The sequence below is a fragment of the Drosophila novamexicana genome, unplaced genomic scaffold (genome assembly GCF_003285875.2).
Source record: "Drosophila novamexicana strain 15010-1031.04,08,12 unplaced genomic scaffold, DnovRS2.1 tig00001302-arrow-arrow-pilon, whole genome shotgun sequence".
Lineage (NCBI taxonomy): Eukaryota > Metazoa > Arthropoda > Insecta > Diptera > Drosophilidae > Drosophila > Drosophila novamexicana.
In genome coordinates, this window is record NW_020824849.1 from 534,653 (window position 1) to 606,741 (window position 72,089).

At 39.1% G+C, this 72,089-nt stretch overlaps 3 protein-coding genes and 1 long non-coding RNA gene across 4 annotated transcripts in view; 2 read left to right on the forward strand and 2 right to left on the reverse strand.

The window, feature by feature from the left end:
• LOC115767020 (27 kDa hemolymph protein) overlaps window positions 1-143 on the reverse strand; it is a 1,360-nt gene extending 1,217 nt beyond the window's left edge. Inside the window, exon 1 of the mRNA XM_030711145.1 lies at window positions 1-143. This exon is cut by the window's left edge and continues 139 nt beyond it. Coding sequence (XP_030567005.1) covers window positions 1-27 — 27 coding nt within the window. The 5' untranslated portion in view covers window positions 28-143.
• A 21,450-nt stretch (window positions 144-21,593) lies between these two features.
• On the forward strand, window positions 21,594-23,124 carry LOC115767097 (eukaryotic translation initiation factor 4E1). Its single transcript, XM_030711245.1, has 2 exons — window positions 21,594-21,725; window positions 21,791-23,124. The coding sequence occupies exon 2, from the start codon at window positions 21,812-21,814 to the stop codon at window positions 22,739-22,741; it is 930 nt and encodes a 309-aa protein (XP_030567105.1). The 5' UTR covers window positions 21,594-21,725; window positions 21,791-21,811; the 3' UTR covers window positions 22,742-23,124.
• A 19,124-nt stretch (window positions 23,125-42,248) lies between these two features.
• On the forward strand, window positions 42,249-43,229 carry LOC115767051. Its single transcript, XM_030711183.1, has 2 exons — window positions 42,249-42,326; window positions 42,392-43,229. The coding sequence occupies exons 1-2, from the start codon at window positions 42,317-42,319 to the stop codon at window positions 43,087-43,089; spliced, it is 708 nt and encodes a 235-aa protein (XP_030567043.1). The 5' UTR covers window positions 42,249-42,316; the 3' UTR covers window positions 43,090-43,229.
• Window positions 43,230-49,346: 6,117 nt separating this feature from the next.
• On the reverse strand, window positions 49,347-50,220 carry LOC115767068. Its single transcript, XR_004018352.1, has 3 exons — window positions 50,075-50,220; window positions 49,833-50,010; window positions 49,347-49,770 (listed from the first exon to the last, which is right to left on the reverse strand). It is a non-coding gene; the product is annotated as an uncharacterized LOC115767068 (long non-coding RNA).
• Between the last annotated feature and the right edge of the window lie 21,869 nt (window positions 50,221-72,089).

Here is a 72,089-nt window from a genome sequence, read left to right on the forward strand (position 1 = left end):
CACGGCCAGCAATGCGTATTTGTTCATAGCGGCTTCTGCAGAGAGGCGACTCCAACGACTTGAGTATGCGATCGGTTAGTTATCGATGCTATTGCGGTCTCCGTGCCTCCGTACAGTGTGCGTTGCGGCGAGTGAATGAGAGCGGTTGTCGTTCAAAAGCGCGAGCAAGTACGACTCGGCTGCGCACAGTGGTTAACGGTGTGCCAAAAAGTGACAACTTGCCGAATGTCAGTGGTATCAGTCTGAAGCCGATATATATTTATCAGTAAATTGTCATTAGGGGGGCAAACTAAAAGGAAAAATCTTGCAAATCTTATTGGTTTAAACGTGTGTGTGCGTGATCTTATTTATCGAATAAATTTGTTCCTTACTTTGGCAGCTTGAAAGAATGTTCTTACTGATTGCTTTCATACATATTTTTTATATATATAATAAATAAATATAATTTCTATATATAATAAATAAATATAATAAATAAATAAATATATATATTTATTTATGTACTTTCGCTATTACTAAAAATATTGTTTATCAGCAATTCATTAGAGATATGATAAGAACACACGGTGGCGCATCGTTGGCGTCGTTTTGCACACTTTTAACTAACAGTATGACATAATTTACGTTGGTCCGTTGAGGATTTTGCAACATTGGACATAGTGTGCAAAGGGTAGAGTTGTCTGACGTTGGGTGGTGGCTCGATTGATGTACGGCTAGTGGCTCACCGTGTCATAAAACTGGCCATATTCAAGGGTACATGGTATCTGTACACATGCATGTATGTATGTAAATATGCAAACAGCTCATGCTTACTCGCACCTAATATATATATGTTTTCCGTTAATTGTACGCCTATCTTATCTGAGTGTTGCCTATAATGTTTATTTGTACGCTTATTGCATTATCGATGTTTTTGACCGTCCGTCCGTTTAGTAACAGAAACGGAGTCACTGACGGAGCCGCCCTTAGGCGAATTGATAAGACCACCTACTAGAAAACTAGAGCGATAATAACGAAAAGCCAAAATGAACAAAGACAGCTAAAAAAATATCGTCATCCACGACGGCCTCGAGCATTTTATTGCATAGTTTGCGGAATTTTCATTCGGGTTTCAAGTGGAAATTAAGCCAGCTAATTCCATGCAACTGTTGATCTTCAGTTTCACACTTCGTTGTTATTGTTGTTTATGCTGCAAATGTTTTTTTTTTATTTTCTCTTTGTTTTTTAAAGCTGTTTATATGATATTTAATATGGTTGATACAGTTCTTAATAATTTTACAGCGGGCACCATTAATGCTTCACGCAGTTCAGAAAAAAAGAAACGCATAAGCTTAAAGAGACATAAGCTTGAAAAAACGATGTGTCTGTAAAGACAGTATTACGCATTATAAGGCTCTTTGTAGCTATGACGATCTTTAATTTGAGAATATAACTGATCTGACATTTTAGACCCGGCCAAGTCGTTTTTATAGTCACAAATAATAGGGAACTTAATTCTACGAATCAAGTAATTGTTTACTTTACCAGAGCTAGTTATATGCGATTATAAATTTGTTGCCGCAATCATTTTTTTTTTTTTTTGTATTATAATGCGATTCAGAAGCTAGCTTTATATTACTACAGATACCGTTGCAATTTGATACTTTTGATGAGAATGTGCAGTTAATAAAATGTAATAGTTAATTTATTGCTCAAGTCGTTTACATTATGACACTTATTACCATTCGCTGGGCCTTAATCACAACCCACACACATCCAGCTATCAAGTACGCTGTAAGTTGTGCTTAAATCCAATTAGCCGATCTTCATCATATATATCGCTATATACATATATATCTGTCCAGCGCTGCCTCGTCTGCGAGCTGAGCTTAAGCCCTGTAAGAGCAAAAGCTCAAGTTCATGCTTGAAAACCGGTTGGATCCGACGCCGCGAAAACCAAACGACATTCAACATTTTACTGACGTTCAAAGTTCGACAGCAACAGTCAGAGCGGTTGCTACGTAATGACTGCGATAAGCTTTTATCGCTCTATTGCCCCATATGAATAAAATAGAAAATCGGGAAGCGCAAAGCAGCATGCCGCAGGCAAGCACTGTGCTCCCTCAGGGCAAAGTACAGCCAAGAGCAATCGCAGAGCTGAACTAAAGCAGAGAGAGACTTGTGTTTTGAAGATTTAATACCTTGACCGGCATTCCAGTCGCGCTGTCGGGAGCGCATTGTGTGAAACGTTGTGCTCATATGGCTTAGGGTAGCTGAGAAAGAGTGTAGCGTGTGCAATAATAGCTATTCATTTGGATTAAAGCTTTGTCGCGCCAGACTTCCATGTTGTGCAAGTAATTTTCTGGGTCATGGCGTCTTCGCTGCCTCGCACTATTGTAGTTCAGAGTTTGGTGGACTGTGTTGACTTCTAAACAGAAGATACTTTCTTAAACTGGTTTAAAGGTTCTCAGTTAACATTTTTTACTACCCAAATGACGGATGTCATTTAATGTTATCAAATTCGAAAGATATGTCACTGAGAAATTGAAATAGATTCATCGGTCGCAAGCAACAATTATATAAAGCAGTAAGAGTGCCCGACTAACAGATACCCTCTACAAGATGCCATCACAAGCATTCGATATCCGTTTGAAATGAACTTGAACTGCATTTGCTTAAGAAGGAACTCCGATCTAAATTTCAAGTCTTTATCGAGGACAAACGAAGACACCTTCTTCTTTGAATAAGGCTGCATCGTCACGTTGGTAGTCGGGGGCGCTTCCTATGGATCTTCCATTGAGCCTCCTGACTACTCACCTCCCAGCTCTTGCTATCCGGTTTTGGAGTGTCTGAATCCGTCTTCGATTTGACCGAGATGCAATGCCCCAAGCCTGGATAACGTATCTCCAAGTTGGCGGCACCACGACGTCGTAAACTGCCAGTTTGCAGCAAGTGACATTGGGTTGTTGGGCCTTAGAAGCCAGTTGGCCTTGGCCATCTTAAAGCGTCACTGCTTGAGAAGATCGTCGATGTGCGCCCGAAAGGTAAGCCGTTTATTCAGTACAATTCCAAGATACTTGGCGCTTCTGCCAGGGTGAAGGGGACTGCCATCTATCCAGACTGGGGCCTTGCCACGCCTCATTGTGTAGAGAGTTGTTTATCTTTCAGCATATGTGCCCACTTTTCAACCCATTTGCAGACATTAATTAAATAAATTAATTAATATATAATAATTAAATATATGAATAAATATGTATATATTAATTAAAAATATAAATATTTTTTTTAAATATAAAAAAATTGTTATTATCAGAGTTATCCGTTAAAATACAGCATGAGTTAAGTATTTAACAAATAAATGTATATTTGTTAGATGTATGATGGAGTTTAGTGAGGTAGGTATGTTGACGGTATTGGAATTTAATTATTTTCCCAAATAATAATTTAACTTATAATAAACAACAAAATCACGCGCAACATGACTCTAATAATAGTAATGAATATCAGAAGCATTTAGTATTTAGGAAACTTCATCTAATAAAACTCCTAATAATAAAGAATAAAAAAAAATATCTATGTCATACCTATCGCTTCTTGTAGCTTACGTTCATCGTCTTTTCGGCGTTGAATCTCGGCGTTGACCACTTGGCTTATATCGGGCAAAAATCCCAACTTCTTATATTTGGCATAGACACGTTGTTGAAGCATTGGCTGAAAGCGCCAGATGTTGTCGTCTATAATGGGATCGATGAGGCATGTCTTGTTATCAGGCTCGCGGTAATGATGCAGCTGGGCAAACTCAACAGGCACTGACTTGGGATCGCATTCACCGTTTTTCGCGTGAATGAGGCGGATGTGATTATGCAGTCCAATCGCATACCGAGTGGAGTGCAGGCATTTGGTAGCCGAAAACCGACCACTGTGCTCTGCCACGCGTTCCACATGCTGCAGCATATAGTAGAAGCTTGGCAGCTCCTTGTACACCTTGGGCCGCTCCGGGTAGCGGGGAAAGTATACGTTCCGAAAGCAAAAACTTGCCCAGTTTGTGCAGTTCGCGTGCGCCCTTTCATAGTCGGGCACCTTGTGCGCCAGCTCGATCAGACTGGACCAGTTGGTTACGTTGCCCAGCGGCATGATGATTTCGTCGATGTCAAAGACGCCAACGTAGTCGTATTTATACATGTTTCGATAGAAGCAGTCGTTGTAGGGTATCATCTCATTCAGAATGCGATTAAAATTGTCGACACCCATGGCATAATGATGAAAGTGGCGACCCGTGTGCGGCACTCCACGTGACATCGACAGAGGGCGCAGCTCGACAAAATCAGGACTATTTTCTATATAATCATTGATCACTCGCGTCATATTCGGATGCATCTGAGCATCGTAGAAGACCACCTTGCCGGCGCCGAGCAGGCGCATAAGTTCGAGCCATTCGATTAGCCGCGAGGACATGTCTACGTAGAGAAAGTCCATGGCCTTGACGCACACCATAAATCGAAGAGGCTTATTTGGTTTTGGGTTATCCTTTTGGTCCTGCTCCTTGCGCGAAGCAGATGGCAAGATGTCTGTACTGCTCTCATCCCGTTCGTACACGACGCGCAACAGATTCCTAGCCTTCTCACAGCGCTCTGTTACCAGCGACACCATCTCGGGCACCTCTTCCATATTGGTGCCGTTTTTCTTGGGCAGAGGGCAACTGAGGAGCGTTGGAAAGACCTGTGGCGGTCCACCGCCCCAAAACCAAATTAACTTGTGATCTGTGACGGATACAACAATCGGATCCACGCGATTCTTGTACCACAGTTGACAGAAGGTTTCGGGATATTTGACCTCGTGATGCTGGGCATATAGATTGATCATGGTAAGCACCCGCACCAGCGGCGCCTCGGTCATCTTTTCTCTGTTATCATAATACGCACCAAAGAGATAATAAGTCAGATTAGCGACCCGCACCATCTGCCAGTAATCGTTGCTATAATCAATGCCCAGGACTCTGGGAACACGTCCGCAGCTGGGTTCGAAGGGTGGTCTATGGGCTAGCTCCTCGAGCGGAAACGAGGGCATCTCCTCGCGTATCAGCTTCAGCCGCTCCTGCCAGCTGGGCGCTAGCACATAATTCGCATTAATCGATGGAAGTAGAATCAAGGTAACTAGGTAACTTACCCTCGCTTTTGTCAATCAACAGCTCATCGATAAAAACCATACGACGGGGTCGAAAGTGGTTCACATTGGAATTATTGTAAGCGAAGAGCACGAGTATTAAGAAGAGTTTTATGGAAATTATTACAAGAAATATCTTGATCAGACGCGAATGATTTGCCAGCATATTGAAATGAGCTGTCGTATAGAGTGTCCCAGTGATGTGATGATGATGTGCAGCAGCACCGCTCCAATTTCAAATATTCAATTGCGGAGAATTTTGATTTTTGTTGCCCTTTAAAGTCACACCAGAAAAAGAGAGTCTTATTTGCGCGAGGAGACACCTTATTTATACGTTCATAAATAGATAATAAATATTTATGGGAATCAGCTTATAATTTTATTTACTTGTTATCATTAACGTTGGGAATTGTATTTGTTAAATTTAATAATACGATTGGACATCAAACTCACTCATTCTGACAAACACACTCAACTCTTTCACTCTGCGTTTATCGCTCTGCCTCTCTCATTTTCTCTCTCTTTAACTCTGATTAGTAGCTGGCGCACAATAAACACATAGCATACTTTTAGGGCAAGGCAAAACGGAACTAGCCGCACACCGCGGAAACGCCAGCAGCGCATAGCTTGCATTGTGTATACGCAACGTGCTGGCCCACTTTAGAGATTTGTTATGAGCTCGAGTCAGTGCAGCTATCAAGCGAACAGCATACTGGTTGCCGGCTTGCAAGCAGCATACAGTCATGTCTAATTGTGAGTTTGCAACGAGCTAAATACCGTGCACTTGCGAGTGCAGCTGCACAGTTGGTGATTAAATTTGAGAATTTCATAAGTTGATGTCACCACTAGCTGCACGGGCTGGATTTAATCTTCTGTGTGGCGTGTGGCAACATCAAGGGAAGCGTGAAGTAAATTGTCTTTGTGGCAACTTTATGAACTTACTCGGGTGCTTAACTATCCAATTAGGCTAACTAATATGCATTAATTATAAGCACTAATAATAATAATAAAAAAATAACAATAAAAACAATAGCAGTAATAATAATACTAATAATAGCATAAATAACAATAAAAATATAAATATTAATAGTAAGAGAAATAAGCGCTTTATGTGAGACGCTTCCTCTTGTTTGTGGGCGTTGCTAGCGTGCGGGGGTGTGGTCGTGTGGCTGTTGCAGCAACACGGTATGTTTTTAAATGAAATTAAGCTAATTTAGGAAACTGCCAACGTGTCGGCATCCCCTTCCTTGCCGGAACACGTCGACATTCTCGTCCTGGCTGTAGTTTAATTCAATGCAGGGGCCACAACACACATCACGACCTCATCTGCGCGCGTTTGTGTGTGTGCATGTCTGTGCTGTTTGCGTGTGTGTGTATATATGTGGGTTGTCTGTTAGCTATTTGAAGCACATGCTACCTGTCCGTGCGTTCGGTTCGCTCGTTTGTCCGTCTGCCGCTATGTGCTGGTCTGTGTATTGTAATTTATTATCCTGCATGGCAGAAGGGATTTTCATCAATTAATCATGCTGACGATTCAGCTGCAGTTGGACAACCAGAACAACACACTTCTTGCCCTCACATTTAATGGGCCCTGCCACACACTCAGCCGCCGAGAGTGGACCCAAAGATGAGTCCAACTAGTGCTTCAGTTAAAATCTGCCTGCTACTTGAATTACAGCTATTAAGTCTTATTCGTAGTTTCGGGTCAATATTTTGGAGCAATATTTGCACATTTAAGAGCAATGTTTGCAATTGTGTTAACTGGATATGATGCTGGTCTTAAGCTAATTGAGTGTACATTTCAGTTTAAAGACACTGGGAAGTTCTGAAGATATTAAGTGGCTCTGCGGCTCGATGAGAGTATTCTGTGGAGTACTCTCCGCATGAAGGCCGTTTGATAATTATTTATCTATCATATGAATCAGAGAAATAAGCATGTTTATGAAAGAGTTTCAAGACTGCTCCAAGTTTATTTTAAAGATATCAATCACTGCTCGAAAGTGAGCTGGAAATCAGTACAGACCTTTCGATTAGGATTTTGTACACCCAACGTTGGCTTCGCGCCTGGCAGAGTCCCAACAAGCCCTTCAACCCATGGCCTTAGTTGTAGTAGTAGGTGACTGTAGATGGGCCCCTTCCACATGGAGTGCGGGTATTAAAGTGATTTATGGACTCGACGGCATAGTGCCAAAGAGGCTTGATGCACAGCTCTGTACTTTGGATCAAAACTGTTGCTGTTCTTGCTGGGCAACTGGGCAATGGCTTTAAATGCATCTATGGCCGATTTTCTGTGCGTTGGCATAAATTATTAAAAGAGCAAATGCGTTTTTGGCCCTCTCACATACGGGCAAGCACAACACAAAATTTGAGGTAGTTTTTCGATTAGTTTATTATGCAAAATTTAATTTGAATAAACAAGCAATCCATTGCAGGTTTAAGCCGGGCTGGGGCATATTATGCTTTACCATTTGTATTGGCAGCAAAGACTGCAAACGGCTTGATTGACGGCACTTCATTCATGGTTGCATGTAGGTGTGCGTGTGTGTGTGTGTGTGTGTGTGTGTGTGTGTGTGTGTGTGTGTGTGTGTGTGTGTGTGTGTGTGTGTGTGTGTGTGTGTGTGTGTGTGTGTGTGTGTGTGTATGTCTGTGGCATTGACGTTTACGTCTGAAAGGTGTAGCCGTAGCTCATTTGGACGCAAAGCTGCACAAGGACTACAGCCACGAATCAAGTGACCTGATCCGACCTAACACACGACCAGAACATGGCCGACCTGACTGGGCCAGCATTTCAGCTAATAAGCTGGCAAAAACTTTGCCCATGGCCTTTAACATTTTACCATGCAATTTATTTTCAATTTTCTTTGGTTTTTCTACTATACACACGGGACCGCAGCCAGAAAAACGATAAAATCAACAACAAAGAGCTGAAGAAAATTCTCTTTTTAATAAATAATAAACAGCTTGCGTGGCATTAAACTCTACTCTATTTAGCACATAATATCCAGGCTCTGGCTGTTAATTAACAATTTAATATTGGCCTGATTAGTCAGCAACACAAAACAACAACAAACAAATGCATAGCAATTAAAAATTAATCGAGTGCAAATAAACAAGCCAACAGCAACAAAAATGGAATCCAGTAGATTTGTAAAATAAATGCAGCTAAATAAAAAACAATAACAAACAAGTAAGAGGTTCTAGTCGAGAGCTCCCGACTAGGGGATACCCTGAACCCTCTTCTTCTAACATCAAGTGCATATATATATTCTATTTTAGGAGCTATATGTCAAGTTTGGTTACTCTAGCTCTTATTATTTACAAAAATTGACTAAAAAACAGGATTTCGATATATATTTTTATCGATTATTTGGAAACTTGGCAAGTTATCGATTATCGGAAACAAACTCGATCTTCGCAGGCACTAGGAGGACCTACATCTAAAGGTCTCTAGCTGTTATAGGCTCTGAGATCCTTCCGTTCATACATACGGAGAGACGGACGGACGGACATGGTTAGATCAACTCGGCTAATGGTGCTAATCAAGAATATATATACTTTATGGGGTCAGAGATGCTTCCTTCTGCCTGTTACATACATTTAGATTTTGCACAAATACTATTGTATTATACCCATTTTTAATATGTAGATGTGTTGATATTTTACTTTAGTATTTTCTTGGCTCTTAATTTTTAGGGTTAAGTAATCAAAAAAATCTATCTGTCTGGCATTAGCTAACACTGGAATGAAATATTAAAAAAACTTCTACACTTATAAATTTGCCCACTTACCTGTCGTTTTTTTTTTTATACCCTGAACCCATTAAAAATGGGTATAAGGGTATATTGTATTTGTGCAAAATCCAAATGTATGTAACAGGCAGAAGGAGGCATCTCCGACCCCATAAAGTATATATATTCTTGATCAGCATCAATAGCCGAGTCAATCTAGCCATGTCCGTCTGTCTGTCCGTCCGTCCGTCCGTATGCATGAACGCAAGGATCTCAGAACCTATAAGAGCTAGAGACTTGAAATTTTAGATGTAGGTGCTCCTAGTTCCCGCGCAGATCGTTTGATTCCGATAATCGATAACTTACTCCGTTTCCAAGCAATTGATAAAAATCGACATCGATATCCGGTTTTTTGGGCAATTTTGGTAAATAATAAGAGCTAGAGTCACCAAACTTGACATATAGCTTCTAAAATAGAATATATATATATGCATTTCATGTTAGAAGAAGAGGGTTCAGGGTATCCCCTAGTCGGGAGCTCCCGACTAGAACCTCTTACTTGTTTTTTTTTTAATACCTCTATCTGGGTTCTTAGCAGCTTTTGGAGCTTATTTAAGCTATAAAATTGTATGCTGCTGCTGCAACGGCAAGGGTTCGACTAACTCTTATGGCGGCTGCTTCTGATGTTTTTCTAGTTGTTGTTGTTGTTGATGCGGCTTGTAGCAACTAACGCTGGTCTGCATTGTGATGTAATGTGACACCAGCTGCTTAATGTTTTGGTTAAAAGCATTTTAAGTGAAATGCAACACACACACACTTACACGCACATGCAGCTGGTGTGGATTGGGAGCACCTCCATGTTGCACGTTGCCATTTTGGGATAGCTGCTGTCGCTGCTCCCATTGCACGAGCACAATAACTCAGCGCCTTTTGCTGGCCGCAAGTACAAGGCACTGCCATACAGCCACCAAACGCAAACTCATCAAGGCACACAAAAATACACACATACACACATAGCCACACACACGCTGGCAATTTGCTTAAGCGAAAGGTTGCAACATATGAGCCAAAAAACGATGCAACAAGCACCAGCAGCAAAGGATGCGGACTTGGCCAACAAGAAGCAAATGCGACGCAGAGCCGTACAGTGGGCAGCATCCATTATGCAGCCGCCAAAAAGAGCAAATATTTTTGTAACAAGTTGACAAAAATGTAGCATTATTTTGGGAGTGTTTAGAAAAGGGCAAACGCGCTTGACTAATATAATTATTACTATAATTAATACTATTATTATCAATATAATTAATATTTTTTTTATATTAGTTTTATTATTATTAATATTTTTATGATTTTCACCACTCAACAAAAATAAATAAAAGTATTAGTATTACAGTGAAAACTCTATTAACGGACATTTCCATAAGGCGGACACCCTCTTGTTCGGACTTTTTTGCTTAAATTATTAATCAGGACAGAGCGGAAGAAAATTATTCGACGATTGCTTGCTTCAAGTACATATGGTATAGGATATAGCTTTATACTTTGGAGCTTCCTTTTTTTAATAACACTGTCTTCTATTACCTTCGGCTAAGACTAGGCAACAGCCATATGGTAGCGAGGGATTCAAGCCCGAATCTTCGTGGCTTAGATGCCTAATGACCGGGTCACGTGAAAGGGAGTTTTAAAAGTATGAGAGGATCATTTTTGAATAGGATCGATCAAAAATGGAACTAAATTTTTACTAGATAAGCAAGCTCATACTGATTGTCAAGTCCCCTAGTTTCGACCATTGTCCAACTTTTGCGAGGATTTGAGGGAAGGGCGGAGCATCGAGAAAAAGCAGCGACTGCACAACATCATCATTCATTTGCGCTCAGGTGCGTTTTTGTGCATGCTTTTGGATATACACACACACACACATACACGCTCACACAGCAAAGCTGGTTTCGTTTACCGTTTAGTTGTGTTTGCGTTTGGTTTGTGGCGGCTGTTGCATACCCCCAGGCGCTTCGCATTGCCAGACGGGAAATGCTAGTCAGCGCCTTAGGTAAGAGACTGACTCCATGCATAACTTCCCGACAATTCCGGGGACACAGCACATTTGGCGGTTGTTTGTCATTCTTATAACTTATGCCACATTCCGCTTGGCTGGCTCATTCGTGACGTCTTTTTGGCCTTCTTTCTTTATAGTTGTTTGGTCAACACAAATATGCCAATATATTTTGAGTGATGTCAGCTTAAAATGTGCGTGTAAAATACAAATGTCAACTAAGTACTTTCCATGTTTTATGAGATCTAAAACTTAGGCTGCACAGCTGAATTTCGACTGACGTAGAATTCATTTGGATACAACGCGCACCATAAAATCTATTATAATATTCTTTATAGAGGTGTTCTTTTTTTTTTTTTTTGGTTTTTTAGCATGTGTTTAAAGGCACCATCTGTATAATTTATTATATAGTTATATTTATTTTTATTATACATATATGTCAGCTAAAGTTTCAACAGCAAGGTATCGATGTGATGTCCCAAATGATGAAGAGACTCAATAATTGTTGGTATTAAGTTACACAGCTGAATTTCGACTAACGTCGAGTTCTTTAGGTTTCCATACACTATCCATTATATTATCATTATTTTCTTTATAGAGTTGTTCTATTTTTCAGCATATGTTCAAAGTGCCCACTTTTCAACCCAGTTTTGCAGGCATTAATATAAATAAATAAATTAATATATATTAATTAAATATATAAATAAGTATGTATATATTAATTAAATATATAAATATTGTTGTTATATACAAAGACATTGTTATTATCAGAGTTGTCCATTAAATAAATATATGTATATTTGTTAGATGTATCATGGAGTTGAGTGAGGTAGGTTTGTTGACGGTATTGGAATTTAAGTATATTCCCAAATAATTAATGAACTTATAATATAACAACAATATCACGCGCAACATGGCTCTAATTAAAGTTATGAATATCAGAAGCATTTAGTATTTAGGCAACTCCATCCAATAACATAAAAAAAAAAAAAAATTATTTAGTACACACGCGGAGATACCAATATCTATGTCATGCCTATCGCTTCTTGTAGCTTACGTTCATCGTCTTTTCGGCGTTGAATCTCGGCGTTGACCACTTGGCTTATGTCGGGCAAAAATCCCAACTTCTTATATTTGGCATAGACACGTTGTTGAAGCATTGGCTGAAAGCGCCAGATGTTGTCGTCTATAATGGGATCGATGAGGCGTGTCTTGTTGTCAGGCTCGCGGTAATGATGCAGCTGGGCAAACTCAACAGGCACCGACTTGGGATCGCATTCACCGTTTTTCGCGTGAAAGAGGGGAAAGTGATTATGCAGACCAATCACATACCGAGTGGAGTGCAGGCATTTGGTAGCCGAATACCGATCACAGTGCTCTGCCACGCGTTCCACATGCTGCAGCATATAGTAGAAGCTTGGCAGCTCCTTGTACACCTTGGGCCGCTCCGGGTAGCGGGGAAAGTATACGTTCCGAAAGCAAAAACTTGCCCAGCTTGTGCAGTTCGCGGGGGCCCTCTGATAGTCGGGCACCTTGTGCGCCAGCTCGATCAGATCGGACCAGTTGGTTACGTTGCCCAGCGGCATGATGATTTCGTCGATGTCAAAGACGCCAACGTAGTCGTATTTATACATGTTTCGATAGAAGCAGTCGTTGTAGGGTATCATCTCATTCAGAATGCGATTAAAATTGTCGACACCCATGGCATAATGATGAAAGTGGCGACCCGTGTGCGGCACTCCACGTGACATCGACAGAGGGCGCAGCTCGACAAAATCAGGACTATTTTCTATATAATCATTGATCACTCGCGTCATATTCGGATGCATCTGAGCATCGTAGAAGACCACCTTGCCGGCGCCGAGCAGGCGCATAAGTTCGAGCCATTCGATTAGCCGCGAGGACATGTCTACGTAGAGAAAGTCCATGGCCTTGACGCACACCATAAATCGAAGAGGCTTATTTGGTTTTGGGTTATCCTTTTGGTCCTGCTCCTTGCGCGAAGCAGATGTCAAGATGTCTGTACTGCTCTCATCCCGTTCGTACACGACGCGCAACAGATTCCTAGCCTTCTCACAGCGCTCTGTTACCAGCGACACCATCTCGGGCACCTCTTCCACATTGGTGCTGTTTTTCTTGGGCAGAGGGCAACTGAGGAGCGTTGGAAAGACCTGTGGCGGTCCACCGCCCCAAAACCAAATTAACTTGTGATCTGTGACGGATACAACAATCGGATCCACGCGATTCTTGTACCACAGTTGACAGAAGGTTTCAGGATATTTTACCTCATGGTGCTTGGCATATAGATTGATCATAGTAAGCACCCGCACCAGCGGCGCCTCGGTCATCTTTTCTCTGTTATCATAATACGCACCAAAGAGATAATAAGTCAGATTAGCGACCCGCACCATCTGCCAGTAATCGTTGCTATAATCAATGCCCAGGACACTGGGAACACGTCCGCAGCTAGGTTCCAAGGGTGGTCTATGGGCTAGCTCCTCGAGCGGAAACGAGGGCATCTCCTCGCGTATCAGCTTCATCCGCTCCTGCCAGCTGGGCGCTAGCACATAATTCGCATTAATCGATAGAAGTAGAATCAAGGTAACTAGGTAACTTACTCTCGCTTTTGTCAATCAGCAGCTCATCGATAAAAACCATACGACGGGGTCGAAAATGGTTCACATTGGAATTATTGTAAGCGAAGAGCACGAGTATTAAGAAGAGCTTTATGGAAATTATCACAAGAAATATCTTGATCAGACGCGAATGATTTGCCAGCATATTGAAATGAGCTGTTTTATAGAGTCTCCCAGTAATGTGATGATGATGTGCAGCAGCACCGCTCCAATTTCAAATATTCAATTGCTGAGAGCTGTCCGCTAAATGTTCGATGTTTGACTTGCGAGAACTACTTCTGAAGTGCAGCCAGCAGCTCCATTCTCTGCTCGGCTAGCTCTCAACCAAAGCGACTTCGGCAGCGTTGACGTCGATGTACACGTCTTAACGCAATATTTGATAAAATGGTTTTTGTTGGGTTCAAGTAAACACATTTACAGATATGCTAACTTTTTTTTTGTCTTTATAAACTGTTACCTGCTGCTTTATCATTTACTTATAGAACGCACTCGCCAGATACTACATAAGAATTTATAATGCTCATTTTCCTTTTAATTGGCTTTGCTCTACGAAACTGTCCCACTCCTGTTCGATAATTGCAATGTCTTTTTCTAGTTTTCTTGGGTCCACTGATAAAAACAATTTTTCCATTACCATTTACATATTGTGACTTTAAGTGCGCTTCTTTAGATTGTGCCTTTAAGGGTCAGACGAGTGCAATTGGCCTTTTTGACATATACCATTATGTATATACATATACCATATGTCACTAAATAGCAGCCACTCAGCATGGTAAGCAATTGGATTCAATAAAGTTCGGGGATACCCAGTATGTTTGGTTAAGAATAAAGTATGTATTTCTGCCTGTTTTAGCCTCAGATCTATCTGTTTGTAGACGCTTTTTTTTAATCAATTGGAAGATTTTCGTAACTCTTATGCACGTTTTTTTTTTCTTCAAGTAAACATCCACATTAGCTATCTAAACACTCATTTTTTTCCAAGTCTTTCTGCTGTGCTAATTAATTTCTCAATTCTTGGTTAAGCACGTATTTTTTTTTTTAATGTGGTATGCGATGTTTTTTATCTGCGTTTTTCATAGCGCACTTCTGTAAATCGAAGACATAATCATGCTATCTATCTGTGTACGCCTCAAATGAAAAGATATGAAAGTACATTTGTGCGCATTCTACTATGTGAGTATAAAAATATTTTCAATGCTTGCCGCACGTAGAATTGATGTATTAACACATGTAAGAGTCGTTATTATTCCAGCACAGGTATGTAAATTGCAAATAGAGTAACTTACGGTCGGGCAGTCTCGTCTAAAGCAATATTAATTCATGGAAAACATTTGGGCAAATAAACGCCCCAACTTGTGACCCTGTTAGTTAACAGTTGTCGGCTCTGCTGTTGGCTTCTGTTGCACGCCCAACAAACGACAAGTTGCGTCATTTCGTGGCTCGATGGGTGACCAACAGTTGAACAGTTGCACGTCGCGTGTCGCAGATGTGGCATGCAGCCGCTCTGAGGTCTACAACCTTGGCAGAACCATGTTGAGATAGTACGAGCCGATTGCTGGCTAAACATGATAACCCACTTCTAAAGATTGCTGGAACTGCAAACATAGTTTCGTTCGTCTCCAAGATTGACAGAGCATAAAAAGATGTAGCCCATTGGCTTATCATTTAAATAAATAAACAGTTGCTTATTCACATGTGCAGAGTATTTGCATTTTCCTATGAATTGTGCAACTAACAACTGTCGACTTTGTCAGCTAACTGTCCCACTTTCTTTCTCTATTTGATTAATTGCAAAGCCCTAAGTCCAATTCGGAAGCTAAAATAATAACGTTCGCTTCTATCATAATGCCAGCAAGAGTATTTGATCTTCAACGTGCTGAAAATTAGGCTTTAATGTTTCCAACGAAACTGAAGTGTTATAATTTTTTGTATACGGTTCTGAAATCTACACATCAAGGTCGCTTTATCATTATTTATCAGGTTTTATTTTGATTTGTTTGCATGTGAAAGCATCAAAGTGAATGTGAATGTATGTATAGAAAGTCTTTCACAAAAACTCAGTAAATTTTTACTATATGTTGCATGAACGTGAATTAAGGCATATGTTCATTTTTTTACGCACTATCTTAGCTATTTAAGAGTATTTGCATTTTCTCTCTGGAGTTTTAAAACGGGCATTAAATATGTCAATCTGAACTGATTATGTTCTGATTGATGCAGATCTATGCGAACTCTTGTTTCTACTTATTTGGGCTTTGAATATTTATGAATTGAATTAATTTGAATTTACACATTCATATGGACGTAAATATATGTGTGCGTAATTAATTTATGGGATATTTTTTATATATCTCTTTATTTTATTTATTTTTTGCTTTTGTCTGTTACAAACTATCTATTTGAATAACAATTTTATAATAAATTTATATTGTTTTGTGTAATATTCAATCAATATGCTGCTTGTTATTTCTGTGTACATTTAATACGTGCACTGAAATAACGATAATTGTTGGGCTTCTAATTAATTGCATTGTATAAGTAACAAATAGCAATGTCCGTAAATAGACAAAACCAATTTGTATGCGCGAGCGTGATAAAACAGAAGATACCCTGTACCAAGAACCTTCAAAATTCAGACCTGACCAAGTCTCCAACATCCGACCCTCTACGGCCATACATTCAAATATATCTGGCTCGATTATATTGATGTATTCTAAAATTTCTTACATTTGTAAAACTTAATTATTCATCTTTTCAATATGTACTACAGGGTATAGCAAGAAATAGGTTAAGGCAAATATGGTTAAGCTATATTATATCATAGAAGGGCGAAGAGACAACTTTAAATTATTATATATATACGCATTAAAGTAGTTATATTTCGGTGCAATACTATATTATATTATTATAATATATTATATCCAGAAGTGTAGTGGCAACATTGAACTGCTATTTCCCAAGAGCCCAAAACATCTTAGTATATACATTAAGCTTCAGTTGGCTAGTGCAAAAGATGACATCGCTTCTGTCTGTCCGAGCTTGATCTGGTTTGGCATAAAGTTTGCCGTTTAACACTTAACGCCGTCATAAAGTGCCAGGGGCCAAGAAAAATGCTAAAACATTGCACAACAGACATAAAATGCGCAAAGAAATGCGCAGCTTGTGCCAGATTTGCTTTTAAAAAGCGCACTGGGATTGAAATTGGCTCCCAGGCCAAAGCCAGCTCGCTGTGCACAGAACCCCAAGCCCAATCCGCGTCTAACCTACCCAGTCCTTAATTTCCAGCAACAGTGTCTAGCCCAGACCATTCCATTCATACTCCTGCAAAACCCACACATACACACACATACACATCCTTCACTTCGAACAGTAACAGCGCACTTACAAATGCGCTTTTAACTTAAATGACAGTCTTAGGAGGGGGCGCTGGCGGCCGGAACCCTTGGTACTCTTCCTGCGCGTTTCGAGTCCCAAGCAAAGGAGAAGAAGCAAGTAAGAGTACTCGAGTCGAAAGTGCCCGACTAGGTGATACCCTGAGCCTAGCGTCTAGCAGCTATTACAAACGTTGTATTTCTCTCCTATTCATATACGCTACGGTTGAGCTTCTTCTTACCCTGACCTTAAACTACGGAAAATGGAATAACTTCGAGGTTCTTTCTACGTTCTTTTTATAATTCGCAGTGTTTAAATATAGCACTGAATACTGTGTACATACCAAACCTTAAGGACATACCTCGAAAAATGAGAGAGAGAAAAAAGAGAGATGTATCCATATATCTCTGTATATTTAACGAAAGTCTACATACTACAATTTTTTTAACTTTAACTTGTAGTTGCGAAGATAGATGCGTTTATAATACGGACAGACGGATGGTAAGACAGACGATTGGACGGACGAAAGGGCATACATGGCTAGATCGATTTGGCTGTTGATGCTGAGCGGGATATGTGGGATCGAAAAAGTAGCTCCATGCTGTTACACACATTTGCACACAACCATTATACCCTTTTTGCCAAATTTTTAATAGGTTGAGGGTATAAAAATAGCACTATTTTTTATTTTGGACGTTCGTTCCCCTTCCCAACCAAGTGGCTCATGTATTACAACGATTTGATGTAAATATTGTATTAGTTGGGGGCCAAAGTGTTGAGTAAATTTATTGGCAGCACATAAATCGCTTTTCGAATGGACGAGGCGTTGGCGTTGGCGTTGGCGTTGCCACACCCCCTGCCATTTGACAAACTTCCCCAAGAATTGTGTGGCCACTTGCCAAATAAAAAATTAGTCAATGTCTAGGTAAGTGGCATGCTGGAAGTTCCTTTCAAGGACTCAACATACTTAAAATTGTATTTTGTCTATGTGTTACAGGCTGGCCTTACTTTAAGATATTCAACATATATGACGCTAGTTGCGGAAGCAGTCGAACAGCTCATAACCGTTCTTGTGATTTTGATCTAGCTAAGTTCTTGTATACCCTGTGGCAAAATATAACCGGAACCCAGGCGAATAACTCTCGTTATAGCTAGAATAAAACACGACAGAAATCATAACATACTTGAATATTTATATGTAAATTCCTGAAATTAAGCAATAACATCTGTCAGGTGCAATCGAAGATTCGCCTCGCATTTGTTTATATGCCAGTTTAACTTAGAGTTGTGTATAGCATACTTTTTGGAGCAGCTGCGAATTAAACCTTTACGACCAGCACGAAGGTATGCAAACATGTATTTCAGAAAACAATTTAAATTGAATATATTTTCACGTGTAAATGAAATGTTTTTACTATATGTGTATGTGAATTTGATCCGCATGTTATCCAAATGGATGCGAAAATTAAAACCCAAATCTAAATCCAAAAACCGAACGCATATATGCATGTAATATTTAAAACCCGACCTGTCTTATAACAACTTGGAAATGCGTTTAAAGCATTTTTTAGCCAAATATTTCGACATTGTTGTTGTTGCCTTAGCTGCTGATAAGCCAATTTTAATTAACAAAAAACATGGCAGTCCCATGTTGTTTTCTTTTATGCAGTTTTGATGAGTTTTATTTTGTTGCATGACTGTTGTGAGTCAACAGCTAGAGGTACGCAGGGAGAGACGGTGAGAGAGCGAGTTATAGGTGAAGTGAAAAAGAGAGAGAAGCGTTTTAAAAATTAAGGTTTCCTAGATAACTATTTCAGACATACTTATAGGCTTGCACAAATTTTTACCATATCTGTCAATTGGAGCTACCTTTCTTCCAGTCAATGACAAAGATACTTGGCTATTTTTTTAAATACCAACATGATTTTACCCACTTGCGACATTTGTGTATGCATACTTAGGGGCATGCGGCTGTAATATATATAAATTTTTCATACTTTGAGCAAGAGTTTCATTTAAAACCTTAAAATTCGACCTCGATACAAACTAATTTGTGGGCTTAAGCGAAATCGATTTCTCAGAGGGCTTACAGAAGTCCAAGGCCATTCGTAGCAATAAAGGTATACACATAAGTGGATAACGCCGTGTAAGTATTTGCAAGTATTTATATTGTTTTTGGATGAGGCCACTTCAAACCGGGTTTGCAACCAGACAGTTATGGGCTATTTGCGCAGACATCTTCAAAAGCAAAGCCACGGCAAGGAATGTTGCACGAACAGCTGATTTTGTTGCACTGAAATTGGAAATTTTAATAAACCTCTTTTGAAAATTACGCACCGTTGACCCATGAGACTTGTTAGCGATGGCAGCCTGAACGAAAAGGAAAGCTGTCACACTTTTACAAAAAATGTATCGTTTTACAGCACTTGCCAAGGGACTACCCCTACTTTCTACTGACTTGCGAACAAAATAAAGACTTCCGCAAGGCTGTTTTTGTTTGCGACCTCGTTGCGACTTCAGTTAAAACGTGAAATCTTAATTTAGCTTAACAAAATATAAAATGTAAATGCATAATAAATTGAAATAAGCCAGAATGTAGCCAATGCTTAATATGAGGCTGTTGACTTTTAGGGACAACGCTGCAAAAAGTTTCGAAATGTTGAAATTTACCATCACTAGATTCGGTTTTCCATTTGGCCATTGCACAAATATTTGCCAGCCATGTCCTACGATTTGTTGCCATGCCTTGGACTTTGACATTTTTCATTTATCCTGCTGCTGCTCGTGCTGCTGCTGCGACTGGTTTGGATGTTGTTGTTGATTTTCCTTGTTCGCCCAATAACCCCATTTAAACTTATGACAGCCGGAGCCAAATGAAAGTTTGCTCTTTTGCTTTGGCTCAATAACACTCGACATGAGCAAACAAAAATGTTGCCATTAGTTAAAGTTGGCACTCCTTATCCCCATTCCCATAGCCATTTCCTTCCGTTTGCCTTTTCCTCCGTTTCTTTTTTTAGGTCCAACCGAGTGCCATAATAAGTTTGGAGCGCAACTTTGCACAGTTTTTGAAGTGCAGCTAATAAGAAATGCGTGAAGTGTTGCTCCAGCGTGTTGGCCAAGTGTGTTGAGTGTGTGTCTGTGTGTGTGTTCGTGTGTGTGTGTGTTGCGACGTTTGTGCTGATGTGTGTGCGTGAGGGTGTGTGTAAATATTTATTTTGAAACTCGTCAAGTTTTGCGTGCGATTGGAATTGAAATTGGGCTTTGGCCAGGACCCTATATCCAACTCACAATTCGAGAATATACACGTTTCGCTTCTCGTTTAAGCCATTTCATAAACTTTGTATTTAACTAGAAGAAGAAACGTTCGATTTGAAAATACAGCATTTAAATACTCATTAAGGCGAGTTAGTTTCAAAATTACAAATATGTTTTCTGTATTGGGTAATATGGCAGCGTACAGGGTATTTACAAGCTTAGCAATCTTAACCGAATAACTCTTACGTGTTCGATTTTACTTAGTTACGGCTTTTTTGCAATTTTCCAGCATCAATTTGAACAAAACCAAAAATGCGCTTACGCTACATTCAATGAGCTCACGTTTGTTTTTGTTCGTCTTTTGTTAGGGTATAATTATTTAAGCATGATTTTAAATTGATACATATAAATAAAAAAAAGCTTATTACACTTTAAAATAGCTAACACGCAGCCAACTTTTTGCAACACTTTTTGTACAGGGCTGGGCGGACTTAACAGTTGTAGCACTTGGCATAGGTTAAGAGAACTGTAATTAGAATGGATTACCTTGTTTTCAACGAACAACGCCTATGTATGTATATGTATATCTAAGCAGCGCTGAGTTTATATCGCAAGGATTTATAAATAATATACATATTTAACATTGACTTACATTTGGTTTATTTTTGATATGCACATTTTGTTTTTCAATAATTTGTTTTTATGTACTTAAAAAGCTCGTAAAATTATCCGGTCCAGCTGAATTGCTGCTTAGATTTGGTTAAAGCGGCGAGAACTTTGGTATCTAGGATCATTATTTCGCCCCCTGATATAAACCAGTTTTACATTATCCTTAATGTTTTGGCCGTAAATATGCACGGGACCGCTGCCAGTGCTCAGTGTGAACGTAACCCTTGACTCGTAAAACTCGAGATTTGGATGGATGACCCGCAACTCGCCAGCCCTAAGCACAGCAATTGGCAGACGAACTTCCTCCACGAGAGAGTCAACATTGACCACATTGTACTCATCATCCTTAGCTTTGTCATCGAGCAATATCTGCTTGATTAAAAGCTTATGGCCCCGTGATTCCGTTTTGGAGCCCGAGTCCCAGGTGAAAATATTGTTTTTAGCAGTTAGGGTAAAGCCATAGAATTCATTATCCAGCCCTGACATCATGTTCATTAAACTAAACACGCTAATATTCCACGAAGAGCACGCGTCTTGCAACAGTAAAAAACTCGCATAACTAATTTGTTTCAAGTGTGCCCAGACTAGATTCGAATTGCATCACCTTACAGCACTAATTGAACGTTGGCGCGTGGATAGTGTTGAGAAGGGCATGCAGGCTGTTAGCTTCAATTGATATGGTATTCGACGGAATTCAGAATGTCGAGTATGCGGCGCCTGATAAATCAGTCATACAGTTTGCGTTCTAGAACAGAAATAACATCGTTCGCATGTTGTGATAATCCTAAAATCAAAAGCAACAAATTTGAATTTGGAGCAAAGTACAGAGGAACACAAAAACGGCAATTGAGATCAAGTTATTCGCAGGCAAAGGCAAGCCCATCAATATATTGATATCTTGTATAGTGTACTCAATATGTTTGTCCTTGTCTCCATAGAGTTCAACGTAAGCGTGCATTATGTATCCGTCTAACTTTTACAAGATGAAAAACTTTGCCAATCCAAAGACCATGTTCAAGTCGTGCTCCAACAACGATGAGTTCTCCACGACGCCCGTGCAAAGCTGCTCCCCTACCAAGAAGGCCAACAAGCCGAGCTCGGCCAGCGGACGCAGTGGCAGCGGCAGCAGCAGCAGCGCCAGCTATAAGAGTGTCATGAATGCAACATGTTGCAGCGGTGGCAGCAGCGTTTGCTCACCGCTATCGACTCCACGCTCCGATTTGAGTGGATGCACCACAGATGGTGGTTATATGACGCCATTGGCGCCCGGCGATGCAACTGTCTCGGATACGGTCACCTTTGGTGTGGCTGGTGGCAGTGAAACGGAACAATTACCAACTGAGCCGCATCATCCTCTTAACAGTGAATGGACGCTGTGGTATTTGGAAACTGATCGTAGTAAGAGCTGGGAGGAAATGCTGCACGAGGTGGCCAGCTTTAGTACGGTCGAGAACTTCTGGAGCCTCATAAATCATATAAAGACGCCATCGGAGATTAAAATGGGCAGCGACTATTGTCTGTTCAAGAAAGGAATACGCCCAATGTGGGAGGATGAGGCCAATGTGAAGGGCGGACGCTGGGTAATCACTTTGAACAAAGGGAATAAGAATGATTTGGATAACTTCTGGCTGGACACAATGCTTGTTTTAATCGGCGAGAGCTGTGAATATTCGCACGAGCTGTGCGGCGCTGTTGTCAATATACGTGGCAAAAACAATAAGATCTCCATATGGACAGCCAATGGCGGCAATGAGGCAGCTGCCCTTGAGATCGGTGGCAAGCTGCGCGATGGCCTGCGCATGGAGAGCGCCTACGTGCTGCAGTATCAACTACACAAGGACACCATGGCCAAGCAGGGATCTTTGGTCAAGACAATCTATACGCGCTAGAGTGTGGCCATTGGCCGCCTTTAACTAAAAATAACCATTCCCCAACCAAAACAAATATACTACAGACATAGCACACATATATTGTCCTTTTGGATGTCAGTCCTTCACACAATGCAAATACCCACTCAATATTAAACACAGCAACTAAAAATGTTCACTCACATCCCAAATCGTCAAAGTCTGACAAAAAGGCTGATCCCAATAACGGCGACCAAATTCTCAGTCCAAACCGTAGTTCCAAGGTTCATTTGAAATTTTTCAGTTGATATTCTCAATAATAAAGCCCAAATTGTTAATTATAAATTCCATGTCGATCGCAGAAAATCTTCTATGTGAAGAATATATTAAAGAATTTACAAGAAACTCAACAATACAGAAAATAAATTATAAACAACTGGAAGCTTTTCATTTATATTTAATTCTCATAATTTTAGATCTTCTATAATTCGAAAAACAGATACTTTCAGCTTCATGAAATATTTTACGAACTGGCCAAGTGAATCGAATCACATATTTTTCAAAAATCGTTTTTTTTTTTATTCAATAATTCTAATATATTTTTCAATATAAGCTGAACTTTAAATCAAGCCCAATCGTAACATGAGTCGAGCCATATTTATTTAAAAAATGTTTATGCTGAAAATAAAAAACTTATCAACCATTGGATTTATCTAATCATATTTGATAGATGCCAATGTTGGTTACATATCTAATGTAGCCCGCAACTTCTATATGAAAATATCTACGGCTTGCAATATTTTTAGTAGAACGGGCAATTATAAATAATATATGACAAGTAAAGGCTTAGGACAAAAGCTGGACCTGAGATCGTGGAACCGAAACTAAACGTGAACCGAATCAACGAAAAATTGTATGGGATTTGCAGACCCGATATAGTCTATATATATCATGCTATTCAGTTTGATCTGTTTGTGGCGAGTAGAGTAGAGTAGAGTTCAAAGTCTGGTTTTTTTTATGCTTTGCTACGTTTGGTTTCTTTTTGTTTTTTTGGGCATTCATACTGCTTGGAACTCGGTTTGGGACCACGTCGTTGGTTGGACTTATTTGGCGCACGACGTCACAAAACTTGGCCCCGCTCAATTGTTTGATTTATTGACGTTTATTGGCAGTTGGCATTTTATTGTGACTATTTTCGTTGCAGCACAGAACTGGCCGTTTGGCCAGGCGCTGGACCTGGTCAGGTGGTCCCGCCACATGGTTTCTTATGTTTACGCTTGCCCTCTTCCCACACCACGTGCCTTTGTTGTTGTTTCTGTTTCGGCTATTGGCACTGGAGCGACGGCGTGCTGACCACGGGTCACCCACAAGCCGTTGACCACCTTACTTCAATTTGATTGGGTTTTTTTTCCTCTTGCCTTGTTGCTGTTATTTCTTTGTTCGCTGAACAATCTGTTGTTGTACACACGGCCATTGAGCAACATTTCCATAAAAGATTGCTTAAGAGTTATTGTTGTTGTTGGTATTGAATCCTGTAAACTGTCAAATGCACATTAACCTACTCTTAACTACCTTTGACTTTAATCAACAGCTTCGCACAATACGAACCATATCGAATTTCAGGTTCTTAAAAGCTTTTCCGCTCAAGGAGCCCGCACAATGGCAAGAGACGATTTAATAAGAAACTATGCTACAACATTCTCTGCCTAGAGCAATAAAAAATTATATTTTTTTCAGTGAATAAGTTTATTTTTCTCCTGTGAGGAGAAGATCTAGGTGACCCATAAGTGGAGCTGGGCTTTTTTGGGACAAGAAAATGAAGACTCAAACGGTGTCCATGCAAGCAATAATTAATTTAACTAAATGTTGCACTCTTTAATTTTAATTTAAGTAAATCCCTACATATAACTGGCTTAACCTGCCAATGTTAGATAATTGTAATCTTGTTTATAATAAAATATATTTAAATTAAATTAAATTCATTTTTAAAGTATTTGTAGAATGCATAGCAGATACGACTACATTTTAGATCTAGATGTTCAACTTGATCAAGTATTCGTTCAAAACTCATATAAATTGATTATTTATTAACTAACACTTATTAACTAAAACATGGTGAACATTTTTTAAATCAGGAATAAAAGAAAAATATACAAAAATGGATTATATATTTCAATTCTTTAATGCCATAGGCATCAAAGGTCTTTGAGCTTACCAAGTGGCCAGAAGCTTTCAAAATGTAAGCCAGCTGCGTTTGCCGTTTGCTGGCAATGGCCTGGTTAAAGGTCAAGGCGCCAAGCCATACGCTCTGTTGTACGTATTGGTATATATCTGTGCCATAAATATGAACGCTTCCAAGTTGTGGGAAAGCTAGCAAAACATATTTGGCATTGATTTATGGCATTTAATTTCATTTTATTGCATACACAGGGGGGTGGCAGTAAATTAGTTGTAATTGCGTCCTCGCCCAAAAGGAAAAACCAGCTTCAGAATTGATTAAAAGACTTTAATCGATATGCCATTTTTATTGCTTCAAGCTAAATAGACAAATGTGATAGAAGTATTTAGTTTCTAATATGGCAAATATCAGATAGTATCTAAATATTTTATACACGTATGAATGCATGCTGTGCAGTTCTTTTAAAGATTTTATTAAAGTCGGATGAGACCTGTCAAGGCGTATGTGCATATAAACCAACGCGGCAATCGGCTTGGAATCGAAGCAGCCTGAGCCCAGGAATTCTAACATTAAATTTAATAAAAGGAAATAAACTTCCATCGATTGCTCGGAAACGGGGCAAGTTATCGATATGCAAAATCGAACTCGTACTGCAATTTTTCAAAATTTCTGGTCTTTAAAGGTTCTGAGATCGTTGCGTTTACATACGGACAGACTAATGAGTTGATGGACGAATAGATGGATAAACGGATGGACAGACGGACAGACTAACGAACGGATGAGCAGGCAGATAGACGTGGCTAGATCGCTCTGCTATTGATGCTGATCAAGAATATATACATATACTTTATGAGGTCAGATATGGTTCTTTTTGCCATTTGCCAAAAAACAATTGGGTATAAAAAGGTTTGGTTTCTATATATTGAATTATTTAGTAAATTATACAAATTAAAATGAAACAAACTTCAAATGCTGGGTACAAAGCTGTGGAAAACCATTCTCAAGAAAGAAGAATATTGAACATAACAGCTAAATATTTTTTGTTTTCACTCCGAAAGCCATTTAAAACTTATTAAACAAGAAAATAATTGATAATGCACATACGATTGAAAACCTTTGGTTGAAAGAAAATCAATCTACATACACATCTATCCTTTATATATGTTTAGAGCAGCGACGTCAAGTGAAGCACAAATGACGCCCATTTTTGGTGTGCTGAAAATCGGAAAATATGCAAAATGGCGCAGACAGAAAGGTGCAAAAAAAAAATAAATAAAGAAAAAGGTAAAAGCAGACCTCATGCAATTTGAACAATTGGCAACGCTACATCCAACGACTCCCCAAAAAAAAAATTTGGAGAAAGCCAAATTTACCTGTAAGCTGGCAACTACACCCCTGACAGCTAGCTAACGGGTATGGCGGCAGGCGGCCCCACAGGTGGCATTTGTGTTGTAAAACGTCGATTTACATGCGTGTTATATGCTCACGGGGGGTGGTAGTGGTAGTGTTGGCAGTGGGAGTTAGGCTTCCGACTCCCAACGTATTTCAATTTATTTATTTTTATTTGCGTATGCAAAATAGTCGGCTTGATTTTGGTTAACAGACACACGCACACACGCGCACACACATTCAGCGCGAAAGTGCTTTTCCATTTGCGGCAACGAATGATAGAGATACGTGGTAGGGTCGGTGGTAACTTATAGCGCTGCAAATGGGTTTCAAGTCTTTACCAGCTTAAAGCTGCGGCAGCATTAAATGTAAAAATAAGTATTGCAGAAATCAAATACTTTCATTTACGAGATCTTAGATCTTGGCTTGGACATTAGACAATAAAACGTTATTAAGTTCTGTTATTCGCAAATTATGTTTCACTTATGTTTCACTTCATCTACATCTAAAATCCAGTCCTCTAGCTCTTATAGGTTCTGAGATCCTTCCGTTCATACATACGGACGGACGGACGGACGGACATGGCTAGATCGACTCAGCTATTTATGCTGATCTAGAATATATATACTTTATGGGGTCGGAGTTGCTTCCTTCTGCCTGTTACATATATTTGGCTTTCGCACAAATACAATATACCCTTATACCCATTTTTAATGGGTTCAGGCTATTAAAAGCCAAACTTCGTGAAAATCGGATAAGACTTGACCGAGTTATGGGGGTGGTAATTTTTGACCCATGTCTATATACGAATCTTGGGGTAAGATTTGGACATGAATTTCGACTAAAAAATCGGTGTCGAGATTTGAATGCCAGATTAATCTAGAGGGAAAACCATGACGAAAAATCCAAACTTCGTGAAAATCGGATGAGATTTGACCGAGTTATGGGGGTGGTAATTTTTGACCCATGTCTATATACTAATCATGGGGTAAGATTCGGACATGAATTTCGACTAAAAAATCGGTGTCGAGATTTGAATGCCAGATTAATCTAGAGGGAAAACCATGAAGAAAAATCCAAGCTTCGTGAAAATCGGATGAGATTTGGGCGAGTTATGGAGGTGGTAATTTTTGACCCATGTCTATGTACGAATCTTGGGGTAAGATTTGGACATAAATTTCGACTTAAAAATCGGTGTCGAGATTTGAATGCCAGATTAATCTAGAGGGAAAACCATGAAGAAAAATCCAAGCTTCGTGAAAATCGGATGAGATTTGACCAAGTTATGGGGGTGGTAATTTTTGACCCATGTCTATATACGAATCTTCGGGTAAAATTTGGACATGAATTTCGACTAAAAAATCGGTGTCGAGATTTGAATGCCAGATTAATCTAGAGGGAAAACCATGAAGAAAAATCCAAGCTTCGTGAAAATCGGATGAGATTTGACCAAGTTATTATATACGAATCTTGGGGTAAGATTTGGACATGAATTTCGACTAAAAAATCGGTGTCGAGATTTGAATGCCAGATTAATCTAGAGGGAAAACCATGAAGAAAAATCCAAACTTCGTGAAAATCGGATGAGATTTGGCCGAGTTATGGGGGTGGTAATTTTTGACCCATGTCTATATACGAAAATTGCGGTAAGATTTGGACATGAATTTCGACTAAAAAATCGGTGTCGAGATTTGAATGCCAGATTAATCTAGAGGGAAAACCATGAAGAAAAATCCAAACTTCGTGAAAATCGGATGAGATTTGACCGAGTTATGGAGGTGGTAATTTTTGACCCATGTCTATGTACGAATCTTGGGGTAAGATTTGGACATAAATTTCGACAAAAAAATCGGTGTTCAGATTTGAATGCCGGATTAATCTAGATGGAAAACCATGAAGAAAAATCCAAACTTCGTGAAAATCGGATGAGATTTGACCGAGTTATGGAGGTGGTAATTTTTGACCCATGTCTATATACGAATCTTGGGGTAAGATTTGGACATGAATTTCGACTAAAAAATCGGTGTCGAGATTTGAATGCCAGATTAATCTAGAGGGAAAACCATTAAGAAAAAGCCAAACTTCGTGAAAATCAGATAAGATTTGACCGAGTTATGGGGGTGGTAATTTTTGACCCATGTCTATATACGAATCTTGGGGTAAGATTTGGACATAAATTTCGACTAAAAAATCGGTGTTCGGATTTGAATGCCAGATTAATCTAAAGGGAAAACCATGAAGAAAAATCCAAACTTCGCGAAAATCGGATGAGATTTGGCCGAGTTATGGGGGTGGTAATTTTTGACCCATGTCTATATACGAAAATTGCGGTAAGATTTGGACATGAATTTCGACTAAAAAATCGGTGTCGAGATTTGAATGCCAGATTAATCTAGAGGGAAAACCATGAAGAAAAATCCAAACTTCGTGAAAATCGGATGAGATTTGACCGAGTTATGGAGGTGGTAATTTTTGACCCATGTCTATGTACGAATCTTGGGGTAAGATTTGGACATAAATTTCGACAAAAAAATCGGTGTTCAGATTTGAATGCCGGATTAATCTAGAGGGAAAACCATGAAGAAAAATCCAAGCTTCGTGAAAATCGGATGAGATTTGACCAAGTTATTATATACGAATCTTGGGGTAAGATTTGGACATGAATTTCGACTAAAAAATCGGTGTCGAGATTTGAATGCCAGATTAATCTAGAGGGAAAACCATGAAGAAAAATCCAAACTTCGTGAAAATCGGATGAGATTTGGCCGAGTTATGGGGGTGGTAATTTTTGACCCATGTCTATATACGAAAATTGCGGTAAGATTTGGACATGAATTTCGACTAAAAAATCGGTGTCGAGATTTGAATGCCAGATTAATCTAGAGGGAAAACCATGAAGAAAAATCCAAACTTCGTGAAAATCGGATGAGATTTGACCGAGTTATGGAGGTGGTAATTTTTGACCCATGTCTATGTACGAATCTTGGGGTAAGATTTGGACATAAATTTCGACAAAAAAATCGGTGTTCAGATTTGAATGCCGGATTAATCTAGATGGAAAACCATGAAGAAAAATCCAAACTTCGTGAAAATCGGATGAGATTTGACCGAGTTATGGAGGTGGTAATTTTTGACCCATGTCTATATACGAATCTTGGGGTAAGATTTGGACATGAATTTCGACTAAAAAATCGGTGTCGAGATTTGAATGCCAGATTAATCTAGAGGGAAAACCATTAAGAAAAAGCCAAACTTCGTGAAAATCAGATAAGATTTGACCGAGTTATGGGGGTGGTAATTTTTGACCCATGTCTATATACGAATCTTGGGGTAAGATTTGGACATAAATTTCGACTAAAAAATCGGTGTTCGGATTTGAATGCCAGATTAATCTAAAGGGAAAACCATGAAGAAAAATCCAAACTTCGCGAAAATCGGATGAGACTTGGCCGAGATATGGAGGTGGTAATTTTTGACCCATGTCTATATACTAATCTTGGGGTAAGATTTGGACATGAATTTCGACTAAAAAATCGGTGTCGAGATTTGAATGCCAGATTAATCTAGAGGGAAAACCATGAAGAAAAATCCAAACTTCGTGAAAATCGGATGAGATTTGACCGAGTTATGGAGGTGGTAATTTTTGACCCATGTCTATATACGAATCTTGGGGTAAGATTTGGACATGAATTTCGACTAAAAAATCGGTGTCGAGATTTGAATGCCAGATTAATCTAGAGGGAAAACCATGAAGAAAAATCCAAACTTCGTGAAAATCGGATGAGATTTGGCCGAGTTATGGGGGTGGTAATTTTTGACCCATGTCTATATACGAAAATTGCGGTAAGATTTGGACATGAATTTCGACTAAAAAATCGGTGTCGAGATTTGAATGCCAGATTAATCTAGAGGGAAAACCATGAAGAAAAATCCAAACTTCGTGAAAATCGGATGAGATTTGACCGAGTTATGGAGGTGGTAATTTTTGACCCATGTCTATGTACGAATCTTGGGGTAAGATTTGGACATAAATTTCGACAAAAAAATCGGTGTTCAGATTTGAATGCCGGATTAATCTAGATGGAAAACCATGAAGAAAAATCCAAACTTCGTGAAAATCGGATGAGATTTGACCGAGTTATGGAGGTGGTAATTTTTGACCCATGTCTATGTACGAATCTTGGGGTAAGATTTGGACATAAATTTCGACAAAAAAATCGGTGTTCAGATTTGAATGCCAGATTAATCTAGAGGGAAAACCATTAAGAAAAAGCCAAACTTCGTGAAAATCGGATAAGATTTGACCGAGTTATGGGGGTGGTAATTTTTGACCCATGTCTATATACGAATCTTGGGGTAAGATTTGGACATAAATTTCGACTTAAAAATCGGTATTCGGATTTGAATGCCAGATTAATCTAAAGGGAAAACCATGAAGAAAAATCCAAACTTCGCGAAAATCGGATGAGATTTGGCCGAGATATGGAGGTGGTAATTTTTGACCCATGTCTATATACTAATCTTGGGGTAAGATTTGGACATGAATTTCGACTAAAAAATCGGTGTCGAGATTTGAATGCCAGATTAATCTAGAGGGAAAACCATTAAGAAAAAGCCAAACTTCGTGAAAATCGGATAAGATTTGACCGAGTTATGGGGGTGGTAATTTTTGACCCATGTCTATATACGAATCTTGGGGTAAGATTTTGACATAAATTTCGACTAAAAAATCGGTGTTCGGATTTGAATGCCAGATTAATCTAAAGGGAAAACCATGAAGAAAAATCCAAACTTCGTGAAAATCGGATGAGATTTGGCCGAGATATGGGGGTGGTAATTTTTGACCCATGTCTATATACTAATCTTGGGGTAAGATTTGGACATGAATTTCGACTAAAAAATCGGTGTCGAGATTTGAATGCCAGATTAATCTAGAGGGAAAACCATTAAGAAAAAGCCAAACTTCGTGAAAGTCGGATAAGATTTGACCGAGTTATGGGGGTGGTAATTTTTGACCCATGTCTATATACGAATCTTGGGGTAAGATTTTGACATAAATTTCGACTAAAAAATCGGTGTTCGGATTTGAATGCCAGATTAATCTAAAGGGAAAACCATGAAGAAAAATCCAAACTTCGTGAAAATCGGATGAGATTTGGCCGAGATATGGAGGTGGTAATTTTTGACCCATGTCTATATACTAATCTTGGGGTAAGATTTGGACATGAATTTCGACTAAAAAAGCGGTGTCGAAATTTGAATGCCACATTAATCTAGAGGGAAAAGCATGAAGAAAAATCTTATATCATATACATATATTCTATTTTAGAAGCTATATGTTAAGTTTGGTGACTCTAGTTCTTATTATTTACCAAAATTGCCCAAAAAACAGGATATCGATATCGATTTTTATCGATTGCTTGGAAACGGAGTAAGTTATCGATTATCGGAAACAAACTCGATCTGCGCGGGAGCTAGGAGCATCTACATCTAAAATTTCAGTCTCTAACTCTTATAGGTTCTGATATCCTTCCGTTCATACATACGGACGGACGGACAGACAGACGGACATGGCTAGATCGACTCAGCTATTTATGCTGATCAAGAATATATATACTTTATGGGGTCGGAGTTGCTTCCTTCTGCCTGTTACATACATTTGGCTTTCGCACAAATATAATATACCCTTATACCCATTTTTAATGGGTTCAGGGTATAAAAATCTAGAGCGCAAGCTTAAAAAAAAGGTCTTTACACTCAAATAAAAATATTATCCTTATTATAAAAAAAGTTAAAAACATTTTCATTACCCGAAATATTTAGCTAAATTCACGAAAATGTTATCCCAATAAAAAAGTTGTCAAAAATAACAAATAAATATTTTGCTAGAGTCAAGAGAATGGCAACCTGAAATATGGAATAAAATATGCATGCATGAAAATCGATTCATTTTCCTAACAAAATAATGTACTTTGGAAATCTAGTTACAAACATAAGGAATTATCACATATTATAACATTAATTTATTATTATTATTAAATTTTATGTAATAAAAGACCATATATAAAAATGTTATAAAACATAAAAATATAACTATAATATATAATATAAGTAAAAAATATTAAATATAAATATAAGTTATGTATATATATATATAAAAATTCAAATGATTTCGAGCCTGCAAAATACATAAGGGGAAAAAAAACTATTGGCAAAATGTAAAAAAAAAATATTTTTTTAAAGCCAGTTTCATTTAAATGCAATTTTAAGCCAGATAACAAATTTAGACACACAGTAAAATCGTTTGTCATTTTTCCAAAAGGAAGACAAATTTTGATGCACATTTTTAATTCAGTTTCGTATCTTTGATCTACTAATTTGGCCCAGATGAATGCCTCTCTGGACCACAAAGACTCTCAACATGACAGACCTCAGGTGAGCGACAGAATGCAACAGCTTCTCGAAATCCCCAAAGCAACATGTGCCAAACAGAGCTGCACAGGAATCGAGACCAGCCATTAGAGCAACTGATTGCCCCAACAAACCAGTTGCTACAGGTCCAGCAACCAATGCAATATTGAAAAAGCTTCCGCCCGAGGCGCCACGACGACTTTATGGCTCCAGCGTCGACTAATTATGTGCACCAAGAACACACATGTGCACGCACACACACACACACACACATGCAGCTTGTTAATGCATGACAATTGGGCTTATTCGGTCGTTGGCCGAGACTCCATTGAGGTGGTCTCTGCCCCTGTCGAGTCTTCTCTTAAATGCGTAATGACATAGCTGTCAGTCATGCGTTGGTGTGATTACCTTTTGGCCAAAGCTGACCCGAACTCACGTTGAGCATTGATCGCCCAACCTTTTACCTGGGCCCTGGGCCGAGTTCGAAGTGCAATGTGAAGTGAATGTGTGCGAGTATTTGGCACGATATGCCAATCGGAAATTGGTGCGCAAATTTTTAGGTAAATGTTTGGCAAATAGTTGAACTAATTCGTAGTTCCATTAATTAAATAAGATGCTCCCAGGAGAAGGCCAGCTTTACGGCCAGTCACTCCAAGCGTGTTACGTCCCCGGGGCGCAATTTGCAATATTCAGAGTGCAACGTCCAACGTGCAATGTACAACGTAAAATGTGTCATGTGCAACGAAATTGATTGAGTTCAAAATGCAAATGTTAAAAAGTAGTAGAACGAAACAAATGCAAAACAACAACAGCACTTGCGTGTATGCACGACTAGAAAATACCCTGCAAGCATCACTCTATATATACTAACGAATTAAATAAAATAATAAAAATTATTTAAATTATTAATACATAAAAAGAAAGCAATTTTGGACTATAATAAACTGATTGATAGGAAAACAATTTGATAATAATAAACATTTTAACCTGAAACAATATGTGATCTATTGTTTTTATAGGCTTCTGTGAGGCGAAATACGCTGTAATTGAAATACAAATACAAAACCATTAGCTTCTCTCAGTTACGTTTAATTGTACAGCACACGTTAAGCCCTTTTTGCCCATTTTATGGATGCTGAGTATCAACAAATTGTTGAAAATTTGAAAAACTAGATGCAGCAAGAGAAAAAGATATGTACCATTTAATTGCGTTGAACAACTACAGGCTGACACTTTAAAATTGTTGCAGCTTTAAAATGGGTCAATTGCTTATTTGGCAAACGGGCTTATCAATAACAGATAACGATATGTGCAGATAGCAATGGTTGCTGAAAGCGTGATCATTATATATATAGAGAAATAACAAACGAATCTCTACTTACCAGTACTGTGTAATTGCGAGCTGGTGCAACACGAAGATGGCAGCCAATTGGTTAGACGGCAGCTGCAGTTGTTAGCCGTTGCTGCTGACCTGGCTTAAACGATGCGACTGCTGCGATGCTGTTGCTGCGATAGCGTTATGTCATGGCCGCAGACCAAACCATTTGCAAATTAACATTTTATCCTGGCTGTGGATCTAGCCAGCTTGGCTGCCAACCAACCGCAACATGGAAAATCCGCTGCCAATAACAAAGGTCGGGCGAATAAATCGAACGGCGTCAGCTTTTGGATTGGATGACCCAAAAGACCATTAAATGCTTGCTGCCTGCTGCCTGCTGCAGCTGCCTGCTGCCTGCTGCAGCTGCCTGCTACTTACTGCCGACTGGCTGCAACAGCTACTGCTACTATACTGTTGCACTTCTTTTGCAAACTTCATTAAGGGCAAATTAAATGGATTGCCTGGCTCTGATCAAGATAACTAAGCCGACGTGAGGCATTCACGTTCCTGTCCATGTTCAAGTCAAAGCCCATGTCCTGATTCTCAGCTTCCGTTTTCTTGCCAAAGTGCGCTGGCAAATGTTGACATTCATTGTTGTTGTTGCTGCTGCTGCTACTGCTGCTCCTTTAATGCGCTTTCTCTTGTTCTGGCCATGCTCATTCCCAGTCTCATGCTCAATCCTATTCTACGTCTTCGTCTCGTCTGTGCCGCATTTGTGCGCTGGATTTTGTTTTTATTATGATTATTTTAACTGCCAAGGCAAAGGCAAACACACACAGCACAAGGACCTGTCTACCGACTAAGCACAAGGCAACAGGCAGCGTGCGGGGCGGGGCGGCGCAGGACGGGATGGCGTGGCAAGTAGCGCAGCATAAAATGCAATTTTCACATGCCTGACAGCGGCAAACGGGCATGGCTAAGGAAGAGTCGGTTCGGGGGCAAATGAATTTGGCGTCAGGACAGCAGCAGCAGCAACAACAACAACAATAATAACGAAAAACTAAAAGCCAGTAAAGTGAAATGCAATAAAACAAAAAGAAAGGGCAACAGCAGCGTCTACAACTGTGACTGCAGCTGCGACTGTCTTGTCTTTTGGATGCGAACTGCGAACTGGGAAGCTGGTAACTGGGAGCTGGGAACTGCGAACTCCGAACTGGAGCTGCCTTGCGGAGCAGCAGCAGCAGTTGCAGCTGTGACAACGACGTTGCCTGTCAAACGTTTGCCTCGACCCAAGACCTTTAGACCCCCGCCGGCAAGCTGTACTCCAGCCGGTTACCCGTTACAGCCTCCCCCAACTCCCCCCACAACGCCACACGACCACCCGCCCAGTCGACATTGCATTTACAGCGCAATGATTCAAATTGTCGCCTCGGATTATGGATTTATTACGCGTCTCGTTTTTAGTAAGCTCCAAGCGACTGCAATTGTGCATGCTGCATGCAATTACTATCAATGTAGCAACCAGGCTGACGACGGCAGCCCAACCCGCCCAATAGCCCACCAACCCACCAACCCACAGCAGCGACCCTGAGAACTGTGCTTTGTGTTTGCTCTGTTCGACTTAAGTAACCCATAAAAAACATTTATATCGAATTCGAAAATGTGTCACTAATTCGCGTTGTGCAATTTTTGTGTTGCTTTCGTTTTCGAGTCTTCTTTTCGGCATGCGTGTGTGTGTGTGTGTGTGTGTGTGTACACGCCTCTATATGTGTGTGCGTGTGTGTCTCACTTAGACACTTAGTTTTGTAATGGCGACCGTTCTGTGTGCGACATCTTGAATAGAAATGGAGACACTCATACAACGGATGAATACATTGAAGGCTCCTTGAATGGTGTGCAGACTTTAAGCACAAAAGACAAATGCTTGCACATGAATAGTTCTACAAAATATATAATATGTAGCACATGTAATATATGTTAATATTATTTACATTAATATGCTTAGAAGGAGACATATACGAGCTAATAGGTATGTATATTCAAAAACCGAGTCAATGTCTTCCGTCTGCCAGTCTCTATATTTCTATGCAAAGCATATAGTTTCTCAGTTTTGCTGCTTTCGTTAATATACAAAAAACAGTTAAAACTCGACTATGCGGAATTCTATTAACCAGAAAATGGTTAATGATGATTGAACGAAAATCTCTTTTGTTAATCAGGATATCGAAATGAAACTTAGGTTTTAGGATCTCTATTTGACTACCATCATTAAAGCAATATTAAAAAAGCAATTTTGAAGCAAGAAGTTTTAGTACAGACAACTTTGTTGCTTTTTCGAAATCTCACTAATTATGCTTATAACACACCTTATTTAATGGCTCCTTAGCACTTTTAACAGCTTTTAGATTTGTTGCGAGCCAGCTTCATGAGATTTTTAAATAATGCGAACTTATTTTCTCTTTATCAAATAGCATCTGCTCAAAAGCTTGGATCTGCGTAGGATTACAGCGGCTCTGTTCTGCGTGCGCATTAGCGTGCTTCAGGCGAGGACCTGGCTAAGACCCACAGCATCAAATATAGCAGACGTCTAACAGACGCACACGCCAGCTGCCTCTTGAACTACAAAGCACCTCCAACCAGGAGGCAGAGCACTTTTGCCCAACTGCTTAGTCCGAGCATCCGCCATAAGCGTGGCCACCTGCCCGCTTGGCGAAGTGTTCCACCTTTCACCAGGCCGCCCACCTGACAGCTGGGACGTCGCACACGACTATGGAAAACAATTAAGTTGTATTTTTTCGATAAAATTCTCGCTCTTCAAATCCATGCAAATGAACTATCAAGTCAAAAAAAGAAATAAAATCACAAGATGCCATTGCATACTGGAAAATATATTAAATCTAAATGTTCACCTTAAATTCAGCTCAATAGTGAACTTGGTACATACACAATAAATTCGTTCCCAAAGTACATCTTTTAAAGCTCATCAAAGTTAAATTGCCTAAGTGCCTCCTAAAGTTTTACTTAGAATCTTCAATAAGGCCAAACAAATTTGGGGGCCATTATTTGACCAAGCTCCAAAATACAAGATGAACAAAAAAAAAAAAAAAACAAAAATATGATTAGATAATAACAATAAAATTGTGCTTAGTCAGAAAATTGCACAACTACCGGGTCGACCCTTCACCAGGCCCTTGGGTCCAATGTGCGATGCTGCCAAAGGTGCAGACAACGTGAATTGAGCAAACTCATGCCCATGCTTTATGCCACATGCATCATGCCGCATGACGCATGCCGCATGCCGCATTTTTGTGCTTATTTCGTACTTGTGCCAAGGCCCCAACACAAATGCCCAAATGCGGCGACCAAAACATTTAAACAAAGCATTTGAAAGCTTTTCGTAATTATTATTATGTATTATACATTATTTCTGTACAAGTGTATTTGTTGTCAACGCAAAAAATAACCAAAGGCAACAAACACAAACACCAAAAGCGAAAAAAGCAACAAGCCGCAGCCAGCAGCAACAACAGCTTGCAATATTTTGTAGCTTATTTGAATACTCTTAAACATGGAGTACTTTAACGAAATCAAAAATTTCATATTCCAGATCTGAGACATGTTGTATAGCGCAAATCAACTCCTACTCCAAGACGAACTAGCTTTCTTGGCTTTGCTTTGTAGATATACTAAAGCACAGACTTTTAAATAGTCTGCGACAAAATCGCAACATTATAACATATATCTGACATTGGCAAGAATACTCGAAGTATAAGCTATTGAAATAACTTGTTTATATTAACAAATTCTTCGGAATAACTCTAGAAGTATATATACATATATATATATATATAGGGCATTTCTAGGCATTTCAGCTTAGAATTCTAGAACTGGATTTATCCATAGAATTTAACAAGCTATGCCTTGTTTCTTATTTAATGTAGCTTTATAAAAAAGGTATTAATCTCTGACGGCCAGATTTCTTTTATCACATTAGCAACATTTTTAAAGTCAAAATTAAAAGAAAAATTATATATTAAAAATGGTTATGAATTTGAATAATAAAATTAATTACTTTTCAATCATTTTTCAGAAATAAAATATGTTACTACCTATATAAGTATCCTTAGTTAGCTTTTCATAGTCCTTACGAACATGACGTTAAGATCATTTATATATGGTTTCAGCTTTAAAAAGGCTAGAAAACCGGCTTAGTTTTGAAAACTCAAAGAAAAGCCTCTCAAAGAAATGATTTCATTCATTCATTCATTTCGCCATATATCTAAAGGTGGAAGGTTACTGATTTAAGGCAGAACAAAAGCTAGATTTGCGACAGACTTATTCATTTATTTTATTTATATTTGATCTACATTTTAAACAAAACAAGTAAATATTTAAGCTACTGAGGCAAATATGAGCTTCAAATAGCATTGTTTAATGGAAATGCTGGCAATGTATTTGTTTATAATATGTATGCAAGTGTATTTGAACATCGGCATGCCGCAAACGAACAATTCATTCTGATTACTGTTGTTGTTGTTTGACGCTGTTGTCATTGCGTTGCGACTAAATTGCCGTTGACAACGCTGACATTTCAAATTTAGACGTTGCCTGACTGTTGACCGCACATTAAAATGCGCTGTTTGTGTGCCATGGCAAGACAGGCTGAGACCCCGACCCCTTCGTCCACACAAATGTCAACCCCTGATGCTGCCAGACGCCCCCTGCCGACTGTCTTGCCCTCCTCTTTCCTTTAAGTGGCATATACTCCATAGCATACAACTCACTCAAAGCAACTCACAAATTTTTTGCTACATTTTGCTCATTTTGTTTATTTTTGTTAATTGTCATTGTGGTCGTCTTCGCCTCTGTCTCCGGCCGTTGGTTGTTGTAGCCGACGTAGCCGCACATAAAATTATGTAAAAATATTAGAAGAATTTCCGTTTCGCAAAAACGTGTTAAAAATGCTTACAGCATCCCAAAGCAGCAGTCAACGGTGCCAGGCGGCTGGGGGCATCGGGGGCATGCCACCAGTTCGACCTGCACGAAGATGCAGCAGCAGCAACAATGGAGTTGAAGGCGTCACAGATTAATTAACGTCTCTGCGATAAAGCACGTTGCAGTCAAAGCCGCCCGCCGTCGCCGCATTCAAAGACCCTAACTTGAGCAGCCATGATAACCACTTGGCTCCACCTGAAACTGGCGCATTTGGAAAACCAGCCAAGCCAAGCCAGCAGCAAAACGCGAACAAGAAGCAAACACTTAGTACAGATGAGTTTTCGAAATACTTTAGGATTTACTTGACGCACAGTGGCCACAAACATTTCAATTCCATTGTTACAATTGCTACACGAATTAGATCTGAGGTCGGCTTCCAATTCAATTGAAAGTCTACATTTGAGACCCAATTGTTTTTTTCAAAAATGGTTATTTAGAAAAAGTATTTACGAATTTCAAATAGAGACAAAACAGATTTGGAACTTTATGACACGTATTCGTATTCCATTCGGCGTCTGTGATCAGTTGGGCTTTAGGGATGGGTAATACGGGACCCAAGGCACATGATAAATGAAAGCAATATCCATGTTATGCCCATAATTCTCCGGGTTAACTCCTGCAGCAACTGCCAGTGAAGTCTGGGCAAATCGCAGCGCGTGCTGATTTATCTATAATATCGCGAGCAGGAAGCAGGGAGCAGGGATAAGAATGAGAATCGCGGAGAGGGGTGATACGGTACGACGACTCTCGACTGAGAAATTACGTCTAGACGTTTTTTGTTTTCGGCCAAAAACAATGGGTCACAGCAGCCGCATCAAAGCGATTGCTAGCTTTATATTAAAGTTCAGGCGTTGCATGAATGTTTGCCTCTGTTGCTGCCACATCCGGTGGCAGCTGTCCATTTCCTTGGGCTTTTTAATTTTTTTTTTGTTTTTTTTTCTTGTTCCGGGCGTTTTTCATGCTCGTTCTCTCCGTTTCTTTTCATGGCATTTCGCTTAATTTTCGTTGGTCTCGGTGCTCTTTTTTTTCGCGTGCACCTTGTTCGCTGTATTTTTCAGTCCGGCTAACTAAATACCTGTATAAATATTTTATTACGCAAATGAAACAAGCATTGTTTGCATTTTATTTGTGTGCTAGGAAGCGCTGGTAACCGTGCCACATCCTGCAACAGGATGGCGCCATCTCCAACAAAACACTGCGCCATGTCCAAGTCCTGCTGCTGCTTCTGCTGCTTCTGCTGCTGCTGATGCTGCTGCCTCTGGCCAAATGAAATGGCCGCATAAAGGTGACGGCTTTGCCGACTGCCGCCCAAAAAGAAGCCGATGAGCGCACGTGCCGTATCCTGGCAACATTCATTTGCATGCTGCCAGCAACTGGCAATGTGTACAGTGGGGGAGGGGTGGGAGGTCATTGGGAATGGTAACGCCAATGGGACTGGGGTCGCCTTGACCACAGACACAGTAGCCACAGGAAGCACGAAGAATATACAACAGAGAAGTCTAAGAGACGGAATACAGAACACTAACCCGTCTATTCAGATGAATGTGGATATGGCTGTGCTTGAGTGTATGTGTGTATTTGTGAGTGTGTGCGGAGGCATAAGTTTTTGTATGGACATGCACTGGAATGAATTCACAGTGCGCTTTGATAGATATGACTTCAAAATGAATGAATAAATAGTTACCAAGCTGCATTCACAAAAAAGCTTAAAACTGGTCGAAATTATCAAGAAATAATAAAAAAATATATATATTATACATATTATATAATTAGAAGTTGTCTTATTTGAATAAGACATAATTTTCAATTTATTGACCCCATTGAATAGCCGAACTGAGAATCATTTCTTTTAAAATAGAAATTATAGAAATTTATCAAACAGCTATTAATCACCTTAAATAATTGCATAATGAATAACGATCCACATTCATGAACTAACCAACTTAGACTCATTCAAAATGATTGTAAAGTATATTCAGTATATTCATTGATTGAGTAGTTACAAGTCACCTTTATGAATGTAAATCGGACACACTTTTGAGAATGCAATGTTAATAAAAAGAAAGTAAACAAGTCGGGAGCTCCCGACTAGGGAGCTATACTATTTTAGAATAAAACATATCAAGTTTGGCGACTCTAGCTCTTAATATTTACCCAATTTGCTTCAAAAACAGGAGGTCGATATCGATCGGCGCAGGCACTAGGAGGACCTACAGGACCTATTAATGCTGACCAAGAGATGCATCCTTCTGCGTGTTACATACACTTGCGCAAATATATTATACTCTTTTTACACATTTTCAATTGGTTCAGGGTTTAAAAAGACAGACGAGAGCTAATTATTTACACGTAAACGGAAAGTGAACAAATTTTGGCTTCAATTACCTTAAGCCTAGATGTTATTTCTTCATATCTGTCGGTAAGAAGTCTAAAGAGATAATTGGCCAGACACTCTGATGTTATAATGGCTATTTTGAATGTCGCTAGAAAAGCTGCTATCTGAAGCGATGTGCGTTCTCGTCCAATCCTTGGGCCACGTAGTCCTTGGGTTTTGTTTTTTTTTTTGTCATCCGTGTTAGCTGTAACTATTTCTTCTGCCCTGATGTACCTAGCTGCACAGCTGGCTGCTCTGTAGGATGTTATATCAGGCCTTGAATTTGTCTTCTCTAAAGCATGCTGTTCTTTCTCTACCCTCAGATATCTCTGAAAATGATACGGCCTTGATTGTAGTGCCATATTTCCGTCTTCTGTGGGTTACCCTACAGACGATAAGCAGTTGTCTGGCTAGGACTCGTTTCCTTTTTGAGAAGCGCTTAAATAGTTTCCTTTTAACACAGTTTCTTATGCGATTATTGCCCTCTGTTTGTTTCATTTTTGTGCTTTGGACAATTAGTTTTATATATAATAAGTGCTATACATAAGCTTGGTGGAATGTTTTTGACTAAATGTTAGCCAGACTTATGTGTATTGATTCAACATTAATTGTGACATTAATACCCAAACCAAATCTTGCACAATATGCTATTCATTTAGTTTCAGCTGGGAGCCAGCAGTGAAAAGATAAATTTACCCATTGTAATCACCTTAAGTGCTGCACAGAGCTGGGCCTATTGGCCAATTGGTCACTGGCCAAGTTAATGTGTTAATTGAGCGAGAGTGAGAAAGGGTGGTAGGCAGGGAGGGGAGGAAAAGGTGAGAGAAGAGACTGCTAATGAAGATTACGTCTAGTGTTGAGCCTCAGAGTGATTCCGAACATAGCAACCCACGTTGCAACAACTTTAAAATTTCAAGTGATTAACAAAAATTTTGGAATAATTACCTAAACATGCGAAGCAGTGAGTCGTTTTAGCACTCGAATAGTATGTGATTTAAGTTAAATGTGTGAATATGCCTATTGCAGAATCGCCTGGCCGCGAAAGCAGTGAGGCCAAACAGCTAATGCACTGGATCAAGGGATTGGTCTACAGTCCGCGCTGTCACAGCCTACAGGATCTGGGCAATGGTGTTGTCTGGTGTCGTCTTATGGGCAAACTACGGCCGGGCACTTTGGCCAGCGTGTTAATCATTAATCGGCCAGCAAATGTGAACGATTCAAAGCACAACTATATGCTACTGGAGTCGGCATTTAGCATGGCCAATATGCCCTGGTATTTCGACACCAGGGCACTCATTGCCGGCGACAGCCATGAGTTGCTCAAAATGGCCAAGTGCTTTGCCCAAATGCATGTTACGCCAGACAGACAGCTGCAGCGCCAAAAGCATCCATCAAAGTCAAGTCGAACAGCGCGTTACTCTGCCGGCGAGATAGAGCTAACTCAACATTTGAGTAGCCAACACCCGTCGACAGAGGCGACTGCAGTCGAACTCTTAGATGCAGTGCACCCGAACTCAGCTGACGCTGTGTTGCTATCCGTTGCCAGCGATGAGCAGCAGCTAAAACAACAAATCCAAACTATGTTCCACAACCAACAGGTGGCAGTGGACGCATTCATGGCGGCAGAGAAGCCACGCCCCTTCGGCTATCCCCTCACAGCCCACAACATGTGTTCTTGCAGCAAGTGCCTACGTCAAAGTCAGGAGGCAGCCCCTGAGCTTTAGTTTAATTAAAGCGCTATTTAAACTTATATTTTATTAATCCAGTTGAAGTTTTAAGTTGAAGGTCCCAAGTATTCATTTATTTTGTCTTTGAGTACACTAATGCAAAATACATATGATGAAAACTGTTTTTTCAAGATGTGATATACTAGACGCATGATTCTTGTATTGTCATCTTCTATAAGGAAGGACACGCATAGTTACATACATACACACATGCATACATGCCTACATATATACATACAAACATACATATATATACACACATCCATAAATACATGCATACATATATACATACATACATGCATGCATACTTGCATACATACATATATATATTTAAATATACATTTGTACATACATATGAAGACAAATGCACGCTTGCATATATATGTACATGCATACAATGATAGCTACATGTTTGTATGCATATACGAACCTACATGCACAGCTCCTCATATGCACATGAACAAACAAACATGCCAAACGTACCTAATAAGTATGTGCAATTGACAAATTCATGGCAATTTTACTAACAGATAAATCTAATATTTTTGATGAAAATTTTTTATGTGAATTTGTTTGTATTAAAAATAGAATTGCACCGCTTGTTTGATATTTTTGGTAGACTTTTAAAGCATTTATTCTTTGTGAAATGATTGAATTTTTAAAATTCCTTTGCTTGTTTTCTTTCCGTCTTCTTTTATCAAATTGTTAACCCCTTCTGCCTGTGGTCAGCCAGTGGCCAGAACGTGTTCATGGCTTGGCTTTAAGCATCGTGTACTTATCGCTGTACACGATGCATTCTGGTCACTGGCTACAAATGGATTCAATCTCAGCTATCAGCAGCTTTAAAGGACGCGAAGCTAAAAGCATTGCAGAAGTCGTGATAGAAAAGCTGAATGCCGTTTATTCTCTGCTATAAGATTCATATTTATTTGTTTTGGCAAACAGATGCTCTGTAGTAAACGACCAATAATGTTAATACATAAATAATATATTTCAATTGCTATAAAATCCTGATATATCATATAATGCGATTAAAAGTATCACTTATATGAATAAAAATAGTTTAAAACAAGTAAGAGGTTCTAGTCGGGAGCTCCCGACTAGGGGATACCCTGAACCCTCTTCTTCCAACATCAAATGCATATATACATATATTCTATTTTAGAAGCTATATGTCAAGTTTGGTGACTATAGTTCTTATTATTTATCAAAATTTCCCAAAAAACAGGATATCGATATCGATTGCTTGGAAACGGAGTAAGTTATCGATTATCGGAAACAAACTCGATCTGCGCGGAAGCTAGGAGTATCTACATCTAAAATTTCAGCTCTAGCTCTAGCTCTCTAGCTCATATAGGTTCTGAGATCCTTGCGTTCATACATACGGACGGACGGACGGACGGACGGACAGACAGACGGACATGGCTAGATCGACTCAGCTATTTATGCTGATCAGAATATATATAATTTATGGGGTCAGAGTTACTTCCTTCTGCCTGTTACATATATTTGGCTATCGCACAAATACAATATACCCTTATACCCATTTTTAATAGGTTCAGGGCACAAAAAGCCAAACTTCATGAAAATCGGATGAGATTTGACCGAGTTATGGGGGTGGTAATTTTTGACCCATGTCTATATACGAATCTTGGGGTAAGATTTGGACATGAATTTCGACTAAAAAATCGATGTCGAGATTTGAATGCCACATTAATCTAGAAAGAAACCCATATAGAAAACGCCAAGCTTCGTGAAAATCGGATGAGATTTGACCGAGTTATGGGGTGGTAATTTTTGACCCATGTCTATGTACGAATCTTGGGGTAAGATTTGGACATGAATTTCGACAAAAAAAAATCGGTGTCGAGATTTGAATGCCACATTAATCTAGAGGGAAAACCATGAAGAAAAAGCCAAACTTCGTGAAAATCGGATGAGATTTGACCGAGTTATGGGGGTGGTAATTTTTGACCCATGTCGAATCTTGGGGTAAGATTTGGACATGAATTTCGACCACAAAATCGGTGTCGAGACTTAAATGCCACATTAATCTAGAGGGAAACCCATGAAGAAAAAGCCAAACTTCGTAAAAATCGGATGAGATTTGACCGAGTTATGGGGTGGTAATTTTTGACCCATGTCTATATACGAGTCTTGGGGTAAGATTTGGACATGAATTTCGACTAAAATATCGGTGTCGAGATTTGAATGCCACATTAATCTAGAAAGAAAACCATGAAGAAAACGCCAAGCTTCATGAAAATCGGATGAGATTTGAGCGAGTTATGGGGTGGTAATTTTTGACCCATGTCTATATACGAATCTTGGGGTAAGATTTGGACATGAATTTCGACAAAAAAATCGGTGACGAGATTTGAATGCCAGATTAATCTAGAGGGAAACCCATGAAGAAAACGCCAAACTTCATGAAAATGAAGAGCTTGGGGAGCTAGGAGCATCTACATCTAAAATTTCTCTAGCTCTTATAGGTTCTGAGATCCTTGCGTTCATACATACGGACGGACGGACGGACGGACGGACGGACGGACGGACGGACGGACAGACAGACGGACATGGCTAGATCGACTTAGCTATTTATGCTGATCAGAATATATATAATTTATGGGGTCAGAGTTACTTCCTTCTGCCTGTTACATACATTTGGCTTTCGCACAAATACAATATACCCTTATACCCATTTTTAATGGGTTCAGGGTGTAAAATGGTCATCTTTTGTTTCTTATTAGCTAAACTTAATTAGGTACATATTGTGCACATAAAGGCACACGGCATAAAAAGAGAAAAACAAACATCGCGCATACGCCGCGTGTGACAGTGGGCCATTCATTTTGTTAGTGCCGTTCATTTACTGTTTGCTTAGCAAATTATAAAAAACCAAACGACGGGCTGTGAAGGGCAGCATTGACTGTTGCGTTTCAGGAAGTGTGCAAGCTTTACTTTTAGCATTTGCCATCCAAGCAATCAGCCAGCGAATTGACAGCAAAAATTGAGGCTAATGAAATGCTTGTTCAGTAAAAGTGACAAAATGGCAAAAGCACGACTCTATAGGCCAGCTAAATAGAGCGTCATAACTTCGCTAACTATAAGCACACATGTGTTTATCTATAGCATGCGATTCTGTCAACAGCTTAAGTATTTATTCGATTGTTTGAGCAATTATGCATTATTATCATTTTGCTTTTCTCGATGGGCTGTTTATTTATTTATTTGGCTGCCAAATAAAATGACTTAACAATTTATTTATTTATACTTGAAGCTCTTAAGTTTATGTAATAATTTTTTAAACTTTAATGATGCAACTGGAGGGTCGCATTGGCGGCCCTTTGAAAAAAAAACTTGAGAAGCTTGGCGAGTGGCAGCGATTCATCAACAGCCTCAGCACAAGGACGGGGCCAGCATATTTTGGCCTTATTGTTGAGCAGCCTTAATGATTGTCACCAGCAACAACAACGGCAGCGGCTGCAGCAGCAGCTATGCAGCGTGTGCCGCTCTTGGCCATTAGCTGCATGCCAAGTGCCATGCAAGCCAAATGCATTTCCAACTCATTTAATTCGCTTGAACGTCCTGCCCCAACTTATGCCTTGACTTCATGGCTTTCTTCTTTCATATCGGCATGCTCGTTGCCGTTGTGCTGCTGCACATACACAACGTCATTGCCATGGCCATTGCCATTGCAATTTTCCAACAATTTCATTTTCATATTTTTTTATTTTTTTTTTATTTTTTATTCTCTTTTCCGGACTCGGAAATATATGCGCGCTTTGCTTGATTTTCCATGAATTTTGATCACCTAGCCGAGAGTCTTCAGTCGGGCTCTACACTTCATCCACTGTCCGCTTCGCTCCTGCTTTAAATGCATTCAACATATGTGCATAAATTTCACACGTGGCGCGTCCGTCGCGCCAGCCCCACATGCATTTTACATGCACAAAAGGATTTTCAGCTTCAGCATTGGCAAACTGCTGTAGACCAGCAAATGCTTCAATGCCCAAAGTCAGTCTACCCCCACCCATCCCCCCACTCTACTCTCCACCTGTTTTTTTTTTTGTTGCAACAATTCTGTGGCCAAAGATGCAACTGCCAACTGGCAACTGGTGCAGCTTGCTTGTTAATACGACAACATTTAATTTTTAATCGTTGCATCCGACTCACAATTGAGGAGAGACCGGCTACAGGAGAGGTTGTTGTTGCATGCGTTAGCGATGGCTGTGCCGCAGCCTCGTAAGCCAATGCGTTACATATGTTTAATGAAGAGCGTTGCAAGCACGAGTTGCCCATGGCCTGGCAGCCCGTTCTCCAGTCCATCGTCCCAATGCCCATGCCAACTGCTGCACCTACTTCTCTTTGCACTGCCACAACGGCAGGCAGACGGAGAAGCCAGGCCGCATTATCCAAAGAATTTATACACTGTGATAATTTGCTCGATATATGAATCCATATTTCGATAATATAATCATGTCTGACCCCATAATGTCTTATATATGTATGTATATATATGAGTCGATTTGTCTGTCTGCCTGTTCGTCTGCCTGAGTCCATATATAGTCTCATATACTTTCCTCATAACGAATTTATCGCTTCTTCTTACGCTTTTTTTTCTAATTTTTGTAATGTTAATAAATATCGATTTGGAGACATATATCCTGAAGCTTAAGTCAAAAGTTGCAGAAGTTAGATATACCAAATTTAGTATGTTGGCTCGAGTGGTACATAAATATCCGAAATATTTAACATTTTGGATACCGCCCCCTTTTTCGACAATATTGGAACCTATCATGTTTACAGATGGAGCCTAGCGATTTGGTATATGGCTTTGGGTGCCCTCTTAGTCAAGCATTCCCGCCTCGAGATTCCTATTTTTTTATACATTCCGATAACTGCTTGTACCTTTTTACTGGTGTTTTTTCTCTCAGTGCATTTTGGTAAGCCTTTGCCTGTGCATTCCGCTGAATGACTCTCTTCAGGCTTGCACAGGCATATGCATTTAAGGCTCTCTACATATCTATAAATATGTACATACATTCGAGCAAATACATATGTAGATACGTATACGTGTATTGAGTTGCAGATAGATATGCATGCGGCTGGTTTCTGCCACGGTGGCGGCGGCACGGCGCTTGCTTCTGACTGCGGCAAGTTATTATAACAGTTCATTGATTTTCAATTTTCAATGCATTTCATTGCGAGCATTTTCATTGTTTGCATTTTCTTTTTTCCTTTTTTTTTTTTTGTCAGTTACCTCTCTTTCCCCAGCCACCCGCGTCGAGCCGGCGGGCCATTCATTTGGAGTCGAAACGGTGAAAATGGGCTTGCCCCGCCCGCCGAGTCAACCCTGCTGCAGCAGCTTGCAACAAATTTCCACACTGCATATTCACTCGAATACATAAATTCATGGGTAGTTTATTTTGGCAGTACGAAAATGAAAAAAAATGAATATTAAGAAAATAAAAGTTTTAAATGAATAATAAAAAAATAAAAAAACCGAAGAAAAAAAATGGAAATAATTTCGTTTGTGCGTGGTATTTTTGGTTGGCAGTTTTAACATTTTATTGGTTTGCCAAAGGGCAAAAGTATTGTCCTTGCTGATTGACTGCGGCTTAATGCACTTCAAGTTGGATTTATTCCTGCCTAACTGTAGCAAAGTGAATGCAGGTATGCTTTTTATTAATATTCAGCAGCACGACCAAATTGCTGGCCACAAAGGAAAAGTTTTTTTTGAGTTAATTTGAAAAGTTCTTAAAAAAGATGCGTCAGTTATTTGTATACAACAAATAAAACTTGATTTAAGCGAGATATATATATATATATATGCATACAGAAAGAGACAGAAAAAATGAGACAGAGAGGCAATGACAGAGAGGGAGGGAGTTGGGCTGCAGAAAGACCTCTTGCAAATTGGGATTATTTTTTATCTGAGTTAACCATGAAAACGGTAGAGCTATAGTTAATTAAAATAATGACGATTTGCAAAATCGAGGATTATCTATTCGAAATCAACAAATACATGTCTAAATGTTATTAACGTAAGTGTATCAACAAATTATTCTCAATTGATCACGCGTCATTCGAAAGAGGTCTCATAAACACGCTTGGCAAAACCTTTTAGCACGTGTTTTCCTTTCCAATCTGTCACCCACATTCCAGCGTCTGTCTGGCCAGGCTTATGCAATGCCCAATGGGCAAAACGAAAAGCAAACAGCTATACGCCTAATATCATTTATTATAGACGGTTTATTATTTATTTAACAACACTTTGACTTCCGCCCGCAAAGAGGCAACAACAAAATGTCATCTTATTGTCGCACATTTGGAGCGACACTTTTATCAAGCGGCTTTTGTAAATAACTCTCCGGCTCCCCAGTCCATTTGCGGTCTCAGCCCGCGCAGAGTCTTGTGATTGGACATGGCTAATTAGTAGCACTTTCCCGGGGACCAGAGCGCAATTGTGTTGGCCGTGACTTTGTTTTCTATTTGCGGCCACTTTCAAATTTAGCCACACAAAAGCTGATGTCAAAAATTGGCTGCCAGACGGTGGAACGCTTTGAAGAACCACAATCAAAAAAAAAAAACAAAAATCTTTGCCAGACTGCCCAGGCATTGTAATCAATAATTTCTTAGTAATTTCAATAATACCATAAGCGGGCAGCTGAGGAACTGAGAGTAGCAAAAGTTAACAAAAAGACACGCCCTTATGGTGAATGGCTTACTCTACTCACTTTTAATATATGAATATGTGCTCTTTTTGAATCTGCTTTTTAATAATTATCGTCTTTAAAACACAAATACACTCCCGCTTCTTCGTAGGCATCTACATGCTGTGACACACGTCCTCTGCCCAGGCGTCGCTGGCACTGACAGCGCATGCAATGCGATTCGCCATGCTGTTTGCAGGGTCTAACAAAATATGAGAAGAATTGGTAGAATCATTGATATTATATTGGCACATTCATTCACCTACGTAGTTTGCAATTTTTGGCGCAGATAAACGCATAGGAATGACAACCAATTCATTGCAAAAGCTCAAGCGAATAATTTGGAATAGTGCTGCAAAAGTCCGAAATATACGAATTGCCAAAAAGTAGCTGTCATTATCCATTGATATATATGTTTGTCAAAGTAACGAGTTGCTGTCACGATTAAGCCGATTGTTTGGCAGTGTTGTGTAACAGCTTTTGCTCATTTCTGAAAATATTAAACTTTGTGTTCACCAGTTTAATTTCGTTTCCATCCTTGCCAAACATTTTTTGTTTAAAATTGTCTGTGTTTCATTTGCGCAACATTCCTCAAATAATGCACATCTTACGTTTAATTTTTTGTATTTCATTGCCAAAGCGTTCCACAAATTCTTCAAAAACTAACGAGCGCTCAATATTAATACATATGTTCTTATATATTTATCTCAACTTCGAACAACCCGTTTCGTGTCGCTGAACACCTGAGCATGGCTGCTTTTCACATTTTACTCTTGCGTAATTTATTGACCCTTTTGTATTGCATTTTATCCAAATGCTTCTTAGATCTATTGTTCGTTTCCTGTTTATGCAAGGTGTGGGGTGTTTCATTTGATTGTCCTGCGTTCGTTTTTGAGAAACGCTTTCGAATCGTGCCAATGGCTATTGCATAAAGGTAACCAGGGGCAATTTCTTGAAAAAGCGTGCTCATAAATTTTAATTATGTGCCTTCTATATAAGGACTCCATTGTGTCCCTGCCCGAGCCCGAGTGCCCACTGCGAGTGCGAGTGCAATGTCCTGCCAAAGGCGCTGAACCATTTAATATGGCTTGTTGCTGTGCGTCCATATGAATATAGATGTTTATGTATACATTCATATACATACGCATTATCATTTTGTATTACCCTGTGACCCTGGTTGGCTCTTTGAGGGTTGTTTCCTGCGGCTGCCACACCATAAGGTGACCATTAATTAAGCGACAGCATTGAGTTGACCTGCACTGGATTCATTTAGCCCCCCCTCCCTCCCTAGCAGTCAGAGGCGAGCAGCCCCATGGCGTCATCAAATTAGCACTTGTGTAGCATCTATTTCAATTGGCAACGCCAGTCGATACGTAGCAGTTGCAGTGGCAGTTGCAGTGGCAGCTGCAGTTAGACGAAACTCGCAGCCAGCGCTTTCTCAATCTAATTTAGGGTTGCTTTGTGCGCCATGCCGCAAAATGTAGCTCTTGTCGCCTCCACAAGACTGACAAACCGACAATCAACATTTAAATGATGATAGCATGGGGCCCCGCACAGAGGTGAGAGACCCTGGCCAGAAGCCCGAACCCCGGCCTCGTACCTAAGCAACGTGCGTCAATTACATTTCGGTTGGCATTGCGAAATGTTCAGTTTGGTTACCAAATTGACGGCGTGCCCCCGGGGTGCTGCCACCAGTGTTGCCTTTTCACACAGTGTCCCATCCCCATCCCCAACCCATTTCTGTGCCACCATTTTGCACAATACCAACATTGATTTAGTGCCATGCAACATACCAAACCAACACCGAAATGCACTGCGAAATATTCAAATATATTGTATACTACATATTTTATTTTTATAGAGCTGTTGTTGCTCTTGGCAGACCGTTAGCAAAGCTATACAGACTTGTCAATGGCTTTAAAAGCTGACACTGGCAAGCAAATATCTGCTGATTTTTTTTTTCGATTTTACTTAAAGGTAAAATTGAAAGTGAGTGAAAATTAAAAATTTTTTGTGCAAATCTATGTAACGGGCAGCAGATATGTATTCCTGATGAGCATCAATAGTCGAGTCGATCTAGCCATGTCCGTATGTATGAACGCGTTGATCTCAGAACCTATAGGAGCTAGAAACTTGAAATGACCGTATATGGAATTGCTATTCCAAAAATGTATTTTCCCGATATCTTAAGCTGCACAACATTGCATATATATATATATATATATATACATTCACATAACTGCAATAGCAACAATCAGACGGATATAGCAGGCGTAAAATCAGTCTGATTTACTCTTAGGCTTAGAGCTGAATTAGACATATGGCCAATCACATCAAATATTCCGATTTGCCACCATTTTAAATAGTCTTTCAAAATATTCATATCACGAAAAAAACGAGTCTTAGTTTGAATTGGAAAAACAATTAGTAATAAGGCACGTATATTATTGTATATAAATTGGTTTAAAGTCCAGACACCCCTCAAATACGTTTGACCAAAGATCTTAGCAAATGATTTTGAAATTGATCGGATGGTGAACAGAAAAGTGTCATACAGACGTATTTTTTTAAATTTTTCCGCACTTGCGGGTGGAATTTCCCAAATCACCCCGTCTTAGCGTCATTAAAAATTTCCGCTTCAGTCAATCAGTCAGCACAAACAGTTTTATATATAGAGATCCATATATATTTATAGTTATCTACTCACCTGTAAGTCCACATGCACGATTATTTGATGTCATTGTCATCTAACAGTAAGTGAGAGTCGAATTTGATGAACACATTACTGAAAGAACAGAAAAGCAGAGATAATGCTTATTAGCTTTAAAAAAAATATAAAAAGATGTATTAGCTAAGATATACAATACATACGTTTGTAATAGTTGCTACTATTATTTTAAATATAATACCATATCGATTTGTACCAGTTTTTGCAATGAGACCCGCCATAGCCGCTGCCTCTTCGAATGTTTCAGCTGCCGCCTCCTGCAAAAGTAAAGCCGTATTCTGCATGTTAAAGCTGCTGTCTTCTCCTCTGTTAAAGATTCCATCTCCTCCTATGTTGAAGCTGCTGTCTCCTCCTTTGTTGAAGCTGCCGTCCCCTCCTATGTTGAAGGCGCCGTCTCCTCCAATATGAAGTCAAGCCTATGAGACTTACTTGAATTTATGAGAATCGAGTAGGAGGGCATTATTGAAAAGTACGTTTTTTACATACACGCATACATACATATATACATATATTGCACACATACATACATACATACATACATACATACATACATACATACATACATACATACATACATACGTACATACATATATACATATATACATATATACATACATACATGCATACATAAGTCAGGAAAAATACTTAGTTTTATATCTACATGAATATATATATACATGAATTATCTCCCTTAAATGCGTTAAATTGAAGCTTGTGTCTTACATATGAAAGGATTTCTATTAGATGTTCCAGCGCACAATATTAAGGTGGCCCCCAACTAGGCAGCTTTGCGTCTTCAATTTGTGTCTGGTTCAACTCGATCAACAAGTGAGTTGTTTCCGCGTAGCCCCCTCGCCCCGCGCAACTTTAAGAGCAGTCTGCACCAAAATTTGTGGCACGCTGGTGACTGCAACTTGTGGCTGCCACTTGCATTGCCGCCGCCCCCCGACAACCGCCCAACGTACCTTGGCGGCGAGACCTTAGCCACATAAGTCCAACTGCTTGTTGTCTGTATTTTCTTGCTCATCCTGCTCCTCGTCAGCGCCCGGCGCATTCATAATGCATGAGCCATACTCAACCGCTGGCTCGGTCGTATTCGCAATAATTCAACTTTTGCCATCGACAAGTTCCATGCATAAAAAACTAAGCGTTTCATCATTTGAGAGCCAGCCAGCCAGCCACCGCACCGCCTAAGCTGGGAAAAGGTGCCAGTGTTTTTTGCTGTTGCGAGCGTTTCCCTATTTGCCAGATTTTCCACATTGCCCACGCTAACCGATGCTAACACGCCCACAAAAACGCCCCAATAATATTTTTTGAATGCAACTGTTGTTGTTGTTGTTGCCGTTGTTGTTGGCAACTTTTTTGGTTGTTGTCGATACGCAAAAGTTGCTGCTGGCGCTTTCCAACCTACGACCCACACTCCCACTCCCGCTCCCGCTCCCGTTGCACGACCAACTCTTGTCTAACGGAATCTGTGTGTATCAGTGCCCAGGATTTATGTGTTTATATTGTGAGTTTGAAGTTAGTTTGGCAGTCCGCGTATTTCTAGGGCAGCAGTTGTTGTTTAGCGCGTGGGTGGGTGGACTTTGGGGGGGTGGCGGCGGAGATGTCTGCCGATGTTCCTTGGCATGGGAATGCGGTTGCACAACCGGCGGACGGGCGCATAAATTGCAACCATGTTTATGTATAGCATTGCAAAAAGTGTTGCAAACAAAAATTCAGAAATGAAAAAACAAAAAAAAAGCTTAAGGAAAAGTTTGGCGGCATAGACAAGTTGGCAGCTTTGGTGAAGGGGCTGCTGTAAATGAGGGGAGGGTGGGGAGGGAGGTGATGGGGTGGTATTGAGTAGTGATTTGTTTGAGTTATTCTCATTTTTGCGTTGCCATTGAATCGCTCTGATTGAATGCTGCGGGCTGTCCATCCGCCGAGTTGAGCACTGGACCATTTGGTCGCAACGCGTCTGCCCCGAGACTGTCATTCTGATTGTGCGTGCGGTTGGCATTGATTTGATCCGATGAAGTGTGCTCCCAGTAGCAAAAGACATTCGGACAAAAGAAGTAAAAGCATTTATTTGTTGCTAGTCCACAAGCTGCACTTAAATGAGCTACACTGCGATGGCATTTCACAAAGCAGCTGCAAATTCATTTTTGGCTTTAATAATTATAATCTTTTCCATTCATTTTTGCTTTTAAATTTTTCAATATATTATTTATCTAGCCGCACATTTCAGTTCTCACATTACACGTTCAGTTGTCTGAATTACTATAGAAGAAATTTTCTACCAAGACTTTAAAATTTATATTTAATTTATTTTATAAAATATATTGAAATAAATCTTAAAATTGACACAATAAATATGTATAGTTTCTCTATATATAATTACTATCTGTCCTATTTGATTTATTAGCTGACGTGATTATGCCTAATTTCCACCCGAAAGGGTGGGAAAAACGCGGATAACAAATGAAACTTTCTTTAAATTTCCATCCGTTCAGCCTTAAACTCAATATCAAATATCTTTGGGTAAATTCGCTTGCTAGGTATTTCACACTTCTCGCAAAATCCAACCCCCATGAATGGAAATTCGAATGAAAGTTTATTTTTTCTTAACGGGGAAACTGTATCCCAACTATTAGTCCTGATTCCATTTGACTTCAAGAACCTAAGTCTATGCACAGAACTAGACTGTATATAAACTTTTTTAGTAGGAATATGGGAGTAGAATAGTCTGCCAACTGACAGACTGTTGTACGCGAGTATCTAAGAACAATGTTTTATAAATTCTTCTAGAGCACTTTAATATGTAGATCCAAAAAACAATATTGTTAGCATTTAAAATCTTAGATTACTTTTTAAGAGCAATAGAAACTAATGAAAAGCCATTGGCAAACAAACAGCAAGTAACAAAATCGAAAGAGTAAATACACACGCACACACACGCCCCGCGTGTGTGTTTATGCATATAAATATATAAATTGCACGAATATTGCTACATATATATTTTACTTATATAATCGAACAAACATTTATGCATATGAAAAATTGCGATGGGAAATTTTTAGCATATTGCCTTGCCTCCTGCAGCAGCAGCAGCTTATTTCGCTATAATAAAAAATAAAGGAACATACACACGCATGGCACATAAATCTTGCAGCTTCCCCCATGCAACCGCAGCCCCCGCCCCACCGTTGCCCCTGCGCAACCCTTAGCCACCTGGCAAGTGCCTCTTGTCGAGACGAGGTGCTAATGTCAGCCACTGCCGCCGGAAGTGGCTGCGAAATGTGCGAGCGGCATCGTGTGCTGTTCAATTTTAAATGTAATTTCTGCTACATACACATACATGCAAACGACGCAGCCATCTCTGCGATCCGGGCGAGCAATGATTCAGCCCCCAACCCCAATGCATACTCCTTTTTTATTGGCACGATATTGAAAATTATGCGAACGCGCGTGTTTGGCTAAAGCGATTTATGCACTTCACTTGCCTTGCAGCACGTCTGGATGGCGACCGAAGGGGATAGGGAGGCGGATCTGGAGTGGTAGGTGCCGCCAGTATTCCCTCTGGGTTGGGTAATCGTGCAGCAAGCGATTCTGATTGGAATATAAACTACCAGCAGATTCCGCATTTGTGCTTATCACAAGCTATCGCTGCATTTTCAACAAATAACCAAAAACGTAATACAAAAAAATGAAAAGCAAGTGTGCTCTGGGCGGAAGTGCCCGACTAGAAGATACCTTGTACACCTCGGCGAGATGTCGCCACAAGGTAGAAGAAAGGTAGCCAATATCCAACAATTTATAACATTAATTCCATATTTGGTGTGTTCCGAAACTCGAGATGGGTTTAAAGTACCTAACTGAAAATCGATATTGATCGATAAATTTCGATGAACTGCGAGCGCCATAGGTGGACAATTCTTGTAAGGTCGGCTCGGCTGTAGATGTTGATCAATTATATACATTAGATATTTTGGTTTTCTTATTTTATTTTTAATTACAATTAATCTATGAGTATATTTGAGTTGCATTTCATTTCGGAGGCGATTGGGGGGCTAAAGGGTGGTTTCGGCGGATGTCTCCTGATGAGAGCCGACGCTCTTGTCTGGGTTTCAGGCTTTTGTCAAGCAAGCTTATTGCGAGTTCATTGTCGCGGTCCTCGAATCTGTGGCAATCACTGAAAATCTGAGATTCTGATGATTGATGGAGTATACCCCAAGGTCCCTGTAAATTAATACGTAAATTGGGCGGTAATACGCCAATGCAGTAGGTTAATCTTAAATCGTTGCTTGACCTCCACATTGGGTAAAGGACCCCAACTAGATATGTCCTGCGTCCATAAAGGTAGGCCTTGTTATTGAAGATTTTACTGCCCACAGCCTTGGTATCTGGGTGTCTGGATATACTCTGCTCTCATCTCATCAAGTTGGACTGGCTTCCGTCGAATGTAGCCTACTATCCAGCAATGTTTCAGCCTGGGGTCTAAGTATTCAAGAGCTGGTGGACCAGCCATATACAGCACACTTCACCGCGGGACTTTTAACAGCATTGAAAGCACCTATACGTGATTTAGCATATACAGATTTCACGTAAGTATTCTCTTTTCCAGGTAGATTCTAAGCACCATGTAGGACCAAGGCAGATGCGATCAAAATCCTGCCAAATATCAAGGAATCAAGGAATCGAAACTCGAAACCTCCAAGTGTGTTAATCATCTGTGGAAAGATCCTATTGCACTGCTCAGGACTTTCGTGCTGACTATTAAAAATAAGTTGCCCAATAACAATGACAGCCATAACCCCTTTTCCGTGTTTTCCCTTTTCGTTGTGGAAAGTCGCAGTTCGCTTGGATCCACTAGAGTAAATATATTTTATATTTTAAATGTAATCAAATGAAAAATATTATGTGATTCAATCAATTAAAAAACAAACAGACTGCGTACCTTGTTATTATAAGCAAACAAGAAACGCAGTCCATTCGTTTTTTTAATGGATAACCTAATAAATTGGCACCTGTCAGCATGTTCTCCGATACCTTTTTTAATAAGGGCGTGACGACCAAAAATTTGTAAATATAAAATTATCAAAGTTTTTCGGCGTAACAAAATTAAAACATTATTCCCTTTTTACCCATTTTCAATGGGTTCAGGGTATACAAATAATTAAAGCAAAAATAACATTATATATTAGTTTAAATATTTCTTATAGAATCATCCAAAGATAAATCAGCTTCCAAATACTATTCAATTGAACTTTCAAGCTGCAAGTTACACTTTAGTTTATATCGTTACCTGTTTGCATGTTTTTCGATAACTGCTTTAATAAGGGTATAAAGACCAAACAATATTTAATACACAATTATTGACTGGCAGGTTGCCTACAGAGTGGGAAATCTTATGGGTACGTTCTCTTTATACGAATGCTTGTATGTTTTTTAATCCTGAATATATTAACGTGCGAACAAAATGAAGAAAAAATTCAATAAAACAAAATAAATATTAAAACAAAAACAAATATATAAGAATATACCCATCTTTTACTAGATATTTTTTTAATAGTTAGATTTAAAAAATAAAATCCTAATTTCAACTTTCTTCAGTAAACGTTTTTTTAATATATTTTATTTTCTGAATTTTGGGCTTCAGATTGGCTTCCGCCTGCCAACAAATTCTTCGATACCTTCTTTAATAAAAGTATGACAACCAAATATTAATATATCATATATTATTATGCACAGGAAGTGAGATATTTTCGATAAGCTATCTCTTCATATTTTCTGTGTTCAATTTTCGAGAAAAGGAGATTTCATTTACAAAAGAATAAATTAAAATGTAATCAAAATAAAATGTTATTACTTTATTCAATATTTCTTAAATACGTTCTATTAAACGATTAGAAAAATCTTGAGTACTTCTTTTCGCCCCTATGTTTTTCGATACCTTCTTTAATAAAGATATGACAACCAAAATTAAAAATGCAAATAACCTGGCAAAAGTTGCCTGCAAAGTAAGAAGTATTATGGATATGTTTTTCTCTTCATACTTTCGCTTCGTAATTTATTTGATTGATAAAAATAATTGATTTCTAAAAAGACCAACGAAAATAAAAATTCGACACTTAGTCATTGTGTCATTGAAAAATGTTGAAAAAAAAGTCCAAAGTCCAAACCAAATCGCGTAAAAAAAAGCACATTAAAAATATAACAACCAAGCAAATTATTTGAACAAAAAATAGAGGAAAAAAAATAGTTTTAAAGAAAATTGCAAATACAAAATCAGAGCGCTCGACTCTTTGAGCTCCAGTTGGAAACTGAACAATCTAATGCTTGAGGGCTAGGGTTTCGGATTTTGTCTTAACATTTTTTTAGCAAAGCAGAGTTGCTATTATATCGATAAAACCTGGAATAGTGATGTGTCACTAGTTAAATATTTTAGATGTTATCGAAGTAACTTTTGCAATTAAATTAGGGGCGACGTTGAAACACAAAAATAATTATGCGTAGTTGATTGTTTCGGTTCACATTTAAAATCCGTAGACCGCATATCTAAGGAAAAAGTCCAGGCTGTTGGTCTGGAAAACGAAGCGTTAGGTATGGACCTAAATCTTGATCTAATCTATTGTTGAAATGCATCCGCAATTTTATGTGACTTGTCAAGCGAAAACCACGTGTCCACTGGCACTGCGTGTGCTTCCACGGTTATCGATAGTTCTCAAATGCGTTTGAATTCATTTCTACATCCCATCAATTTTATTTATGTCTTGTATTGCAATTAGTAATTACAATTATTTATGAAGCCAGAGAACTTTGCACTTCTAATAAATGCACTTGGCAATGAGCAATAGCATTTGAATAGGATGACTGCCAGGGCTTTTTAAGGCAATTGTAAGCCAAATAGTATCCCCTTAAAGTTATTTCATATTCTCTTTCCAAACTTTAAGAAGAGACAATGATGATAACTTCTATATAATATGATATGATACATTTTAAAACATAAGAAAATAATCTCTTGGGTGGAAAATGGGAGTCAAAGGTCGTATGAACGAAAGATTCATCTGTACATCTTCCCATAAGAAACAATATGTATAACATATCCAACATATTTAACATTTAAAGAAATTCTTCTTTTTATCTATAATAAATAAATATAAAAATCGATCAGCTATTTTATTTAAAGCAAGCAAAAATGGAATCGCCGAATGTGAAGTATGTATATAGATGTAGGCAATGGGATAAAAGAATGCGATATAAATTTTTTTTTAATTAAGAAATGGCCCACATTTTCCAACTGTATGCATTCACTTGTTCATTTTTCCATTGGGCATGATCACCAAACGATTGATTTCGTGCTTATTTTCATATTTTGACGGCGATTTGTGAGCTACGGCAACCGGCTACTGCAGGCCATTTGCGTTGCTGCAACGCGAAAATAATGCCCCATTAAGTGTTGCAGTTGCAATTGGTGGCAACACTTTGGCCAACGTGCTCGCAATTAGGCCAAAAACCAAACGAATGCCCCCAAGTGCTGGCAGCAAACGAAAAAGGGCCAAAAACAAACTTAGCCGCTTGCAACACATCTGCCGCAGTCGACAACATCAAGGTCTGTGTCTGTCATTAAGATCGTCGGAGTTTGAACGAATGTTTAACGAGTGGGACAAATGACAACGCAGCGCCATCATCAGTCATTCAATCAGTCAGTCGGTCAATCAGCCAGCCGGCCAAAGAGCTGCAACCAAAAAGTGCATGAAAAATTAAAGTTATTTAATAGACATAGCATGAATGGCAATTGCAGCAGAGCCTACAAGGCATCCAAAATCAGGGCGACGATCATCATCATGATTTGAAGTCTCGCTCTGTCTGTCCGACTGTCTGTCTGTCTGTCTGTCTGTTTGTCTGTCTGTCCGACTGTCTGTCTGTTGCTGGCAGGTTCATCTGTATTTTCTAAACATTTGTTGGTTCAACTTGCATGCAGCTATGTAATCTCTCGTTTCAGCTTTTTGTTGCCCTGATTGATCCAATAACAAAAACAATGCAGCTACAATTTGTGTTATCATTGAGGAAGCAGCACTCAATTATGACTCTGTTTGGGTCTAACGGGATGTCTAATACCTTTTTGTGGAGCAAGCGCCCATTGCCCAATGCAAGCTGGCATCAATAGGCCCGACGCCGACTTGCACTGTAAATCATTTTGAACAATTAATTGAAGCTCCTATATGTCTTGATTGTCTATGCGATGATTAAGTTAATTAAACACAGCAAGTAGATGATTGCCCTTTGTTGAACGGACACAACTCGATTACCACATAAATATTTGGTAAATTATATCAAGAGCTGCATTTCAAATGGAATATGTGCAAATGAAAACTCGGACGGATGAAGAACGGCCAAATTCTGATTCGATGAGTTTTCTATTTTAATTTAAGTTCAGCTTGACTCAATAATAATAATAGTTATTGTTCTTATATAATGTTGTATTTGGCGACCTTTTGAACAAGCAATCACATTATTATTATATTGATAAAAATAATAATTATTTATTAAACAATGAAAATAATACCAATAAGATGCAGCTGAGACACGAGAAGAATAAAAAGCTATTAACATATATACAAAAAAAATGATGTTAATTTGTGGATGCTACGGTGTGGCTTTCTCCTCATGTTACCTTCAGTTTTCACATGCATCCTTTGCATATTTCTAATTACAAAACCAATATTTGTGCGGCCCCCTCCCAGCGGCAGACCATTGAGTGCCTTTTGCACTCTGCGCTTTTTGTGTTAAAGTTTCTTATATACTTTTGCAGTTGAGTCTGTTATTTTTCGTCGTATTTCCTTTATTTACTTTCCTTTTTTTTGTTGTTGTTTCTTTTTTTTTTCTGCTGCTTTTATTCCTTGGCACTGTATCATTTTTTCTAGAGTTCTGCACGGGAAGAGAGTAGAAAAAAAGTTTCTTTGGCAAAGTTTATGTGCCACTTGCAAAGATTTACTGGCTGAACTTTTGCGTTTTGCATACACCAGACCATAGATATCCAATCGTATATGTATTTAGCTGTGTGCTATATATTATGTTTCTTTTCTTTTGGTTGTATTTTATATTTTTTCAAGCCAAGTTGCGAGAAGTCTGCACATTGCTGTCACATAAGGTGCAAAGCGAAGTTGAAGCTCAAGCTGCGAAACTTTTGCAGACAGTTCAAATCATGCGTGTCCTGTTTCGGGAACAGACACAACGCAGCCTCCTGAATAATGCATGTGCGTCAAGTCCTTGGCAGACACTCACTGGCGCTACTGATTTGGACACTTGATTAGGCTGGCGAGAAACTCGGTGTGACACAGTCAGAGCTTTGTACTTGGACAGCTGACGCATAGTACTAAGCCATTCCAAATAGCTAGCTTTCAAAGTTGGGCTTATAAATGCAACCAACGCAAAAAAAAGGAAATGCTAATAGGTGCTGAGACACTTCCATAATTAAATCGTATCTGTGGCCTGTTAACAGTAGCTTAAAAGCTTTACGCAAAAAACTTTAAGTGCCGATCAGCTGCAAGCAATCCGATATAATTTAAAGCTCAGCTGCAAGCAATCCGAGCTTTCGCTAAATATATGTACTATTTAAGATGGAATAAGTCTACACTAATATATTTAGAGAACTGAAGAAAAACTCAGTTACCAATGCAAGCATAAGACAAATAAACGTGCTTAAGCTCAGCTTAATAATTAAAGCTTTCGTTACAATAAACGTTTTGAAGTAATGGATACTAGGAATCATTTTTGTTTATTGAGGGTTTTAAGTGTGCATAATTTTTTGAATGCAGGCTGCTTAGCTTTAAGGTAGTCTACAGCCTAAAGCTATATGCTTGAAAGCTTTTACCTTTTCCAATTTTATTGATGGGCATTGAAAGCTTAAAGCAATTCAGATTATAAGCAAGCGCAAATTAACTGAAATTATGCTTGTCTTTATTTAGATTAAAGCTCTTGTTCAATACAAAAGCTTCAAGACTGTTCAGCCTTGATTAAAGTCGTAGAGAAAGCTCCAATTTGATTAAATGCTGGGCTCTAAATTTATTTAGAGCTCTAGGCTTGGATTAGTGCTAGCGGCAAACTATATGAAAATATGTTTTGCTTGCACTCGATTGCAGTTGCCGTAACATTTTCCCATGTAAATTGTGAAAATGGTGGAAAAAAAAACCAAAAAAAAAAAAAGTGGAGCCAAACTGAAAAACTGGCAACGCATGCGAAAACATTTTTGTCAACTGAAAAAGCGAAGGCGACAAACAGCAAACAAACTTTTACTCCAACTGTTTTGCCAGCTACCAACAAACTACAATGGCAAAAGTAAAAACAACAAAAACCAACATTGAAGGCAAAAAGTTCATTTACGTAAATGTGAATTCGGCAAGCACTGCGGCACTGTGAGAAATTAATCAGCAAATGGATTTTCAATTTCCCCATTAACACTCGGGGACAGCCCGCAGCCCACAGCATCCAGCACCCAGCACCCAAGCACGACAGCTTTCAGTGTCTAAGCGATCCCAGCGCTCGCGCTTTGTTTCAAAAAAGGGGAAAAAATCAAGCAGAATGAAAGGTTATTTGTGACACGCCGCACATTAAATACCCTTGTAGACACATGGCTTTAAGAGAGAGCTTTATTCTTGATCGATTCTTCCTATGCATCTACAAGAATAAGTGCTTCGATTCTGATTAAAGTTCGCATGCATGCAAGAACTGTAGCAAAGTACATCTGAGAGACATATGATATTGTAGATCGATTTGATACGGCTTGTCAGATATGTTAGGAATGACGAGAGTGATCAAGATATAATGAAGAACAGCCAAGTCTGTCAAGCAAAAACTCATTTCGCGAATGATTATTCCCATACTTATTTGATATAGTACTCTTATTTTGATTAGCAATAGCTTATATATCAAGATATCTAGAAAAACGAAAAGTTGAACTTAAGTCTGATCGATGCTTTCTATTGAGTTATATGATATAGTTCTCTGACATGGATTATATGTAGGAGCTCTGGCGAAACTCTTAAAAGAAAAGTTCGGTCCAGATGTCTTGGAAATCAGAAAAGTAATTCTAACAAAAGCTGACTGATCGACCGATTCTTCCTATAAATCAAAGTCAAATGAAGTGTTTCGATATTGATTGGAGTAAGCATATTTATAAAAATTGTGTCAAAGCTTATAAAAGGCAAGTTAAGTATACTTTAATCAGAAAAGCTATAAAAACAAAGAAGTTGCTCAATTCTAATTCTAGATGGCAGCTTCTGAAACAGTGCTTCGATCCGACCAACGTCGACATATGCGACTACAGATACTGATCAGGAATATACATGTACCTTATGGTCTCGAAGTTATCTCCTTCTAAGCGTAACACATTTCATGGGAAAATCATAATACCCTTCACAAGTGTATTTAGGCATTGCACTCAGGCCCGAATGCTTGAGCATATGTAATCCGTGTTAGTAACTATTCGCTTGGACCCAATGACAGCCCGCAAATCTTCTTGTCGCCGAGCCGAATAAATATAATTAAGTAATACCATTTTGAAAGAGGAGTCGGCAGTGTTGGCAGCAAGTAAATGTGTTTGCGCCATGCCGAATTCAGGAAACAGGTTGCAACAGTCGCCGCCAACAGTTGCCGCATCAGCCTCTCCATCTCCAACTCCATCTAAAACTCCATCTCCAACTTCATTCCCATCTCCGGCCACAACTCGATGTCAGCTACTGCTTCTGGCTACTGGGTTTTGGGTATGGGTCAAAGTGTTTGCTTGTTGTGCACATACACATACCTGGCCACGGGTTGTTTGTGTTTGTTTGGCTTGGGCTTAGCTTTTGCTGTTGCCGGGTGTTAGTTATTATGCAACAACACGCGGATCATGAGCTGCAGGCGCCTTGCAACAATGTTGCATAACACCAAACACTCGCTGCAACTCCAGAATGCTCAAGGTTTCTGCCAGTTGACATAAACATCAGCTTGATCATTAATTTCAAACACATTTTTACCTACGATCATCAGCATTAGAAAAAACAAATCTCATCAATTAGCATTTATGTGCATGAAATGCATACCAAGGGGCTGAGATAAATGGGAGCCGAGATGATCAGCTGCCTGCCTGTCCATCTATGTAATATCCGAGCTAAGCATACCAAAACAAGTATACTCAGGGCAAAGGCTACACGTTTGGGCAATATATTCCCCAACATTAGTTTATGAACTCTCATAACTTTAAAAGCAAATCTAATTTGTATGCCCTTCTAGAGAGATTATTCAAATCTAAGCATGGAATCTATGACACATTCTAAACGTAGAGTATATAAACTTCACTGTAGCTACCTTATGTGATGAAGGTGCATGTGTGGAAAAATCGCGAAAAACGTTTGTATGAATCTTTTTGTATACCATCCGATGGGCCTTAAACTCATTTTCAAAAGATCTTTTATCAAATTCATTTAAGGGGCTTTTCACACTTTTTATTAATTTCCAAGGAATATGGAATATCATTTGAGACGTGTTTCACACAAAATCAAAGCTTCCTCGACGATTCTGCGATTCCAAGATAAGTAAGTAAAGCTTTCAAAATTCATGCCATCCAATATCTGGCCACATTATTCTTGGCCAAAATTCATGTAAAAATGGTACCCTCAATCATCCTATATAGACAAAACATTAAAATTAAGAAATACAACAACTTTTAAATCGGACTTAGTATTATTACTTTTAAATAATTAGTTAGATTTATTCTAAATGATGAAATATTATTATCTAATTATCTCTATTAGCATTAGCTATGGCAATATGGCAAAAAAAAAAAAAAAACAAACGCTAAAATACGGCTAAACTTTCAAAATTGTTTAAAAAAGATAAAAGTGAGGTTTCAGCCTTAACTTTTTATACCCTGAACCCATTAAAAATGGGTATAAGGGTATATTGTATTTGTGCGAAAGCCAAATGTATGTAATAGGCAGAAGGAAGCAACTCCGACCGCATAAAGTATATATATTCTTGATCAGCATAAATAGCTGAGTCGATCTAGCCATGCCCATCTGTCTGTCCGTCCGTCCGTCCGTCCGTCCGTCCGTCCGTATGCATGAACGCAAGGATCTCAGAACCTATAAGAGCTAGAGACTTGAAATTGAGTAGATGCTCGTGGCTCAGGCGCAGATCGAGTTTGTTTCCGATAATCGATAACTTACTCCGTTTCCAAGCAATCGATAATAATCGATATCGATATCCTGTTTTTTGGGCAATTTTGGTAAATGATAAGAACTAGAGTCAACAAACTTGACATATAGCTTCTAAAATAAAATATACTTATATATGATATAGGATTTTTCTTCATGGTTTTCCCTCTAGATTAATGTGGCATTCAAATCCCGACACCGATTTTTTAGTCGAAATTCATGTCCAAATCTTACCCCAAGATTCGTATCTAGACATGGGTCAAAAATTACCACCCTCACATCTCGGCCAAATCTTACCCGATTTTCACGAAGTTTGGCTTTTTCTTCATGGTTTTCCCTCTAGATTAATGTGGCATTCAAATCCCGACACCGATTTTTTAGTCGAAATTCATGTCCAAATCTTACCCTTCGTATATAGACATGGGTCAAAAATTACCCCCTCCATATCTAGGCCAAATCTCATCCGATTTTCACGAAGTTTGGATTTTTCTTCATGGTTTTCCTTCTAGATTAATGTGGCATTCAAATCTTGACACCGATTTTTAGTCGAAATTCATGTCCAAATCTTACCCCAAGATTCGTATCTAGACATGGGTCAAAAATTACCACCCCCATAACTCGGTCAAATCTTATCCGATTTTCACGAAGTTTGGCTTTTTCTTCATGGTTTTCCCTCTAGATTAATCTGGCATTCAAATCTCGACACCGATTTTTTAGTCGAAATTCATGTCCAAATCTTACCCCAAGATTCGTATCTAGACATGGGTCAAAAATTACCACCCCCATAACTCGGTCAAATCTTATCCGATTTTCACGAAGTTTGGAATTTTTATCATGGTTTTCCCTCTAGATTAATCTGGCATTCAAATCTCGACACCGATTTTTTAGTCGAAATTCATGTCCAAATCTTACCCCAAGATTCGTATATAGACATGGGTGAAAAATTACCACCTCCATATCTAGGCCAAATCTCATCCGATTTTCACGAAGTTTGGATTTTTCTTCATGGTTTTCCCTCTAAATTAATCTGGCATTCAAATCTGAACACCGATTTTTTAGTCGAAATTTATGTCCAAATCTTACCCCAAGATTCGTATATAGACATGGGTCAAAAATTACCACCTCCATATCTAGGCCAAATCTCATCCGATTTTCACGAAGTTTGGATTTTTCTTCATGGTTTTCCCTCTAGATTAATGTGGCATTCAAATCCCGACACCGATTTTTTAGTCGAAATTCATGTCCAAATCTTACCCTTCGTATATAGACATGGGTCAAAAATTACCCCCTCCATATCTAGGCCAAATCTCATCCGATTTTCACGAAGTTTGGATTTTTCTTCATGGTTTTCCTTCTAGATTAATGTGGCATTCAAATCTTGACACCGATTTTTAGTCGAAATTCATGTCCAAATCTTACCCCAAGATTCGTATCTAGACATGGGTCAAAAATTACCACCCCCATAACTCGGTCAAATCTTATCCGATTTTCACGAAGTTTGGCTTTTTCTTCATGGTTTTCCCTCTAGATTAATCTGGCATTCAAATCTCGGCACCGATTTTTTAGTCGAAATTCATGTCCAAATCTTACCCCAAGATTCGTATATAGACATGGGTCAAAAATTACCACCACCATATCTAGGCCAAATCTCATCCGATTTTCACGAAGTTTGGATTTTTCTTCATGGTTTTCCCTCTAGATTAATCTGGCATTCAAATCTCGACACCGATTTTTTAGTCGAAATTCATGTCCAAATCTTACCCCAAGATTCGTATCTAGACATGGGTCAAAAATGACCACCCCCATAACTCGGTCAAATCTAATCCGATTTTCACGAAGTTTGGCTTTTTCTTCATGATTTTCCCTCTAGATTAATGTGGCATTCAAATCTCGACACCGATTTTTTATTCGAAATTCATGTCCAAATCTTACCCCAAGATTCGTATATAGACATGGGTCAAAAATTACCACCCTCATAACTCGGTCAAATCTTATCCGATTTTCACGAAGTTTGGCTTTTTCTTCGTGGTTTTCCCTCTAGATTAATGTGGCATTCAAATCTTGACACCGATTTTTTAGTCGAAATTCATGTCCAAATCTTACCCAAAGATTCGTATCTAGACATGGGTCAAAAATTACCACCCCCATAACTCGGTCAAATCTCATCCGATTTTTACGAAGTTTGGGTTTTTCTTCATGGTTTTCTCTCTAGATTTATCTGGCATTCAAATCTCGACACCGATTTTTTAGTCGAAAATCATGTCCAAATCTTACCCCAAGATTCGTATCTAGACATGGGTCAAAAATTACCACCCCCATAACTCGGTCAACTCTTATCCGATTTTCACGAAGTTTGGCTTTTTCTTCATGGTTTTCCCTCTAGATTAATCTGGCATTCAAATCTCGACACCGATTTTTTAGTCGAAATTCATGTCCAAATCTTACCCCAAGATTCGTATATAGACATGGGTCAAAAATTACCACCCTCATAACTCGGTCAAATCTCATCCGATTTTCACGAAGTTTGGATTTTTCTTCATGGTTTTCCCTCTAGATTAATCTGGCATTCAAATCTCGACACCGATTTTTAAGTCGAAATTCATGTCCAAATCTTACCCCAAGATTCGTATCTAGACATGGGTCAAAAATTACCACCCCCATAACTCGGTCAAATCTTATCCGATTTTCACGAAGTTTGGCTTTTTCTTCATGGTTTTCCCTCTAGATTAATGTGGCATTCAAATCTCGACACCGATTTTTTAGTCGAAATTCATGTCCAAATCTTACCCAAAGATTCGTATCTAGACATGGGTCAAAAATTACCACCCCCATAACTCGGTCAAATCTCATCCGATTTTCACGAAGTTTGGGTTTTTCTTCATGGTTTTCTCTCTAGATTTATCTGGCATTCAAATCTCGACACCGATTTTTTAGTCGAAAATCATGTCCAAATCTTACCCCAAGATTCGTATCTAGACATGGGTCAAAAATTACCACCCCCATAACTCGGTCAACTCTTATCCGATTTTCACGAAGTTTGGCTTTTTCTTCATGGTTTTCCCTCTAGATTAATCTGGCATTCAAATCTCGACCCCGATTTTTTAGTCGAAATTCATGTCCAAATCTTACCCCAAGATTCGTATCTAGACATGGGTCAAAAATTACCACCCCCATAACTCGGTCAAATCTTATCCGATTTTCACGAAGTTTGGCTTTTTCTTCATGGTTTTCCCTCTAGATTAATCTGGCATTCAAATCTCGACACCGATTTTTTAGTCGAAATTCATGTCCAAATCTTACCCCAAGATTCGTATATAGACATGGGTCAAAAATTACCACCCTCATAACTCGGTCAAATCTCATCCGATTTTCACGAAGTTTGGATTTTTCTTCATGGTTTTCCCTCTAGATTAATCTGGCATTCAAATCTCGACACCGATTTTTTAGTCGAAATTCATGTCCAAATCTTACCCCAAGATTCGTATCTAGACATGGGTCAAAAATTACCACCCCCATAACTCGGTCAAATCTTATCCGATTTTCACGAAGTTTGGCTTTTTCTTCATGGTTTTCCCTCTAGATTAATGTGGCATTCAAATCCCGACACCGATTTTTTAGTCGAAATTCATGTCCAAATCTTACCCCAAGATTCGTATATAGACATGGGTCAAAAATTACCCCCTCCATATCTAGGCCAAATCTCATCCGATTTTCACGAAGTTTGGCTTTTTCTTCATGGTTTTCCTTCTAGATTAATGTGGCATTCAAATCTTGACACCGATTTTTTAGTCGAAATTCATGTCCAAATCTTACCCCAAGATTCGTATCTAGACATGGGTCAAAAATTACCACCCCCATAACTCGGTCAAATCTTATCCGATTTTCACGAAGTTTGGCTTTTTCTTCATGGTTTTCCCTCTAGATTAATCTGGCATTCAAATCTCGACACCGATTTTTTAGTCGAAATTCATGTCCAAATCTTACCCCAAGATTCGTATCTAGACATGGGTCAAAAATTACCACCCCCATAACTCGGTCAAATCTTATCCGATTTTCACGAAGTTTGGATTTTTCTTCGTGGTTTTCCCTCTAGATTAATCTGGCATTCAAATCTCGACACCGATTTTTTAGTCGAAATTCATGTCCAAATCTTACCCCAAGATTCGTATCTAGACATGGGTCAAAAATTACCACCCCCATAGCTCGGTCAAATCTTATCCGATTTTCACGAAGTTTGACTTTTTCTTCATGGTTTTCCCTCTAGATTAATCTGGCATTCAAATCTCGACACCGATTTTTTAGTCGAAATTCATGTCCAAATCTTACCCCAAGATTCGTATCTAGACATGGGTCAAAAATTACCACCCCCATAACTCGGTCAAATCTTATCCGATTTTCACGAAGTTTGGCTTTTTCTTCATGGTTTTCCCTCTAGATTAATCTGGCATTCAAATCTCGACACCGATTTTTTAGTCGAAATTCATGTCCAAATCTTACCCCAAGATTCGTATCTAGACATGGGTCAAAAATTACCACCCCCATAACTCGGTCAAATCTTATCCGATTTTCACGAAGTTTGGCTTTTTCTTCATGGTTTTCCCTCTAGATTAATCTGGCATTCAAATCTCGACACCGATTTTTTAGTCGAAATTCATGTCCAAATCTTACCCCAAGATTCGTATCTAGACATGGGTCAAAAATTACCACCCCCATAACTCGGTCAAATCTTATCCGATTTTCACGAAGTTTGGCTTTTTCTTCATGGTTTTCCCTCTAGATTAATCTGGCATTCAAATCTCGACACCGATTTTTTAGTCGAAATTCATGTCCAAATCTTACCCCAAGATTCGTATCTAGACATGGGTCAAAAATTACCACCCCCATAACTCGGTCAAATCTTATCCGATTTTCACGAAGTTTGGCTTTTTCTTCATGGTTTTCCCTCTAGATTAGTCTGGCATTCAAATCTCGACACCGATTTTTTAGTCGAAATTCATGTCCAAATCTTACCCCAATATTCGTATCTAGACATGGGTCAAAAATTACCACCCCCATAACTCGGTCAAATCTTATCCGATTTTCACGAAGTTTGGCTTTTTCTTCATGGTTTTCCCTCTAGATTAATCTGGCATTCAAATCTCGACACCGATTTTTTAGTCGAAATTCATGTCCAAATCTTACCCCAATATTCGTATCTAGACATGGGTCAAAAATTACCACCCCCATAACTCGGTCAAATCTTATCCGATTTTCACGAAGTTTGGCTTTTTCTTCATGGTTTTCCCTCTAGATTAATCTGGCATTCAAATCTCGACACCGATTTTTTAGTCGAAATTCATGTCCAAATCTTACCCCAATATTCGTATCTAGACATGGGTCAAAAATTACCACCCCCATAACTCGGTCAAATCTTATCCGATTTTCCCGAAGTTTGGCTTTTTCTTCATGTTTTTCCCTCTAGATTAATCTGGCATTCAAATCTCGACACCGATTTTTTAGTCGAAATTCATGTCCAAATCTTACCCCAAGATTCGTATCTAGACATGGGTCAAAAATTACCACCCCCATAACTCGGTCAAATCTTATCCGATTTTCACGAAGTTTGGCTTTTTCTTCATGGTTTTCCCTCTAGATTAATCTGGCATTCAAATCTCGACACCGATTTTTTAGTCGAAATTCATGTCCAAATCTTACCCCAATATTCGTATCTAGACATGGGTCAAAAATTACCTCCCCATAACTCGGTCAAATCTTATCCGATTTTCACGAAGTTTGGCTTTTTCTTCATGGTTTTCCTTCTAGATTAATGTGGCATTCAAATCTTGACACCGATTTTTTAGTCGAAATTCATGTCCAAATCTTACCCCATGGGTCAAAAATTACCACCCCCATAACTCGGTCAAATCTTATCCGATTTTCACGAAGTTTGGCTTTTTCTTCATGGTTTTCCCTGTAGATTAATCTGGCATTCAAATCTCGGACACCGATTTTTTAGTCGAAATTCATGTCCAAATCTTACCCCAAGATTCGTATCTAGACATGGGTCAAAAATTACCACCCCCATAACTCGGTCAAATCTTATCCGATTTTCACGAAGTTTGGCTTTTTCTTCATGGTTTTCCCTCTAGATTAATCTGGCATTCAAATCTCGACACCGATTTTTTAGTCGAAATTCATGTCCAAATCTTACCCCAAGATTCGTATCTAGACATGGGTCAAAAATTACCACCCCTCATAACTCGGTCAAATCTTATCCGATTTTCACGAAGTTTGGCTTTTTCTTCATGGTTTTCCCTCTAGATTAATCTGGCATTCAAATCTCGACACCGATTTTTTAGTCGAAATTCATGTCCAAATCTTACCCCAAGATTC

What these genes read in the sequence shown, in the direction of transcription:
- LOC115767097 (XM_030711245.1), top strand. Translation starts at nt 21,812, where the DNA reads ATGTATCCGTCTAACTTTTACAAGATGAAAAACTTTGCCAATCCAAAG.